A 60,948-nucleotide genomic window follows, 5' to 3' on the forward strand; every position below is an offset into this window, starting at 1 on the left:
TTCTATTTAACTCAAGGTTTTAGCCAGGAAAATAAGGCCAGGAATAAATACAGAATGTAAAAGGTTTGGAAAGGAAGAAACAATCTTGCCATTAATTGCAAACGCCATTAATTTTTACAATGCTTTCTGTTGTTGGGCAACAATCACAAATTTAGCAGTTTAAAAAACCCACATTTATTATGGCACAGTTCTGTAGGTCAGAAGTCAGTATCACTATACAGGGTATCAGCAGGCTGAAATCAAGGTCGGGCTGAAATCAAGGCAGGGGTTCTACTTCTGCTCTCAGCTGGAGCTCATGATCCTCTTCTAAACTCATGTGGTTGGCAGAATTCAGTTCCCTGGGATGATAGCACTGAAGCTTCCATTTGCTGATGGTTGTTGCCTGGGGCCTGCTCTCGGCTCCCAGAAGCCGCCTGCAGTCCCTTCCCACTTGGCTTACACTGTGACAGCTTACTTATTCAAAGCCACCGGAGAATCTCTCCCTTCAGTCACCTAGAACTGTCTTAAATGGTACAGCATAATAATGGGAGTGACTGACTATCCCATCATATTCACAGGTTCTACTGACACTCAAGGGAAAGGAATTATATGGGGTATGTACATCAAGAGGTGAAAATCTTGGGGGCCTTAGAATTTTGACTACCTTAGTACAGAAAATCCATGAGAGTGTTAAAAACTATTATAAGATGATATTTGGGCCAGGTGCAATGGCTCATGCCTGTAATCCCAGCACTTTGGAAAGCCGAGGTGGGAGGACTGCCTTACCCCAGGAGTTTGAGATCAGCCTGAGCAATATAGTGAGACCCTCATCTCTACAAAAAAATAAAAAATTAGCCGGGTGTGGTGGCTCGTGCCCACAGTCCCAGCTACTTGGGAGGCTGAGGTGGGAGGACTGCTTGAGCCTGGGAGGTCAAGGCTACAGTGAGCTGTGATCAGGCCACTGCACTCAGCCTGTGTGACAGAATGAAGCCTTGTAGACGCCAAAGCTGGAGTACAGTGGTGCAATCACAGCTGCCTGCAGACTCAACCCCCGGGCTTAAGTGATCCTCCCACCTCAGCTTCCCGAGTAGCTGGGACTACAGGCATAAGCCACCATGCCCAGCTAATTTTCTTTTCCATTTTTGTAGAGATAAGGTGGCACTTATGTTGCCTAAGCTGTTCTCAAAGTCCTGGCCTCAAATGCTCTGCCAGCCTCAGTCTCCCAAAGTGCTGGGATTACAGGTGTGAGCCAATGCACCCCACCCAGATATTTTTTTCATGAAACTTTTCACGTACATCCTCAAATTAATGCAAGGAATAAACAGAAAAGAAGAGCTAAGAAAAAAAAATTGAAGAAGAGGAGGAGGAGCAGCAGGGTGAGCCAGAGACTCACTCTTCCAGATAATATGACTTACTACGAAAGCTAAAGATATTAGAAGGACATCATAGCACAGAATGGTCCAGACAGACAGACCAAGGAACACATCTAGGTGCAGTTCCTCACACACATGAAAACTCCATTATTTATTTATCATACTTGCCTCCGATCACTCAATTTAAACATAGCAGCCATTTTCTCCTGGGACACTGACAGGTACACCTGGTACAAATTCTACTTTTAATGTGGTTTACCCCTTTAGGAAAGTTACTTCACCTGTTTTACTTCAACTACTTGATCTATAAATGGTACAGCTGTGGGAATTAATTTTGATGATCTATACAAGCTCCTCAGCACAGCTGCCAGCATGGTGAGCATAGTAAATGGTTGCTATTATTGTCATGGTGGTTTTTATTATTGCAGTTACTACCACTATTTCTTCACTGCTATGCAGGGGTCTGAGTAGCACCTTACCATAGTTAGGCAAAATGCCGTATTAGTTAGGGTTCTCCAGAGAAACAGGCCAAGAGGATAGAGAAATTATTTGCAAGCCTTGGCTGCACTAATTACATTCCACAGACACTTGCAGGTGTGTCCACAGCAGTCAGGGATGCTCTTACAAATGCAGGTCTCCACAAACAGCAGCCAACACAAACCACCAGGTGGAGGCCAGCCAGTACCCACTCCTCCACCTACGAGTACCCCTGCTGGCTGCAGGCCTCATGAGACAATTCTACTAGTTAGGAATGATGACATTGGTTGTTATACACCTAATGACTCTCATGTTCCAGTAGAGTGTCCCCCCTTTTAAGTTCAATTTTACATATTTTTTTTAAGATACTACAAGTTGCAACACAGAATAAACATTTTAATTGGTATGACACTGAACTATTCAAAGAAAATTATGCAATAGAAAATGTAAGAAAACAATGTAGTAAACACTTGGTTACCTGTAACATAGACGGAGATGGAAAATGATAAACTGTAGTTATTTTCAAACCATGTATATATCAGTCTTATTTTATTTTTATAGGATATTTGTTTCTAATCACCTTTGGTTATATTTGCCTGGTGTCTAAGACCTGTTAAGAGTGGTACAGTCTTAGGCCATATGAAGGGTGAGGGGGAAACTGACTGGAAGGAGGCACTGAAGCATTTCTGGGGTGATGGGTGGGATGTGTATCTTGACTGGGGTGCTGATGGCATGGATTATACAATTGCTTAAACTCATGGAACTGCATATTTAAGATCTGGGCATTTCTCTGTAGGTATTAACTCAATTTTTTAAAAAGGTCAACAGGTACAGGGACAAGAGTTAAAACACAAATTCTAAGAGGTTAGAGTTGAAGGTACATCCCACGACTCTATTTCTTTATGTGATGGAATAAAATCTTGAAATATTTAGCAAATTGATCCGAACTCCCCAGGAGTTTATTAAAATGACTGGTGAAAGGAACTGACTCAGAGACCTCTGAGTGGCAATGAGGAGCCAATTGAGGATTAGCCCTTTGCTGGGAGTAAACCACCCACATAATTATAGAGTCAGTGCCTCAATTACCTGTGCTTATTCAGAGTGGTGTTGACCTGGTGGCATCGTAGTCTTTCTGGAATATGCTTCAGCCCCCAAGAGATTTTGATTTTTCATCAGCATGTGTCCAAAGCCTCTGGGGTTACCCCTAAGGGTCAAAAGTCAAAATCCAATTAGATCTATTCCCTGGTAGCTGAACAAGAAAATAGAGATTATCAACTGACAGCTTGATGTGAATCTCAATGGATGTCTCAGGTGATGTGCCCCAGGGATCTGTGCCAAACATTTGTACTGACAATTTGGATGAGGGCACAGAAGGTGTGTTTATCAAATAAGTAGAGGCCACAACACCTGGGCGAGATGACCAATAAGATGGGCCATGGGCTCACATTTCACATCACCTGAAAAGGGACATTGGCTAGGCCCAAGCCAATGAATTAAACTACATTTAAAATAAACTGCCATTAGCTCAAAAGACCAACTGCCATGTACAGGGTGGAGGTGGGAAACCCGACCTGACAGAAGCTTATGGAGAACGCCCTGTGGTTTTAATTGGTCACACATGCATTATGAGCCAGTGTTGTGGACCAGTTGGTTAAAAGTTGAATGCCTTGATGGACAGACCCACAATCTCAACTGACTAATCCTCAAGCTGAAGCTCAAGATGCAGCATGTTCAGAGTGGCGGTGATGAACTAGAGCATGAGCCCAGAGGGGTACCGGGATGGTAGGATATAGATACCTTGTCTACCATAAACATTTTAGGAAATGGCATTGTTCAGCCTGAAAGAGAGTAGACAGTGGTGACCAACCATTCCAGTTTTCCTGGGACTGAGGGAGTTTCCAGACCCAGAACTTTTAGTTTTAAATCCAGGATACTCTCTGGCAGACCAGGAGAAGCTGGCCACCGTAGGTCAAGATGAGAATGAGTAAGAGGTGCCAGGACACATTTGGACCAGGACACAGACTCTGATTTCCAAAGGTTGGAGGGGCTTATTCTCAGTTACGCTACACAGGACCAGGGCAACTGTAGATGTGACCCAGAGGCAAAGCTGGATGCAAGATAAGGCTGGCTTTGAGGCTCCCAAGGAGCTTTCGTGGATGAGTGAGCAGCATGCGCCAGGTCTGCCTGAGAAGGAGTTCATGACTCCCTGAGTACGAAGACCCCTTAAACACACACATACACCAGAAAATGCATCACGGTCAAAACCTCTATGTTCAGGGATGCTTTTAAAGGAATCCATATTCTATCAATCACAACAGTGTCTTCGTACATTTGAAAGTGCTTGAACACATTGTGTGGCAGATGTGGGATTTATTCTTTCTGTACAGAATGCTCAGGCCTCAGTTCCCTTGCAAGCACTCTGAGCCTGCTACACACCCAGTTCACCTTTTGAGTTTTCAGCCTCAGGGGAAATGGTGAGGCTAAATGGTGCCCCAAGATTCCTTTCAACTCTGTGATTCTTTTATCAATACTATTCATATTTTTCTTTATAATGTATGTTGTTTTCCTCTGGTACTTGTTTCCAGTGCTGAGGTGTTCTAGAAACTGACATCAATCAAAATGATAAAGATACAATGTGAAGAGCACATGTATTTGCTACTCTGAAAAATCAAAACTCTAAGAAGAGGCACCATGCCTGTTCTCATTCTGATAAGGAAGGCAAAGGAGGAGAACACAGGGAATAGTAGGCAGAGGAGCCCCATCCTGCAGGAGTCACCAGACAGAAGAGAGTGGGCACAGCAGAGGAAGAGGGGCTTCAACCCCAGCCCAGCCCTGGAGGAGCAGCTGTGTTTGCAGGGAAGGGATCGGGGAGGTTGGTGGAGATACAAGCCATGAGAGCCAGGGCCTTGAAAGTGGACAGGTGCCTAAGGCCTGACCCTAGACACCAAAGACAGAGGCCTGGGGACCAGAGCTAGAGAGGTCAAGAGTCCTGATGAGGGCCAGGGAGGGTGGACAGGCCTGGGTGTGAATCCAAGCTCTACCCTTCCTGGCTGTGTGACTTGGGCATGTTACTAAAACCCTCTGAACCTTAGATTCCTCATCTGTAAAATGCCATGCCAAGGGCTTGGCATCATGTCTGATCTGGAGTCAGTGCTCAGGAAATGTTTGTTCGCGTGGCTGCTAGTCTGCCGATTCTCATCACCGTCATCAGTGGTGGGACACTCACATGTCACTTCCCAGTCACTTCTCTTCTTTCTCAGACTCCGTGCTGATGGAGGCAGAGCCCTTGCAAGTAACAGAAAATCTAACAAACAGGCAGAGTCTAGTAGGGGTTTGTTTTTCTCACATGAGAGGAAGTCTGGAGTTCAGCAGCTGCTGGGGTTGCCACTGGAGAGGCAGGCTCCTGCTCTCCTCCTGCTCCAACTTGTTCAGCATGGAGCCTGCCTTGTAGCACCATGGCTGCTGCACCTCCAAGCCTAGCATCTGCATTCCAGGAAGGAAGAAGGGGAACGGTGAAGGGCAGAGGACAATAAGAGCACCCCAGCTGAGCCACACCTCCTTTTAAAGGTTTTCTCAGAAGCCCCACACAGAACTCTTGCATGCATGAACCAGTAGCAGGTCACACAGCTGCCCCTAGATACAGTGTCACTGGCACAGTATTTAGCTGGGCACATCACCACCCTACATGACCCTTGGATCTGGTCAGTGTCTTAGTCCATCTGGGCTGCTATAACAGAATACCATAGACTTGGGTGGCTTATACAACAGAAATTTATCACTCATGGTTCTGATGGCTGGAAGTCCAAGATCAAGGTGCCAGCAGATTCAGGTTCTGGTGAGGACCCACTTCATGGTTCACAATGCCTTTTTGCTGTGTCCTCACATGATGGAAAAGATGAGGTGTCACTCTTGGGCCTCTTTCATACAGCCATTAGTCACCTCTCAAAGGCCCAACCTCCTAATCCATCACCTGAGTGTTAGGACTGAAACATGTTAATTCGGGAGGAACACAAAACTCAGACCATCACAGTAAGGAAGAAATGGAGAACGGATACTGCGGAAGCAGAGAGCACAGTCTGCCTCAGCCTCCTTCTCTGGACACATCCACTTGTCACTTCTCCAGTTTTCACTGTTACTTGGGGGACTAAAAATCCATCAGTCCTAACAGCATGGTCTGAGTGTGCAGGCTCAAACAGGAGGCTAAGGCCATCAGGAAGAGAGGTGAGTGTGGGCCATGAGGCTGAGCCTTGGCAAGGAGATCTGGGACTCCCAAAGCAAAAGTGGTTACAGTTAGCACTGGGCCCCAGAAATTTGTGTGTATGAAAAGCAGCACAGTTGGAAACAGAAAATGACTGGGTAAGTGTTTTTTTTCCTCAAGATTTTGGTGCAATTGGCATAACTGTTAAAAAGAACATTGTACCAGCCCCTCTGTTCTAAAAACAGAAACAAAATGACTGAAGAATGGTTCAAGAGGAAGCAGGCCTTACACAGAGTGGGTAATACTACATGGTTTGTGTAAGGATTAAGAAATACAAAAGAGCTGGTCCTGGTTGCACAGTGCCTCATTCACCATTCTGACAATTCTGACTCCCTGTCTCCCAGTGACTGGAAGGTATCAGTGATGTACCCACATTAGCCTGGTTGCCTTCCAGGACCTCAAGCCCCAGAGATGAGGAAACACAGAAAGACGGTTTTTCCATCACCTCACCTGCAACTTCCTAAACCAGTGCTTCTTGCAGTCTGGTCTGACTGGCAGCATCAGCACAACCTGGTTACACATCAGAAATGCAGAATCTTAGGTCTATCCCAGACCTACGGAATGAGAATCTCCGGGGGAGAGGCTCAGTCATCTGTCTCAACAAACCCTCCTGGGGATGCTGATTCATGCTCAAGTCTCAGAACCACCAGCCTAGATCATATCTTTTTTTTTTTTTTTCTTTGAGAGGGAGTCTCGCTCCGTCACCCAGGCTGGAGTGCACCGGCGCGATCTCAGCTCACTGCAACCTCCGCTCCCGGGTTTAAGTGATTCTCTTGCCTCAACCTCCCAAGTAGCTGGGATTACAGGCGTATGCCACCACGCCTGGCTAACTTTTGTATTTTCAGTAGAGATGGGGTTTCACCATGTTGGCCAGGCTGGTCTCAAACTCCTGACCTTAGATGATCTGCCTACCTCAGCCTCCCAAAGCACTGGGATTATAGGCGTGAACCATCGTGCCCAGCCAATCATGTCTAATAGCAGGAAAATACTCAGTAAAAGTAACAGGTCAATGGTTTTCTAACACATATCACAGGAGAAATATTAAAACCACTAAAAAGTTAAGTCAGTCTTCTGGATTCTGTAGTATCTAATGTGTTTAAAGAGAGTTTAGGGTATGAGGTATATTAGGAAAACCTTCTATAGGTCTGCAATTAAATCTACAATTTTTAAACTCTAATCACAGCATCTTAGAGCTGTCATGAATGTTATAGCAAGAAATAATTTATTTGCACAAATAGATTTTGTGGCCTGGCGTGCTGGCTCATGCGTGGAACCCTAGCACTTTGGGAGGCTAAGGCAGGTGGACTGCTTGAGCCAGGAGTTCAAGATCAGACTGGGCAACATGGCAAAACACCATCTTTACTAAAAACACAAAAATTAGCCAGGCATGGTGGCACATGCCTGTAGTCCCAGCTACTCAGGAGGCTGATGGGGGGGATCACCCAAGCCCAGGAGGTGGAGGTTGCAGTGAGCCAAGATCACGCCACTGCACTCCAGTCTGGGTGACAGAGCAAGACCCTACGAAAAAAAAAAAAACATCTTAAGAGTTTTTGGTACCAAGTATACGGATAGGGAAAATATGTATCAAAAAGTTTTGCTAATTACTAATTGCTATTAACAATGACCATTGTTACAGCCCTGGTTCTAATGTTAACATGATATCTGTTATGGGCTCCATTGTGTCCCCCCAAAGTTCATACATATGTTGAAGCCCTAACCTCCAGCACCTCAGAATATTATAGCATTTGGAAACAGACTCTTTAATGAGGTAATTTGTTAAAGTAAGGTCATTGGAGTGGGCTGTAGTCCAACATGACTGGTGCCCTTATAAGGAGACAAGGACACAGGCACACACAGAGAAGGGGAAGCCAAGGGGAGAGGTCTCAGAAGAAACCAACCCTGCCTACACCGTGACACTGGACTTCTAGCCTCCAGAATTGGGAGAAAATAAATGCTGTCTGATCTGCCCAGTCTGTGGTATTCAGTTATGTCAGCTCAGCAAACTAATACAATATACGAAAGACTCTGCTCATGATGAGTTTGGGTGTCACCCAGCAGTCACTGCTGTGGTAAGCATTTGTGCTGTTCCACATACCTCCAGCTCTCCGCCTCCTGGAGAAGATGATGATATTGTACTTTCCCATCCCCTGAAGAAGTTAAGCACCACCTATGACATGCTTTTGTCAATAAAAGGTGAGCAGAAGTAACATATATCACTCCTGAACAGAAACTCTAAGGGCCTAAGCATAATTCACCCTGTTCTCTTTTTCCTCAGTTGTAGCAACAAGAAATGCTCCAGAAGCAGCTGCTCCACCAGCCTGCCCTGTGGAATAAGAACACTGACAATGCTATGGTAAAATCCCCAGCCAAGCCATAATAGACTTGTGATGAGAGCAACAAATAAACCTTTTTCATCTTAGGCCCTGAGATGTAGGCATTGTTTGTTATTGCAGCATATCCTAGAATACCCTGACTACCACATTAGTTTACTTACAATTCAAAATAGGAGTCATCTCATTTACCAAATTCCAGACATTCATTTGTTTCATTTAGCTCAGAACAATAAGCATATCAATTAAACTCTGATCTTTGGTGGTTTGGATTTTTTTTTTAACTTAAAATATCTGGTAATAAGGCCATGCATGATACATGCATGATGGTAAGAAGGCACAAGTCTTCTTTCAGAAGGTGGGAAGATGCTACTGAGATTAGCCCAAAGAAAGGACAGCTTAGCAAGGTTCTCTGCACTAGGTAGGCACAGGAAAAAGAGAATAAAACTACAGTGTTTCAAATCGGCAGTTCTCTCTGATTACCATGTAATTCTTCCCACACCCAGCACTTTACACAGAAGAGACTGAGCCAGTTTGAGTGGTTGAGCTGGGACTAGACCCCATGCCTTCTGACTCTCAGACCAGAGCTCTTTGCCCTGTACCATCCTTCTTAGTTCTTTAAGAATCAAAAGATAGAATTTCATTTCAGCCAACAATAGTATCTCCTTATCCTAAAGCCTCATCATAATTCTGATATTTACCATTGAAGAGAAAAACATGTTTACACCAGCATTTGTTTCAAAAAAAAATAATCCAACCCAACTCACCCTGTGCACAGTAGGCTCTTTTCAAGGCTAGGTGTGCTGGGACTTTAGAGAAGCTTCTAAGAGCAAATGCCCATTGCTGGGCTTCAAGGTTTTCCTCCTTTTGCCTTTACTGCCAAGTAGCCACTGGCATGATTCCAGCCAGCTTCACTGCTGTTCTGTTTGGTCTTCCCTACAATTCATTCACTCAGCCCACACCATCTGCCTAGACCAGTCTGCCCCTTGCTGTTCTCGCAACTTGCTGACTCTTCTGAATGCCCACAGATCCAGCTTTTCTGTTTCTGGACTTGAAGATCCACCTACCGCACATTACATTCCAAGGAACTAGGGGCAGGATGGCTGAAAAGAGGCCTGCACCAATCATCCTCCCTGCAGGAGCACCAAATTTTAACAACTAACCACACACACAAATCAGCACTGTCATAAGAACATTCCAAGGAATCAACCAACCTCTGTCTGTATGTATTCATGTATTCTAAGTCGTCTGGGTGATTGTGCTGTCTATTTATTAGTCAGGTGATTTATTTATCAGTACTTCTGTTTGCTCTCACTAGTATACATATGCCCTGCTGTGCACCCTGTAGAAATAATGGTGAAGAGGGGAAAATAGAGTGAGGGCTTTCTAACACACTGTCCTGTTATCTAGGCTGCCACATGTGAGCAGATGCCTTCCTCTGTGGTATGAAGAGTTGGTTGTGCTTTGCCTTGATAACATACTCTATGCAAATTTGACTGATGAACGCCAGTGTCATAAACAGAATTGCATAAATCAATCATTCCAGAAAGTTCATGGCATACAAATATTAACAAGTGTTATGAATTTTCTTTGAAGAACATAAGATTCTAACTATTATTGCTGGAAAAAAAAAAGTTAAAATCATTTATTTCACTCTGTAATGAATATAGCATCTTCTCAAACAGGAAATAAGGTTTATGATTTCAAGCTTTATTTAAATACCCGTTGCTTGGAAAACTAAAACAGTCCCAATTTGTAATTTATTTTACATCTCAGTTTATAGATCACTTAGAAGAGTGTTAATTCATTCTTGGAATGGCAAATGTCCTGTCTTAAGTGACTGATGGAAAAACAAAATACCATGCCAAATTCATCAGAAAATGTATAATTGAGCTATAAATACATTGTGTTCTTAACTAGCATGACATGCCAAAACTGAGGGCTTACTTTGGAAAACTGCAAAATCCAACACATGGGGTACTGACCATTTTTACTTCATTACATTTGAAAACCCATCTGTTGGCAATTATGTGTCAACATGGGCTTCTCAAATCCATGTAATCTAAATTACTTTTAGTTTTAAATGTGAACACATGGCAGGTTTTAAAAGAATTGTTTCATGCCACTGGTAAGGGGAGCACAGAAATGTCTAACACTTCTATTAATCAGCTCAAGCTTAGTAATATTTCTACATCAAAAGTAGTAGAGCAAATAGCCTGTCTCCATTGTGTACTTTGGCCAACAACCAGTATTGAGATCACCAAATAATTTAAATACAGGAAACTTGATGCTTTCCATCTTCTTTAGAAGCCACCAATCTGGTTAGCCCAAATGCCACACACAAATGGTCCTAAGTTCCTGGCTGTTGAGTTTCTCTAGGACTATAGAGTCAGCCTCACAGGGGTCTGAAGTCCAACCAGGCTCCCTGAGATGTGAAGAGAAATGCTCATGTCAGAAACAAGACTTTATCACATTCTTCCATAGCCCTTACGCAAACCAGAATAAAATGAAGCTTTCATTAATGGTGACAGAGACAGCCAGCTGTTCTTCTCTAAGAAATGATCTTTGAGGCCAGGCATGATGGCTCACGCCTGTAATCCCAGCACTTTGGGAGGCCGAGGCAGGCGGATTACCTGAGGTCAGGAGTTTGAGACCAGCCCGGACAACATAGTGAAACCCCATCTCTACTGAAAATACAAAAAATTAGCTGCGTGTGGTGGTGGGCACCTGGAATCCCAGCTACTCAGGAGGCTGAAGCAGGAGAATCGTTTGAACCCGGGAGGTGAGCTAAGATCACACCACTGCACTCCAGCCCAGGCGACAGTGCGAGACTCCATCTCAAGAAAAAAGAAAGAAAAGGAAATGATCTTTGAATATAGTTCTAAATATCAAGTGACTTCTTCAGTATTCTTCTCTTGAAGTGAAATATCTCAACTTACCTAAACACAAAGCCACATTTCCTGGCCCTCAATTCACTTTGCTGCTGTAATCTAAACCCTTAAGTAAATTAGAGTCTCCCCAGTTGTGGAATGTACAAGCAGTACTTGGGTGGGCCATACCTGAGCCTGAATCTCTTCCCTGCTCCCGTGTTACTGACACAATCTCAGCAAGTTACTTAACTTCTCTCTGGCACCCAGTTTAGTCCTCAAACTCGTGGAGATTAAACAAGATTATTCTGTAAGAGAAAGCACATAGCATCATGTCTGAAACACAGCTCCCCAGAATATTCTCTTTCTAAATGAAGTGCTATAGGGAAAAGTCGGTTGTCTACAACTGTGCTGTATGATATAGTTACCATCAGACACCATGTAAATATATGTGGCTATGTATATTTAAATCAACTTAAATACAATTAAAAATTCTGTTCTTAGACTGCACTGGCCATAATTCAAGCACTTGGGAGCCACATGTAGCCAGTGCAGATACGGATCATTGTCATCAGAAAGCTCTCTTGGACAGCGTTGATTACCTTATCCCCTTGGGTGTTAACTTTCAAACACATCCATGTCAGTCTCTACCTAAACTATGTCATGTGAAATCTTTCCTTGGTGACAGCAATAAATGCAACCACTGTTTTCTGTGGCACCTCTTTTAGAAAGAACCTCATCTCCAGTTCCACATCCCCAAAGAATTCAGTCTCACTAGATTCAAGCTGGAAAGGCTTCTTCTTTAACCTCATGGATTCAGAAAACTCTAGTTCACTGTTGCATTGCAGCCCAGATGCAGATTCTAGGGTCCTCTGCACTGCGGTCTTTGCTTCCTGCTGAGAGTCTGATGGGATGTGGGCATAATGTTGAAGGCTCCAAGTACTGGGTCTCACTCCTAAAGCAAAATACCATCGCTGGGGACTCAACACAGCCACATAAACCTCAGGTAGCTTACAGGCACAATATTTAGGACATTGTGAATTCCCCATATGAGTCCCAAGCACCTTCACAGGAGAGACCAGTAAGCCAAATGCTCTAGCAACGCAGCTCGCTCCATTGATCAGGGGCTCTGTTCTTTCTGTGGACAGCTAAGTGCCTTCCTACAAGGGCTTCAGGACAGGCATTATGGGCCCAGGAACACAGCATGGTAAATGTGTAGGTTTACAGGGCTTCACCTAAACAAAAGCTGAGTTCCCCTCAGAGCATGCAAGATGCAGGCCCAAGGAACCAGGAGAGCTCCCTTTTCTCCACCAGCATTCTGGTTCCAAAGCTCTGAGATAAGAATCATCTCAGCCACACCCTATCTTTGGTTAAACAGATTTCAATAGTTAAGGCTGGATTTCCCTATTCTTCTTGCCAACCTCACCCACCCTCACCTCTACAAGGGGAAGACCAAAAATGATTACAGATTCTTATTTTCTTAACTGCAAATAGTTCTAATGAAAGACTAGGTTACAGGGGCTACAAGTAATAGCTGAGATTTTATTTAGTGGCCTAGTAGGTTTCAGTCCCTGCCATTCCTTCTCATCCTTTGTGAAATGAAATCCACAGGTGACTGCATGTTTTTCGAGATTGTATCTAATTTTTAAGTTAATGGCAATAATAATAATAATAGCAATCACTTACATAGCCATTACTTTGTGCCAGGCATTGTCCTAAATGCTTTACGTATACAGATAGTGAGTTGTTTGCACCTCACAAACAACTCAATGAGGTAGGAAGTACCACAAAACACAGAGAGATGAAATAACTCACCTCGGATCACACAGGTCAAGCTGGGCTACAAAGTGGGCAGCCTGGCTCCAAGTCCACTCTCTGAGCCACTGTGCTACCTACAAATGATAACATAAAAGAACCCAAAGACTTAACAGTTAGAGAAAGCCCCTCTGACCCCAAGCATCCTCTCTCTTCCCCTAACCATTGTTAGTCATTTCTGATTTGTCCTTCCAGAGACGGCCTGTGTGCACACCTTTCTAAATGCACATCTAGAAGGAAGAAGCTTCTAGTATCACCTTGGGCAGTCACACTCATGCACAAATAGGAGATGTTTTTATCTTTTCTAATAACTGATATCAACTTTGTTTTCCAAGCCCCTGTGTGAGTGCTTACACTGGTGCGTGCAGGGGCAAGGAGAGAGGAGAAAACAGTCCCAACTAAGGGTACCTTTGCAAAATACTCCATCCACCCCAGTGACTCTGCTGTCTTCTCTGATGTGACTCTCAGCCACGATGTAGGTTAAAGCCTCTATCTCAGGGATTCCTTCTCCTTCCCCAGGGTCTTTTTTCCTCTCTCCCCCTGACCCTGCTCTCCCTTACAGCCTTAGAGAGGGTAGCAGGGCTTGTGGAGCTGAGAGATGATGCTCAAATGGGAACAGACAGTTGTCTAGCCTGGGAGCAGTCACTTCTGACCTGGGGTCATGGCTTGGCCTGGCCCCTGTGGCTGACAAGGCACTACTGCCATGGCTGGGAGTTGCTGGTGAAGGGAAATGTCCCTTCTCCAGCTAGGTCATCCCAAAACTAGTGGACCCTGAAGATATGGTAGTCCCAATGCAGGTAGCAGCTGTGGTGTTCCCAGATTGTGTCTGGCTTCCACCACACCCGGCACAGTCTCCCCACTGCCTCCCACCTCCCACCCCCCAGTACGAGGCAGCCTTAGATCTCTGTGTTTCCTGCCAATACTAACTGCCTCAGCAATCCATTAGGAATTTTCAACCAAACTTATAAAACCACACTCATGCTGGCTTTAACCATGAAACAGACTTACTGGTTCTTACAACAAAGTCTAGAGACAGGGCAGGCTTCAAATGGGTCACAGTCCAGTGGGTTAGTAACACCCCCAAGGGCCTGGTTTCTTTCCGAGCTTCATCTCTGCCTTCCACTGAGTCGACACCATCCTGAGCCCTCTTTCCTGAGGAGGCAAGATGGCACCACCAGCTTCTGGGGCACAGGCTTCCTCTCACACGCACGGCAGAGGAAGCGAGAGCACACACGCTCAGAAGAGCAAGACAACTTCCCTCCAAGACTCCACCAACCGCTTCTCCTGACTTACTTGTCCAAATAGGGTCCCGAGTCTATCCCTGAGCCCACCACAGTGACACTGTCTCTCTCCAGTCAGATTGCCAGAACGGGGTGTGTTCAGCAGCACCGGAGAGACGTGAGCAAAGGCGAAAATCAGAGCAGCATTAGCAGGAAGCAGGGACAGCTGCTGGGAGGCCCCCCCGCACACCTGCGTCCACATGCCCTCACCTGTTCTTGATGTATTCTCAGGGCTTGGCTAAGAAAACCTGGGGCCTGAGGTGCATAGGAACTGGTTCCTGGGCCTTCTTACATTCCACAAGCTGGGGTGGCCAAAGGTAGCCAGGATGGCAGTGTCACTATGCACTTCTTTCTCCACAGCCAACCACCCAGTCTCCTCATGCCCAGTCCTCTCATCTGCCGGGAAGACACATCCCAGGCCCTCTGGGAGGGGTTTGCTATAGACTGAATTGCATCCCCGCCAGTTCATGTGTTGAAGCCCTAACCTCCAATGTGATGATATTTGGAGGTGGGGCCTTTGGCAGGCGATTAGGGTTAGATGAAGTCTAACCATAATTCCTAATCCCATGATGGGATTAGCATCCTTATAAGAAGAGACATAGAGGCTTGCTGCTTCCCTCTCTGCTGTGTGAGCACACTGTTCCAGGCCACGTCAGGAAGAGGGGCCTCAGCAGGAACTGAATCAGCCGGCATCTTGATCTTGGACATCCCAGCTTCCAGTTCATAAGAAAACACATTTCTGTTGTTTAAGCCACCCAGTCTGAGGTATTTTGTTATGGTAGCCCAAGTTGGTCAAGACAAGGAAAATAAACAGCCAATGCCTCTCAGAGCCCTTTCTCTCTGCTCTCTGGCCTCTTTATGTAGTCAAGAGGATAGGAGGGGTGCAAGTACAGCTGTTCAGGGGCTGCTGGATACCTCTACCTAGCATAGGGCACAGGAGCCAGTGCTGCAATATGCTCAGTCAGAACTTAGGTATCTTGGTTCAAGACCTTGTCCCTATTTAAATAACAATACTTCCGAGATGAGCAATGCAGTGAGCCATGATAGCCACTGACACTACAGTATGCATCTGCTCAGCAGCTCCTTCCCTGGAAGTTTCAATGTGAGGAAACATGACTAGGTCCGAGGCAAAAAAGAGTGTGGCAAGGCAAGACTCAGAGAAAGGGAGACAAGCCGGAACTACACAACAAGCAAAGCAGGCTTGCTCTGGCAACGCGGAACCACAGAACTGGAAAGCTCCTGTGGCGGTCTTCCCTACCAGAGGAGAAACTGATTGAAGTGCACTCGGAAACAGCACCTCATTTATTTACTTATTTAGAATAGGTAACATACATTATACACACATGAAAAAAGCAACCCCCACAAAAGACAGCCTATGGTGAAGAGTTTCTCTCTCAACCTCTATGGGCAATTCTTGTAAACCTTCGCAGAGACTGTTTTTGCATATTTCCACATCTATGTATGTTATTTTTTTTCTTTTTAAACAAACAGCAGCATACTACTTGCCCTACTCTACACCTTGCTGTTAACATTATACCTTAGAGATGGTTCAGTATCACACACACTTCAATATACCTCTTCTTCATGATTGTACAATATTCCATTCTATGGAGGTACCATAATTATTCAACCATGAAACACGGGGGTTTTCCCAGCCCTTAACTCTTCATTATTAAAAAAAAAAAATCTGTATTGGCGCCTATTGTGTGCCAGTCACTGTTCTAGGGAAGATAGAGAAGAAAATGAGACATTCAGTGTCACCTCCGTGGAGGAGTTTACAATCCATATGTGGAAATGAACATCCTTGCACATACTTCTTCATGTACATGTGTGAATGTATTGTTAGTATAAACTCTCAAGGTGGAATTGCTGGGTCAAAGCCATATGCATTTCTAATTTCAATAGATATTGCACATAGTCCACCAAACAGGTCATGTCAATTTCCCTTCTCACAGTCTGTACTATCTTTTCATATGATTAAAAGTCATTATAGCTTTATATACCACCAGGTTTCTTAAACACAAAGTAAGTTCTCTAAAATGCTCATGATAACCTGAGCAATGACTAAGGAACTAGGGAACATAATATATCATGACACCCTTGTGGGGACACATCTGCTTCTGTGCAGAGGCTGCAGCAGAACCTGCTGGCTGATACTTTCCTCCCCTCCCATGTGGCACAGTCTTCCAGCAGCCCTGGGCTGGGGGTGGGATATGATGACAGGTCTTTTGGAGAATGTGGTGAACAGTTAGCAATATCACTCCCGACATAGTACGTGGCAAGGAAGAACAATCTGTGAACACACAAAATCTATGAACTGAGAAAAAACAGGGATACCCATGACAGACCAAGGCCTGATTTCCCTCGTATTGAAAGAGCTTCTACAAATCAACCAGTAATCCAACAATCCCACAGGTAAGTGGGCAAAGAATATGGACAGTTCTTGCAAAGGAAATACTCTTGTGTTCCAGAAAATCCCTGTTTATAAAACAAATACTATAATTAAATGTCTACATGTGTTCCTGATCAGCATCAATTTGCCCCCATTGTAACTGCTGTCACTATTTAAAACACCTAAACTTGGAAGAGCGCCCGGAGCTCACACAGCAGCACTTGGTCTCCCGGTCTTTTCTGTCTTCCCTCTTGCTTATGACTTTCCATGATTCTCACTATCTCATAGGCAAGAACTGCACACATGCTGCACAGGCTGCCTGTTGGCCACTATCAGCCATTCCCACCCTTCCCCTCCTCGCCTCAGTGACAGAGGTGGCTACTTCCTTCCCACTAGGCATTATCCCTACAGGGACCCCACTGGGGCTCTGCAGAGATTCCTGGATCCCTTTCTCTGAGTCTGCCCCTTCCACTTGGCATACTTTTGCTTCTGACCTGAGGCTCCTGCAGCTCTTCTGGGAGGGCTGTTCTTGTACTACTGCCCTTTTATGCCCACCTACAGAAAGATTGAAGTACCTGGGTTATCAACAAGGCTGGCTCTTAGCCAGTGGCTGACAGGCATAGAAGAATGGAAGCCCAGATACCCTGCCTGGGGCAGGGACATCTCAGAGGCATCGTTTACAGTTGAGAGCTCCCCTTCAGGTCAGGCTGAAACTACCTGTCATATAACTAGCTGAGATCCTTGCATGGCTATCCTTCTAGCTCCTTATTGAATTCTTCTAGGAGCATTTCTTCTGTGAACAATCTTTGTTTCCGGGCCTGCTTCTAGGATACCCAACGTAAGACACAATCTTCTTCCTTAGTAACAAAATCCTGAGTTTTATTTTGGCATACGGCCACCGTGAATAAAAACTACATTTCCCAGCTTCCTTTGCAACCAAGTTCTTGCCAATAAGATACAAAGCACAAGTGCCCCGTGAGACTTCTAGGAAATCCATAAAGGGAGCCCTGCTGATGGCTAGTGACCATCTTGGACCCTGAGGGCAAGGAGTACACCCTTAGGATGTGGGAGCAGAGATCTGGAAAAGGCCTGGACCTCTAACAACCTCATGGATCTGCCAATACCAACCACAGATTGTCCACCACCCCACCTTTACCCTACAACTTCCCTTATGTGAGAGATAAGTTCCTCTCCTGTTTAAGCCAATGTCATTCGGGTGTTTGTTCCATGCAGTTAAATTTAATCCTAGTTTACAGACCAGACCATTGACTCTGAAAAATGACAGATACTCAGTTTGCCAGCCTCCTTTGCAGCTAGGCTTTGCCAGTGTAACCCAGATGTGGCTGATTTGGTATAAAGGAAGGTCTCAGGGGAAGAAAGGTGTAGGCAGGAGGTTCTGGAAAAGACATTTCTTACTGATGCAAAAAACAAATAGGTGCATAATGTCCAGCTCTCTTTCCACTTTCCACTCTGGCAACCTATTCCCTGCTACCTGCTTTTGGCTGCAGCATGTGAAGATGTGCTGTCTGGAGCTGTGGCAGCCATTCTATAACCATGAAACTACAAGTCCATGGACAAAAAGCCAGCCAGCTGAGGATGGCTGTGCAGAAGGATGGAGAGAGCCTGGGTCTTTCAGAAACTCACTGAGATCTCCCACTCCAGACCAATAAATAGTCCACATTGTTAATCAGGTTTTCCATTACATACAGTTAAAAGCAACCTAACATACTCATGGGGGACAAAGCACTGAAGTAAAATGAGGAAAATTTAATCTTTATAAAACCTGGAGGTGATCATTCTCAAGTCTGCTACTATAACCTCTTGGAGGGTGCTATAGTTTGGGTGTTTTTGTACCCTCCCAAATTCATGATGAAACTCAATTCCCAATGAAAGAGCGTTGGGAGGTGGGGCCTAGAGTGAGGTGTTTAGGTCATAAGAGTGGGTTATCTCCCGCTCTTCCAGCATGTGAGGATATAGTGTTCCTCCCCTTCAGAGGATGAAGTATGCAAAGCCCCACTTTGGAAGGGGAGACAGAGCTGAGCCCTCACCAGACCCCAAATCTGGTGGTGCCTGGATCTTGGACTTCCAACCTCCAGGACTGTAAGAAATAGATATCTGTTCCTTATAAATTACCCAGTCTTAGGTATTCTATTATCACAGCACAAAACAAACTATGGGGAGATGACTGGGTTCTGGGAGGTGATTACCTGTGCTAGGCTGCCTCTGAGGGCAAGAAACAGCAACTCCAGCTTCAAAGAAATGAAATAATAAGAAATAGGCTCCAGGATCAGCTGATTCCTGTGTCCAACAATGCCATCAGGAACCCAGGGCCCTCCCCTCTCTCTGCTCTGCCACTCTTGAAATGGGCTTCATTCTCAGGCAGCCAGCAAGATGGGGGCATGCTTCTGGGCAGCACAGCCAGACCTAACTGGTGCCTATCAAGGGCCTGCACTCTTCCTCTTGGCTTCTCCCTCCAGCTAGACTTTCTTGCTTTTCTTCAAACATGCCAGGTAGACTCCTGCCCCAGCCTCTACATTTGTGTTCCCTCTGCCTACAGTGCTTTTGCATACACGTCCACCTGGCTCCCTCACCTCCTTCACATCCTCACCCAAGTATCACCTCCCCAGAGAGGCCTGCCCTGACCACACCTTTTATGATTAACCACCTCCCAACTTCTCACTTCTTTTTCTGGCTTAATTTTTCTCCCTGGCATGTAACTGCGTCCAACATAGGGCACATTCCCTCGGCCTCATTGACTCTCTGGGCCCCACTTGCCTAGGTGTGCTCCAGGAAGGCAGACATGTTTAAGATTGTTCACCCTCATTACCCCAGGGCCTGGCAGAATAGGTGTTTTACAATTATCTGCAGAAGGAAGGAAAGACAGACAAGGGACAGACAACAGCCAGAGGAAGAAGTGCAGTGAGACAGGATCTTTCCAGAGATGGCACCACATCCATCAAGTCACAGGCTTTGCTCACTATGGAGAACTGGCACGTGCCCAGTCTCAACCACTCACTGGCAAGAAGGGATTTCCTTTAGTCCCACAACAGCACTGGGGTCCAGGTTTGGAGCAGGGGTAGACCGCTGAACAAAATGCAGGATGGAGAAATGGATGGATGTTGGGAGTGCCTAGCAGTACCAGTTCTCCTCTCTGAGCCCTGGTTCTCCAGGGCTTTTTCTCTTGTCTGTGGTTTAAAAACAATGGCTATCTCAGCCCTTCACTGCCACCTGTCTAAAAAGAGTTGCTGCCGGGCATGGTGGCTCACGCCTGTAATCCCAGCACTTTGGGAGGCCCAGGCGTGGGGATCACGAGGTCACGAGTTTGAGACCAGCCTGACCAACATGGTGAAACCCCATCTTTACTAAATATACAAAAATTAGCCGGGCATGGTGGCAGGCGCCCGTAATCCCAGCTACTCGGGAGGCTGAGGTAGGAGAATTGCTTGAACCTGGGAGGTGGAGGTTGCAGTGAGCCCAGATCGCGCCACTGCACTCCATCCTGGGCGACAGAGCAAGACTCGGTCTCAAAAAAAAAAAAAAAAAGAGTTGCCAACACTTGCTGCCTCCATTCCCTGAAGCCCCATCCATGCCTCACCCCGCAGGAATCCGGCTTCCACCCCCCGCCTTTAAATCTGCCTCGCACCTGGGTTATCAATGTATCAATGACCTACTTGCTTCTGAGACCAATGGGACTCTCAGGCCTTATCTTACCCTGCCTTGCTGCCCACTCCTCCCTCCTCAGCGCCTCTCCTCCTGGGCAGGACCTGCAGGTGCTCAGGCCCGTCCCCAGCCACTGGCTCCGTAGTCCCGGGCTCCCTGCTGGTGTCCACCTTCAGCCTCCTCTCCAGCCCCAGCCCTCTGGCGACTTCTCCCACTTCCACAGCGGCTACGCCACGAGGAGCCCCATCAATGCCCGCTGCGACCTGCTCCTTTCTGCGCTGGTCCCCTTTCACCTGCTGGGAAATCACAGCCCTAAGGCTTGGAGAACCCAAGCAGTTTCCCTTAAAACCCCAGGGTTGCGAAACCGCAGGGGAAACGCCGAATCCCTGAACTGGGCTAGGGGCGCGGCGCGAGGTCGCATGGGCGGGCCGCGATCCCTCGAGGGAGGCGTCCCCACTGTCCCTGCAACCCCGTCCCTCTCCCCTCGTGGCCTGGGCCAGAAACACCCGGCCCCGCGCCGAGAAGGCGACGCCGCATCCTGGCACCAAGCCGGGGCAGTGCGGAGGGGCAGACAGAGCCCAACGGCTGCAGGAAGCGTGGAAAGGAAGTGGCCCCACGGGAACCCGAGCTCGCTCCAGATATTCGCCCCGGGGGCGGAGGGGAGGGGCCCACCACGGCCTTATTTCCGCGAGCGCCGGCACCGCCCGCTCCGAGCCCGGGTCTGTCGGGTGCCGAGCCAACTTTCCCGCGTCCATGCAGCCCCGCAGGCAACCGCCGCCCGCTCCCCGGTCCGGGCCCGGGAACCCGCGCCCCACCGCCCCGCTGCTCGCGCTGCTACTGTTGCTAGCCCCGGTGGTGGCGCCCGCGGGGTCCAGGGGCGCCGATGACCCTGGACAGCTTCAGGATGCGGAAGTCCCGCGCAGGCTCCTGCAGCAGGCGGCACGCGCGGCGCTTCACTTCTTCAACTTCCGGGCCGGGTCGCCTAGCGCGCTGCGAGTGCTGGCCGAGGTGCAGGAGGGCCGCGCGTGGGTGAGTGCGGAGCTACGCGCCGGGGCACGCGCCTGGCTGTCCGCGCACGGCGCTGGACGGTGACACCTGGGTGCGCGCGCCTGCCCGCCCAACGGCTGATCTGCCGGGGAAGGTGCGGTGCGCACGACGCCAGGGGTGATCCCAGCTGGGCGGCGCCCCGGAAGTGTCCCAGGGCGTGGAAGGGGCCCTTCGGTGCACAGCGTCCGCAGAAATCTGGCTCGCTCCTTCCAGCATTTATGAGGCCATAGGTTTTTCATAGGGCAGCGCTTTTGACTGCTCCTATACCTGGGAGAGTGATGCTTTGGGAAATTGAGGAACAGGCTGAAAGGGCAAAATTTAATTTTGTCTGGAGGTACCCAGAGTTGGTTGCTATGGGGGTGCTTATTGTGCGCGCGCCCTGCTAGTGACTGCAGCCAACGTTTTGGGCGGGATTTCCAAAATCTAAGTCAGTAGCCATACCATACCGCGGACGACTGTTTCTTGTTAATTGCAGGCCACCACGCTAGGGCTTCAGGGTAATGTGGTTGGAATTTACACATAGACCTGGGCAGAAACCTGCTAATGCTAGCGTCTGCTTTGATCTAATAGAAGTGAGTTAATCGGGGGTCAGTGTTCTATATGAACCGAATGAATGAGAACTTTGCAACCCTTTGGTTGCTGATTTCAAGGCATTGACTGTAGGTATTGTCTTGTGTGTGTGCAGCTACTTTGCGTTCTTCATCATATAGATTACAAAAGTTACAGAACTACATTAAGTCTGTCCCAAAAGCAAAGTTGCTCCTTCTACAACCCCCAGATATTCCACAAGGCCTGCAGACACACGGCCTCAAAGAATCTGGAATTGAGTATCGCATGTATTTAATAAATAGGAGAAGTTTTAAAGCATAGCAGCAGGATTTTCATTTAACAGTGCTGAACACCATTGGAAAGTCCTTCAAAAAGCTCAGCCTCGGTTCTTCAAACCTTATTCCTGCACCCAGCACGGCTATATTTATTGAATGATTAAATCAAATTGTTCCTAGGAAAAGGCAACATGGCCAGGCGCAGTGGCTCACGCCTGTAATCCCAGCACTTTGGGAGGCCGAGGCGGGTGGATCACCTGAGGTCAGGAGTTCGAGACCAGCCTGACCAACATGAAGAAACCCTCTCTCTACTAAAAATACAAAATTAGCTGGGTGTGGTAGTGCATGCCTGTAATCCCAGCTACTTGGGAGGCTGAGGCAGGAGAATCGCTTGAACCTGGGAGGCGGAGGTTGCAGTGAGCCGAGATTGCGCCATTGCACTCCAGCCTGGGTAACAAGAGCAAAACACCCTCTCAAAATAAAATAATAAAGAAAAAGGCAACCTGGCGGGGCATGGTAGCTCACGCCTGTACTCCCAGCACTTTGGGAGGCCGAGGTGGGCAAATCGCTTGAGCTCAGGAGTTGTAGACCAGTCTGGGTAACATGGCAAAACACTGTCTCTGCCAAAAATAAAAAAATTTAAATTTTTTTTTAAAAAATTAGCCGATGTGGTGGTGTGGGCCTGCGGTCCCAGCTACTCAGAAGACTGGGATGGGAGGATCGCTTGAGCCCAGGACCCCAGGACCTGGAGATTGCAGTGAGCAGAGAATGCACCACTGCCCTCCAGCCTAGGCAAGAGAGTGAGACCCTATGGGGGAAAAAAGAGAGAGAGAGAGAGAAAGAAAAAGAGAGAGGAAGGAAGGAGGGAGGGAGGGAGGGAGGGAGGGAGGGAGGGAAGGAAGGAAGGAAGGAAGGAAGGAAGGAAGGAAGGAAGGAAGGAAGGAAGGAAGGAGCAACTTATTCTTGTCACTTTTTTTTTTTTTTGAGACAGAGTCTTGCTCTGTTGCCCAGAGCTGGAGCGCAGTGGCGTGATCTCGGCTCACTGCAACCTCCAACTACCAGGTTCAACCGATTCTCCTGCCTCAGCCTTCTGAGTAGCTGGGATTACAGGCACTTGCCACCATGCCCGGCTAATTTTTCTATTTTTACTAGAGACAGGGTTTCACCATGTTGGTCAGGCTGGTCTCGAACTCCTGACCTTGTGATCTGCCCGCCTGGGCCTCCCAAAGTGCTGGGATTACAGGCGTGAGCCACTGCGCCCGGCCATCTTGTCATCTGTCTTAACAATCCTTGCTGTCTGAGATACAAAAAAGTTCAGTTTTCCTTGTCCAACAGAGCAGTGAGATAATGGAGCTTGAGAATTTTCTATCAAGGTAGGAGAGTAGCCAATGCCCAGAGCCTAAAGAAGGGGCCTCTGAGGATTTGCTCCCTGGTTACCGGGGGCAACCTAGAGAAAACCACGCTCACTCAGATTTCTAACGTACACCAGTTTTCAATCCCAGAGATTTTTTTTTCCCCTTCCAAACCCATTTTAAAAAGGAATAACAGGCCGAGTGTGGTGGCTCACGCCTGTAATCTCAGACTTTGGGAGGCCGAGGTGAGCAAATTACAAGGTCAGGAGTTCAAGAACAGCCTGGCCAAGATGGTGAAACCCCTTCTCTACTAAAAATACAAAAAAAAAAAAAAATTAGCCGGGTGTGGTGGCAGGCACCTGTAATCCCAGCTACTCAGGAGGTTGAGATAGAGAATGCTTGAACCCCGGAGGCGGAGGTTGCAGTGAGCCAAGATCGCGCCAACGCACTCCAGCCTGGGCGAGAAAGCGAGACTCCATCTCAAAAAATAAATAAATAAATAAAAATAACTTGCATTATCATGCACTTAGTCACCCCTTGAAAATAAAATAAGATACTTGACATCCTTCATAAAATAATCAAACTAGCTCTCAAAACCTGAGTGAATGAAGTAAAAATTCCCAGCCCCTGCATTGCTCCAATGAGGACGCAAGGGCTGGGAATTTTATATAAGTTATATAAATCTTAAAGAGGTCTTAAACATCATTTAGTCCAATGGCTTTGGGGAAGGTTATTTAAGTCTTTTCTGCCTATTTCCCTGTTTGGAATGGAAATGATTCATGTTCTGCCAACGATGTCAGGTGGTCTGAAGAGTCATATAAGATGATATGAGTGCCAATTAGAAAGTATAAAAATGAGAGTTCAGGGGTAGTCTGTTCATCCATTAGCTATGTATTGAATGCTTACTCTGTGCCAGGAACTGGGCTAGATAGTGTGGCCTGATTCACATTTAACATAGGGTCATTGGGGAAGGCCTCTTTGAGATTCCTTCAGTTTTGAAGCACTCTGCTGCCTGAGTGAAGAGTGCAGACACACCTACATGGAGCTTTCAGTGTAGTCATAAGAAATTCCTGCCTCCATTATAAGAGCAGTCATAGCATTGGGGAGTAGTAAAACATGGGCCAGGTGCGGTGGCTCATGCCTGTAATTCAGCATGTTGGGAGATTGAGGCAAGCAGATCACTTGAGGTCAGGAGTTTGAGACCAGCCTGGCCAACATGGTGAAACCCCATCTCTACTAAAAATACAAAAATTAGCCACGCATGGTGGTGCATGTCTATAATCCCAGCTACACAGGAGGCTGAGGCATGAGAATCTCTTGAACCTGGGAGGCAGAGGTTGCAATGAGCAAAGATCATGCCACTGCACTCCAGCCTGGGTGACAGAGCGAGAATCTGTCTCAAAAAAAAAAAAAAAAAAGAAAAAAGTGAACCACGATTGATCTCCAAACTCAGGTTTGCACTCTACCCAACCAGAGCATTGTTGGACTGAGTGTTCAGCTGCCACACAATGTCTATCATCCATCCAGAACTGACCCTGAGGGGCGAGCAGGTAGCCAGGTAGGTAGGGGAGAGAAGTGTAGCTCATGGGTGTCCCTCCCCATTCTAGGGGTCACATTATTCCTTTGTAAGATGAGAGGCTGAGATGAAGTCAGGGTTTTTCAAACTAAGAGCTCACTAGGGTTATAAAGTCAGTTTAGTGTGGGATCCGTTTTTTTTTTTTTTTTTTAAACGAAATGGTATAGACTACAAACGATTAGAGTGCATTGCAAAAGCAAGGGTAAGTAGTGTCTCCAAATGTGTTTCAGATATATATGTATGACCTAGGTCATGATGAGAAATGCAGTTCTTGCTGTGGGTTGCAGCTTTAAAAAGTTTTGAAAGCCTTTAGACTAAATGATGTTTAAGACCTCTTCTCGCTCTGAAATTCTTTGATTCGGTGAGCTGTTGGCACGTCAAAGTTATCTTTCATTTTAAAAACACTGTTGCCCTCTGGTGGTGAAATGCAGCAATAGCTACGGTAGTAAATTCAAGGAAGAACTAAGTGCTAGCTAGAGTCGGGTGGAGTGGAGGAAGTGTTTTGTTTTGTTGCTAATTGTAGGCGAGATCACAGACCACGATTTGTGTTCCCTCACTGACCCCATCTGATGCCTCTCTTACCTGGCATTACACTACCTTTCCATAACCAATGAGGCTTTTACTTTTCTAATATTACATGGCATAGCCTCAGGACCCACAGTTGGAGTGGTGGGAGATTTTGGATCGTGCTGAGTGATCTTATGCTTCCCAGGGGTGCCTGGTTCATCCCCACAATGTTTGTCCTGCTCCTGACTATTCGAGGCTGTCCCTTACTTGGAGACAAGTCTCCTCTTGCCACTCAGCAAGTTCTGGGACCACTGGCTCTGCATGCAGCATTTGGTGAGAGGTCGGCCTTTCACTAACATTTTGAGAGACTAGCCGAAATCTTTAAGTGCACACACTCCATAAGAAAGTCAACCCATTCTGGAATCCGCTGTTGTTTAGGAGTTGGCCACTTAAACAAAACACCCTCTGACCAGGTCAAGACCAGTGGTTGGAAACATACTTTAAACAGTTGATCAAAGCATATGGGGAGTGGGGAGTTATGCCCATACCTTAATTGCTTCAATTTAAAATAAAATCTGAAAGTGTACATTTATCATCCATCTTTTGATATAGGGCCAAGGCCATTTAATTGGAGCTCCTTGCAGTCTGCATTAGTCATTTCTTCCATTGTTATAAAGGAATATCTGAGGTTGGGTAATTTATAAAGAAAAGAGCTTTGATTGGTTCATGGTTTTGCAGGCTCTACAGGAAGTGTGGTGCTGGCATCTGCTTCTGGTGAGGCCTCAAGGAGCTTACAATCATGGCAGAGGGCAACAGGGAGCCAGCATGTCACATAGCAAGAACGGGAGCAAGAGAGCAAGCGGGGAGCTGCCACATACTTAAACAACCAGATCTCCGAGCAAGGATTCACATATCACCAGGGGATGGTGCTAAACCATTCATAAGGGACCCACCTCCATAATCCAGTCACCTCCCACCAGGGCCCCCTCATCTACAAATTGGGAAGCACATTTCAACATGAGACTTGACAGACATCCAAACCATATCACAGTCTTTCTAGCAAGAAAACACACCCATGGGGAATCGTTTGTGGTTTGCATTTTTGTTTACTTAGAGTGGAATGAGCATGCAAAGAATACGCCGAACAATCCTCTGCTTTTACTTTTTCTTGCCTAATCTTGGCTTATTGACACCAATTCAACAGCTAAATTTCTAAAGCATTTAACTTGATTTCATGGACATGACGTCTTTGTGTGTACCTGCTCTTCACCAGTTTATATAATATTTACTTATGTAATTAGGTACTAAGTACATCTGATATACGCAAGTTTGGGAGCAAAGCAGCTGGCTTTGGGTAAGCATCAGGCTGGGCCCATACAGGCCACTAGGCAGGAGCCCATGCCCTGGGGTTCAGGCCACCGTGGGTCTGACAGCAAGCATGCAGCCCTGTCCTCTAGGCCACAAGGCAGTTAGGAGAGCACTTACTCTACTAAGAAAAACTTTATTCCTTTGTGACTTCTCAATCTATAAAGCACGTTAATACAACATAATTTATCTAATTACTGCTCTTGAGGTCTCTCTCTCTCCATTAATGTCAATAATTCAGAGGTGATCATTCAGAAGACTAGGAAAGCAAGACATTAAATAGTCCATAGAAACAAAAACTGGAGAACTAAAAAGGCTGCAATGAACATAAAGGGAGAAGATAAGTAATAAAATACTCAAGTGAACTAGTCTTAATTGTCCTGTAAGGAAAGCTCCCAAGGGCTTTTATAGGCATTAGGAAAGAATGGCAGGGAGGGGGATATTTGCAAGATTATACTAGGATCTCTTCAGTGCCCTCACACTGCCCTAAGGATGAAACATAACAATTCTGAAAGCACAGGACAGGCAGGAATCTCTCCTTCCAGGCAATGTTCATGCTGAAATGGCACAGATGTGCCTACAGTCTCCACCCCACCACCCACCACAGCACCCACCCGGTCCGCAGACTCCGATTGCAGAGTCTGGGTCTAGCATGGGGTGGGAAAGGCCACTTAGGCCTGGGGTTAAAGCTTTGACTTTGACCTCCTTGGCACTTTGCCCCAATCTCCTAAGCTAACTGCATCCGGATGAGCTAGCCAGTAGGAATGTTGTTTTACCATTTTTTATAATAAATTGTTTTTAAACTACAATTTTTTTTACCAGCCCACAACATTTTCCACTTGGCTTTCCACATGTGGAGTCATAGCCAAGGATGCATGTAATCACAGAGCATTAGTAATGTCCCACATCAGGACTGGTGGTGGTGGGTCATGATTGTTAACTGCCAGAAGTCTGGCTTGGCTGCAGACTCATCCTTTAAGGACCTAGGTTGTTCTGCTGGAGACTGCATGTAAATAATCAGCGGACAACGACTGACGTTATGAGGCATGGAAGGTTACACACACACACACACACACACACACACTCGCCCAAATCCAGCCTGACCCTTGATCTCACTTGCTGTTAAGCAGTATATCACCCCAGAGATGTACGACACTTATGCAACCTCGGCATTTATTTGCCTTTTTGGATGGTGCCTCAGTTGAAGAATGTTTCACAGAGATAGTCCCACAGTGGTTGGAGACAGTAGCCATAACAAGTCCACTCTGGCTGACTTGCCATGGTTGTTCAGGATGTCTCTACCAGAAAAGTCAAATTACGAAAGGAAATCTTGGCTGGGCATGTTGGCTCACACTTATAATCCCAGCACTTTGGGAGGCCGAGGTTGGAGGACTGCTTGAGCCCAGGAGTTCAAGACCAGCCTGGGCAACGTGATGAGACCCCATCTCTACAAAAAATAGATTAACTGCATGTGGTGGCACATACTTGTAGTCCCAGCTACTTGGAAGGTTGAGATGGGAGGATCACCTGACCCCAGGAAAGCTGAGGCTGCAGTGAGCCCTGATTGCACCACTGCCTTCCAGGCTGGGCTAACAGAGTGAGACCCTGTCCGGAAAAAAAAAAGGGAGTCTTGTACCATGGCCGTGTATGGGATGTATGTGATCTATGGTCATCCCAGGGGCACATGCCCACACAGAATGTGACATTAAGGATCACAGTAATTCTGTATCATTATTGTGTCCTACTGCTGCTATAATAAATGACCTCAGATTTAGTGAGTTAAAACAACACAAACTTACTCACTTATGGTTCTGGAGGGTAGAAGCCTGAAATAGGTCTCCCTGGGCTCAAATTAAGGTGTCTGCAGGGCTTTGTTCCTGCTGGAGGCTCTAGGGGAGAATCCATTTCCGGCTTCTAGAGACCACCTGTGCTCCTTGGCTCATGACTCCATCCTCCATCAAAGCAAGCAGCATAGCATCTTCTGATTATGACACCACTGTCTGCTTCTCACAGGACCTTGTGATTACGTTATGCCCACGGGAATAATCCAGGATAATACCCCCATCTCAAGATCCTTAATCACATTGGCAAAATCCTTTTTGCCATGTAAAATAACATATTCACAGATGCCAGGGATTAGGAAGTGGACATCTTTGGGCACGGGGTGTGGGGGGGGGCATTACTCAGCCTACCACACCCAGTGTCCAGGCTGGCTGTGAGCTCCTGCAAGTATTTACCACTCTGCCCGACATATGCCGGTACCCAGAAAATGTGGCTCTTGCTCCCACCTCCTGTCTTGCTGGCCTCTGCAGCCTTGCTGATCTCACATGTGAACCCACCTGCCCTCTCCTCTCGATCTCAGTACTCGACCATAGGCAGCTTTGTCAAAGCTCTTGAACAGCCAATTTTCTTTCCACTGTGCCCATGTGCTTGCCTATCCCAAATGAGATGGTCAGCTTCTACAGGGCGCAAGGTCTCTTTATCTCTTCATGGCACTAGCACACGGCCTGCTAGAGACAAATATTAGATATTTGTTAAATTAAATGAAGGTAGCTGGAAGGATGCTGAAATCATTGAGGCACCTGGAACAGGGAGACAGGCCAGGACCCAGCCGATTCCCATTGCTCCAGGCAGGAGAAAAGGAGACCTGAAGCCTCATGTCCCGCTCTCAACCAGCCTTTTCTGGTTATCCCTGCCTGAGGCCAGAGGGGACCTGGAGGGGGCAGCTGCCTCTGGCCACTTCCTCTCACTTCCTACCCCAAATGAAGAATGTGGGACCCAGGGTTGGCTGAGAGAGAGGATACACAGTATTCTGGCTGTCCTCTCCACTGCTACCTAGCCTGAGAAAGCAAAGCATTCGCACGCAAAGGGCTCCTTGGGCCCTACTGCCTGGGCCTGATCAGAAGGTAACTGACTTCTGTTCCATAAACTGTATTTGCTTTATCTGGCCTTGCTCGAGAGAAGGAAAATGCAATAAGATGATTCCAGGGTATAATATAATATATTGATGCAGTCTCCGTCTGGAACATAAGATAGCACAGCAATTTCTATTCACAAATGAGTTGTTTACTTGTCTCCAAGCAAGCTTGACTCATAAAAGTAACCTTATAAAATGAAGAAGTTTGCTTTTACTGGAATAGTCTGACATTTATGTTTTCTACCAAATGTGAATGCTGGAGGCAACATTTAGGAGCTCTTAGACCAGTGAGTCCCAAGATGCATGGAGGGAGATTGGAATTACCTGTGAGCTCGTCCCCACCCACCTGCACTGCCAGCCTGAGAACAGGAAATTTAACCTTGTCACAATCGGCACTAACACAACAGGAAGGACCAGCACTTAGCAACCAATGACAGACACCGCAGAGAGGAGGATAAATGGAAAGTGTTTTCTGTAGAGGAGCTTTGGGCAGAATCATGTCTGTGGAGACTCCTCTGTGTGGTGGTGCACAGCGAGGTTTCTCCAGGATACCATCCCTGCTCTTTTATTTGCTCCACATTTTTGTGGTGTTTTGAGAGAGTTTAAAGGGGATGTTAGATCTTTTTTTATTTTTATTTTTTTGAGACAGAGTCTCCCTCTGTCACCCAGGCTGGAGTGCAGTGGCGTGATCTCTGCTCACTGCAAGCTCTGCCTCCCGGGTTCACGCCATTCTCCTGCCTCAGCCTCCAGAGTAGCTAGGACTACAGGCGTCCGCCACCACACCCGGCTAATTTTTTGTATTTTTAGTAGAGACAGGGTTTCACCATATTGGCCAGGACAATCTCGATCTCCTGACCTTGTGATCCACCCGCCTCAGCTTCCCAAAGTGCTGGGATTACAGGCATGAACCACTGTGCCCGGCCAGGATGTTTGATGTTTTACATGTGCTCTTAGAACACATAAATACCTATTCTCTATCCCTCATCAAGTTCCTCGGGTTCATTTCTAACACACCTAATATTTCAATGACTTTACCCAATCTTTCAAATATTGGAAAATATTTAAATATTTTAATATTTCAAATTGACTTTATGCAATTTTGGTGATTTTATGCAATATTCAAAAAAAGTGGGTAGTGCCTAATGTAAAGATAGTACAGACACCTACTGGAAGAAAAATCTTTGATCCATTAACATGAAAACAAAGCTTTGTTGTTTACTATAAACAGCTTTCACTGAAAACAGGACATGACATTGTAGAGTTGCTATTAGAAAGAGCAGTTTTAACTTCTTGGTGCATATATAAATGTCATTATAAAACAAAGTAGTTATCCATGTAACAGGAAGCAAGGAAGGAATTTTCTTTAAAAATTATTTTAGTCCAAACTGCCTTCTTCAAGTGTTCCTTCTGGATACTTTTTTTTTTTTTTTTTTTTGAGTTTTGTTCTTGTTGCCCAGGCTGGAGTGCAATGACACGATCTCAGCTCACTGCAACCTCCACCTCCTGGATTCAAGCAATTATCCTGCCTTAGCCTCCCGAGTAGCTGGAATTACAGGTGTGTGCCACCACGCCCAGCTAATTTTGTATTTTTAGTAGAGACGAGGTTTCTCCATGTTGGTCAGGCTGGTCTTGAACACTCAACCTCAGGTGATCCACCCTCCTTGGCCTCCCAGAGTGCTGGGATTACAGGCATGAGCCACCACGCCCAGCCCAAGTGTTCCTTCTTGAAGAACAGCACATACTGTGTCACCATGGAGTTTATCAGTTGTACCTGCTGAAGCAGAGGGTAGACCTGCCACCTGCACTTTCTAAGGTATCATCATAACCTGATTCACCAGAAACTCCAGGCTCCTGAAGTCAGCACACTTCAAAAGAACACTGCTCCATTTTATCTGGTCCTGATGAGACTTTCAGGCATTCGGAGAGAATTGATGAATCTCCTATTTAGTGGTCGGCTGTATCCTAGTGATTGTCATCTGATCTACATGTCACTTCCTACCTGCACCCCTTAGACCTTCAGTGGTTCCACTCAGCAGCTAAAGAGTTCTCGAAGTGTGGTCCCTGGACCAGCAGGATCAGCATCATGTGGAACTTGTTAAACTGCAACTTCTCAGGCCCCACCCCACACCTCCTGAATCAAAACTCTGGGTGTGGTCTTAGCAAGTCCTGTAGGGGATTAGCGTGGCACACTCAGGTTTGAGACTCACCGCTTTAGAATGAAGTCCCTATAAGTGACGATCTCTAATCTGGCCTGCACCCACCATTGTAACCTCAACCCCAAGTCTACCCTGACTTAATGTGCTAACTGCCCTAGGCTGGGCTGCTCGCTTCCATGCCCTGGCACACAAGCTACCTTTCCAGAGCACCCTCTCCCTCTCTCTTGGCTTTTCTAATCCTAGTCCTTCCTGGAGATGTCCCCACCTGCACTGGGTCATGCTTTCATTTATACCTTGTCTGAAAGGGTCTGCATCCAGGGGCTTCTTCTAAAGTCTCAGATCACCTTTACTTCCATCTGTTATGGGTTGAGGTGTGTCTTCTAAAAAGAAATGTTATATCCAAAAAGTTCTAACCCTCAGTGACTAGGAATGTGACCTTAGTTGTAAACAGAGTCTTTGAAGATGTAATCAAGTTAAGATGAAGTCATACTGGATTAGAATGGGCCCTAAATCCAATGGCTGGTGTCCTTACATAATATTAAGGCCATGTGGATATGCAAACAGACTCAGGGGAAGACCATCATTTAAAGATAAAGACAGCCTGGAGGATCCCTTGAGCCCAGGAGTTTGAGGCTGCAGTGAGCTATGATTGCACCACTGCACTCCAGCCTGCATGAACAGAGCAAGACCCACCTCAAAAACAAACAAACAAACAATAATAGAGACAGAGATTGGAGTGACTCAGTTGCAAAACAAAGAAAACCAAGATGGACAGCCAACACCTGAAACTAGAAAGAGGCAAGAAGGGATTCTATCCAGAGTCTCAGAGGAAGCATCGCCCTGCTGACACCTTGAGATTGACCTTCTGGCCTCCAGAACTGTATGAGAATAAATATCCGTAGTTTTAAGCCACCTAGTTTGTGGTACTTTGTTATAGCAGCCCTAGCACACTAATACACACACCATGCCTGGCAGTCTCCCTTCCAGAGGAAGGTTTGGAGTGGTTCCTGTCCACAGGGACCTTGGTTACAAGCACAGTCCAAGAGCATCCCAGCGCGCTTGCACTCTCTCTCTTTCTCACACACACATTCCAGCAGCCAACTTTTATTCTTCCTTTTCTTAGAGAGGTTGCTGGGCTCTATTTTTCTGGGCAGTTCTGTGCAGTATTTGGGAAGAACAGGGGCTCTGCAGGCCGGTTTTCCTGCTTCCTGTGTTGTGACTTTGGCCAATTCCTTAACTTTGGTCAAGTGACTCCATTTCTTCATCCTTAAAATGGTGATGACAATCATACCTACTAAAGGGCTTTAGTGAATAATAAGTTAGTACATGGGTAGCATGTTGGGTCAGGTGAGGCACATAGTAAGAGGATAACACTTAATCGCTTTTATCATGATTCCCTGCGATGGTGGCAGGATGCTTCATATGTAAGCACTGAATGAATCTTAATATTGATTTGCTAAGGATTTGAGGAACATTTACCAAAAACTAAATAAATAAAATCTAGGGTGATGAGTTCAGGTCTTTGAAGGCATTCCATTGTGCACTCTCTCAAATACGTCTTTGAAAGTGGCCTTTTTCCCTCCAAACTGATGGCAAATCAAACCAAAATCAAAGTGCTGATCAGTCCCTGAAGAGTACATGGTGGAGGCCAGGCGCAGTGGCTCATGGCTGTAATCCCAGCACTTTGGGAGGCAGAGGTGGACGGATCACGAGGTCAGGAGATCGAGACCATCCTGGCTAACACAGTGAAACCCTGTCTCACTAAAAATACAAAAAATTAGCCGGGCGTGGTGGCAGGTGCCTGTAGTCCCAGCTACTTGGGAGGCAGAGGCAGGAGAATGGCATGAACCCGGGAGGCGGAGCTTGCAGTGAGCCGAGATCACGCCACTGCACTCCAGCCTGGGTGACAGAGACTCCGTCTCAAAAAACAAAACAAAACAACAAAAAAAGAGTACATGGTGGTATGGCATACCAGGAACAAGAGGTGGAAGGTATATGGGGAGGGGGATGGGACTGCCACTTCTCACTGACCAGTGGGGCCAAAAATCTCCTGTTAAATAAACATACAAAAAGCAAGGGCCAGGTGCAGTGGCTCACGCCTGTAATCCCAGCACTTTTGGAGGCCGAGGCAGGTGGATCACCTGAGGTTAGGAGTTTGAGACCAGCCTGGCCAACATGGTAAAACCCTGTATCTGCTAAAAATACAAAAATTAGCCGGGTTTGGTGGTATGGTGGCAAACACCTGTAATCCCAGCTACTTGGGAGGCTGAGGCAGGACAATCACTTGAACCCGGGAGGTGGAGGTTGCAGTGAGCCAAGATTGCACCATTGCACTCCAGCCTGGGTGAGAGAGTGAGACTCTGTCTCAAAATTAATTAATTAATTAATTAATTAAAATAAAAATAAAAAAGATTAGCGCATAAACCATGTTGTTATTGGCCCATGATTATGAAGAATTTAGTTCCAGGCTGTAGTACACAAGACCCCTTTTATACATATTTTTAAAAAAACCTTCAGTGAAGAGCTACTAATTGATTCCTTCAGGTTATACAGTCATATGGTCATTTGCTTGCTTCTTCTTATTAAATAGCCCTTTTCTGAAAAATATTGGAACAATATGCTCTGCCTTTGGCTGTGTTTAAAGAGAGGGATTCAAGTTTCCTGATCTGTTTCACAGATGGACAGTTCTGGCAGTATGTGGGGGAAAGGAATGAAATCACCGTAATCTACATTACAGGAATCCTCCTTTCCTCAGGAAAGCTAGAATTGTTGGTCACCTTTGCTTCATGTCAGATTTGGCTGTTTCAAAAATGTCTACTTACTTTTCTCATGGCTTTGAATTGAATGGATTAGCTTTACACCATGTGGCTGTAACAACCTGTTGTGTAAGTCCCAGAGGGAGCATCCCTGGTCAAGACCAGAGGTCTTTATGAGGTGGGTGCCTCCAAAGCCTCACCTCCCCACATGATGCCTCAGTGAACATCCTTGTATGAGTCAGTTTCTTCACAGACCTCCATCACAATTTCTCTGGGATACTTGCCCAGAGTGGTATTTCTAGGTCATAGGGCATTCACACATAAACTTGATTTGACCACGTATGCCAGATTGCATATGCCAGACTGCAGTCGTAAAGCCCAGACCCCACCCAGCAATGGGCCCTGTCCACTTTCTGAGTGCCAGTCTACTAATGGTACTGTACTAACTCATTGCTTATTTAATTTGCATTTCTGTGTTCCTGTAATTACTAATGAGTTTGAGTAGGCCTTCAGAGCTTTGTCAGCATACTTAATACATGTAGGGTGCTTAGAACAGTAGCAGGCAACTGGCCCAATTATTGGGCTACTTGCATTATTCTGTACACACAAGCATCTTTTAAATGACACAATGTTAAAAATGTTTTAAGGCTGCACGCAGTGGCTCACGCCTGTAATCCCAGCACTTTGGGAGGCTGAGGCAGGCGGATCACGAGGTTAGGAGATCAAGACCATCCTGGCTAACACGGTGAAATGCCATCTCTACTAAAAATACAAAAAGTCAGCCAGGCATGGTGGCATGTGCCTGTAGTCCCAGCTACTTGGGAGGCTGAGGCAGCAGAATCTCTTGAACCCAGGAAGCGGAGGTTGCAGTGAGCTGAGATCATACAACTGTGCTCCAACCTCAGCGACAGAGCGAGACTCTGTCTCAAAAAAAAAAAAAAAAAAAAAAAAAATTGTCTTAATGTAAAATGTTGTATTCTAGTGATGATTTCTGATCTTGAATTACCTGCTCATTTTTTACTTTCTGATAGGACTTGGGGTTTGATGGTTTATGACTACTCTCACATGGCTGGTGGGAGGGTGGCCTGCTGCAGCCTGGCTGGGGGGCAACCTGGCATACTTGGTCCACTATATGATTCTCTCCATTTCCACTGTCCTCACCTCTCCCCTGCCCCCCCCCCCCCCAGCCAGCCTCCTACTCTTCTCTGCATTCATTCTGCACAACTCCTCACTCCAGCATCATTCTCCACACTCCAGCTAGGGGGATCTTTTCAAAATCCCTCCTTCTAGTCCCTGGCTTTCCATTTCTCTCAGGACAAAATCCTCTCGGTGGCCTGCAGGTGTGGCTCTTGCCACGCAGTCAGCCGCTTACGTCCCAGCTCCAGCTCCAGTCTTTCTGCCCTGAAGCCCCATGGCCGCTCCTCAGACCCTTGCCAGCTCTCCTCCCCCAACCAAGACCAATTCCTTCTTCATCTTTGGAGTTCAGCTCAAATGTCGCTTCCCTGATCTCTAGACTAGATTAATTCTCCAGCTATCCTTTCATAGCTCTTAAGTCAGCCACAATCAAATAATCAATCCTACAACGCTCTATTTAAGGCCCTCTCCCACTAGGCTGCCTTGAGAGCAGCTGCTGCTGTTTTGCTGTATCTTTCCTGCACCCAGCACAGTACTTGGAATAAGGCAGAAGCTGAAATCATGGAGTGATGTTGAACAACAAGGACCCCTTTATCACAGAACATTTTAAATCAAGGAGAGCCAAAGTTCAACACAATCCTAAAACCACTGGAGAGCAAGTGTGAGACACCGCATCCAGAGGAAGGTGGCCCTGGCTCCCACCCACCCCACACACAGGCCTGTGGCTGTGCACAGTTCATCTCACCAGAGCAAAGCAGCACGGGGCGCTTGTGACTCAGAGGAAGGGAGAAGGGAGAGGCCTTTGTGAGAGATAAAAGCACTGTGTCTTGATACATGATAAAGTACAACCAAAAATATAAAAATTTTATTTTGGATGAAATGTGGACACTTTTAAGAGGCCTTGTTCACTGGGTGCCTATAGGCATATAGGCATATAGGTGAGTCACACCTATAATCCTAGCACTTTGGGAGGCCAAGGCAGGTGGACTGCCTGAGCTGAGGAATTTGAGACCAGCCTGAGCAACACAGTGAAAACCCGTCTCTACTAAAATACCAAAAATCAGCCGGGTGTGGCAGTATGCACCTGTAGTCCCAGCTACTCAGCAGGCTGAGGCAGGAGAACTGCTTGAACCCAGGAGGCGGAGGTTGCAGTGAGTCGAGATCGTGCCACTTGCACTCCAGCCTGGGTGACAGAGTGAGACTCTGCCTCCACACACACAAAACATAATAAAATAAAATAAATAAATAAAAAAGTGCCTCCTTAAAACAAAATAAAGAAATCAAATCAGCAAAGAAACTCTTTAAAAGCACAGACTCCACACCAGCTCAAAGCCCTTCTCACTTTGCCTCCATGTGTTTCCAGAACACTGTTGCGTCAAATCATATCTTAAGTCCTGTATTTAAAATATGCACAATTATATCAAGAATAAGGAAGACTTTAGTGAATCTTTTTGCATAGCATATAACCATGCCCTAATGTATCACTGATGTGAAAGCTGATGTTCCTCAGGATTCTTATTCTACACATCTTCCCTGGGGGGTTGCATCAAATTCCATGGCTTTCACCACCACCTCTGCTGATCCTACTTCTATAACCCTCAGCATTTTTTGAGACATCTCAAATGTCTCCATGTGCCAGAGACTGAACCCACCCAACTCGGCTTCCTACTCCTCATCTCATGAATGGCCTCCGTGCCCACCCCTGCCCACCTCACAGCTAGAAACCTGAGGGCGTCGCTGACTCCTCTGCAGGAGGCTGTACCCCAACTCAACAGGACAGGCAGACTCCCAGGTGTTGAGGTGCACGTAGCAGGGGCGGGGCTAGTGCACCGACCCATTCAAGGCTTAGAACCCACTGGCAAGCAGAAGTGTTGCCTTCTGAGTGTTAGTTGTTTGCAGGTGCCCATGTGGCTGGGAGCGTGAAGGCAGCAAGCCTCAGCCTTGTGTTCCTCCCACATTGGCAGGTACTAAAGATGCTGAACTTGAGGAATCTTTGAGATAGAGGTCATGGGAGCCTTGTCCAGCCACTGTCATGCATGCCTTGTCTAGTCTTTCACTACTCATTGGGTGTTTCAGGAGCAACCTTGATGGGAGACCATGTTATATAATGTCCCCATCCTTGAACTTGGGTCAGTCTCTTGTGTTTAGCCCAGTTCTTCTGCTCTCCCATGCCTGTTTATTTTAGTAATAATAAAAATAGTGAACAGACATTGAAGTTTACCCTGACCCACGCACTGTCATAAGCTCTGTTTATGCCATATCCTACTGTTCACAACACCCTGTGTACTGTGGATATGTTTAACGTTGCTCTTCCAGACTTTGGGATCAAGTTCCAAGTCATCTTCAAGAAAGTGTGGCTTTCCATGCCCTTGCACCCACCTCCCCAGACACCTTTTCTCCAGCTTCACTGTCCTCCTGGAATTCCAGCTTCTACATCCCACTCCCACACCTTTGTCTGGCCAACACTGGCTCCTCCAAGAGTTAGCTTAGGCCTCACCCACTCTAGAAGGCCTCCTAAACCCAGCACCCTCACGCAGGCTGTGCTCAGCCATACTGATCAGCTACACTACAAACCTGTTTCCAAGACAGAAGTAGGTTTCTGGAATTGTGTTCGCAGCCGCCGCCGCGCCGCCGTCGCTCTCTAACGCCAGGGCCGCCTTTCGCTCGCCGAGCTCCAGCCGAAGAAGGGGGGTAAGTAAGGAGGTCTCTGTACCATGGCTCATACAAAGCAGACTGCCCGCAAATCGACCGGTGGTAAAGCACCCAGGAAGCAACTGGCTACAAAAGCCGCTCGCAAGAGTGCGCCCTCTACTGGAGGGGTGAAGAAACCTCATCGCTACAGGCCTGGTACTGTGGCGCTCCGTGAAATTAGACGTTATCAGAAGTCCACTGAACTTTTGATTCGCAAACTTCCCTTCCAGCGTCTGGTGCGAGAAATCGCTCAGGACTTTAAAACAGATCTGCGCGTCCAGAGCGCAGCTATCGGTGCTTTGCAGGAGGCAAGTGAGGCCTATCTGGTTGGCCTTTTTGAAGACACCAACCTGTGTGCTATCCACGCCAAACGTGTAACAATTATGCCAAAAGACATCCAGCTAGCACGCCGCATACGTGGAGAACGTGCTTAAGAATCCACTATGATGGGAAACATTTCATTCTCAAAAAAAAAAAAAACTCTTCTTCCTGTTATTGGTAGTTCTGAACGTTAGATATTTTTTTTCCATGGGGTCAAAAGGTACCTAAGTATATGATTGCGAGTGGAAAAATAGGGGACAGAAAGCAGGTATTGGCAGTTTTTCCATTTTCATTTGTGTGTGAATTTTTAATATAAATGCAGAGGCGTAAAGCATTAATGCAAGTTAAAATGTTTCAGTGAACAAGTTTCAGCGGTTCAACTTTATAATAATTATAAATAAACCTGTTAAATTTTTCTGGTCAATGCCAGCATTTGGATTTTTTTTAAAACAAGTAAATTTCTTACTGACGGCAAAAAAAAAAAAAAAAAAAAAAAAAAAAGAAGTAGGTTTCTGGGAAGGCCGGGCTGGATGTCATATTTCCTTATATCTCCCCAAGGCCTGGCATAGTAGGTGGTGAACAGTGAATGAGTGAATAGACAGACTCGTTTGTGTGCGTGGTGTAAACCAAAATCAGTGCTTCAGCTTAAAACCGAACTCATCTGAAGACTGACAAGGAGCCCTCAGCAAACTGCTCTGTGTGCAGTGCTCTCAGGAATTCCCTCCCTTCCCCAGCAACATCTGTACATGTACAAGTTTAAATATTCCCTACATAAATAACTGCCAAGGAATCCTTTCCTTCCCTTCTCCAGTTTCCCCGCATTTTTAAAGAATCTATAATAGGAATGGATGCTATCCGGTCCATTTAAAATAAAATAATGTTCTTTGGTTATTGCATTTCTATGCTAAGATTCAAAGGAAACTGGTGTTTCCAGAGTCTAACCTTAATCAATGCTATGTGAAGTAACTTCAGCTCTATAAAACAGCAAGTTCCCTTTCCTCTCTAGGAAATATTTCTTTTACTGATTTATCATTTTGCTCTCTGAAAAAAAAGATGGCAAATAATATAAACTTCTTCTGAACAGTTTAAATTGCCATAATGACATAGATATGCATATTCCAAAATATGCATTGGAATCAATTCAACAGTTTTAAAAGGCTACACATTAACATTTCAGAAGTTTAATACTATGCTTGCCTGTAAAAACTACAAAGGGAAGAAAGAGTATAGCATTGGAAGACTTCTTCAGTGTTGGTGATTCATCCTGTCGCAGACTGAAGTTCCACCTCACGCCTGCGCTTGTGGGTCCCCTCTGCCTGTACCGGGCATCCTTCTTCCTGTACATCTGGCATGGCTGCTTCCTTCCTGTCCTGCCGGTCTCCTCTTTGAGATCACCTCATGCCAAGCACCTTCCTATACCACTGCTCTCTTTCTTCACTCATCAGCCCCTGAAAGCATCTAAATTACTTGTTAAGTGTTTGTTGCCAGCATCCCCCATTGGGCTGTGGGTGGCAGGAGGGCAAGTCCTTGTGGATCCTGCTCGCTCATGTGGCACCAGAACAGGGCGTGGAGCAGGCACTGAGGAGTTGGGGATGAAGGAATTCCCTTCAGCTCCCTGTACACACCTGTTCATTTCTCCTTTAACTGCTCTCACAAAGTCACTCCAGTTGGAACGCAACCATTTCCCTTTCTCAACCTCCCTCTTTGTGAATAGGTGTCAAACAAGCAAGCAGAATGGCACAATCAGAATAAAATTTGAGATCTTTCTTCCAAGTAATCACCAATTTTATTCAGGTATAAATGCTACAGCTACCATTTGCGTGCCATGTTATCCTAAAAGTGTGATTCCTGGATATGAAGATGTTTAAGGGAGCTTCTACTATACTAAGATTCAGTTTCTGTGTTCCAGATTAATCCAAAAGAGGGATGTAAAGTTGACGTGGTCTTCAGCACAGAGCGCTACAAACCAGAGGTAACCTGCCACAACTGGCAAAGTATCCTATTAGCAACTGCTATAAATTTGTCTTTGTAAAATAGTGAGAATCTTAATATATAGTGATCTGGAGGTCTGGTTTTGTTTTTTCCTGATTTGGTTCCTATTTGTTATCAAGAACTAAAGAACGGAACTAGGCAAGAGCCCAATATTTAACTACTTCAACTTCATGGTCTTACGCAGGGTTGCATTTAAAACAATCCATATAAGCCATCACCTTCCTCTTCCTTGGGACCCCTGGAAGAGAATTTCACACTCCCTCTGGTATCCCTCCTGGCTCCTCAGAGTCCTGAGAATGACTCACTCTCAAATGCCAACTTATTCTCTTCCTGTCAGATGGTGACATTTCTTGCCAGCATAGCGTGAGACCAACCCCCTGAGCTAACATACACAGAGGCACTCTGTAAAACACCAGCACATGCTCCAGCCATTATTAGCCTCACTACAGCTTTGGCCAAGCAGACCATGTTTTGCCAAGTTTCCTTTTCCCTGTTTTCAAGAAGAGAGTAAAGAGAAAACTCATATAGAAATTAGAGCCAGATGAGCTTCCTTGTGCTGGGTCAAGCTGAAAGGCGGCAATCAGAGCATGGGCGGAGAGGAGACCAGCCCAAATGGCTCTTTGTATTGTGCTGAGAAGCAGCCTGGAGCAGGCAGCATCCAGGATTAAAGTGTTCCCGGGTGGCAGAGTTTCAGGAGTGAAGGCATGACTCCCCAACCCCGTGCTTCTGGAAGAATGCTAACTAGTACTCAAGTTCCAACAAGTTCCAACATGACAGCAGTATGTTCTGACTTTGTTTATTAACCTACGAATTAAAATTTCCTTAAAGCATACAAAAGATGTCTTTGATTGTTAGTGTTGCAAACTGAAAGTGTTAAAGCTAGAGAAATACAATTACTAGATTATTTTCACCAACAATATGCTTCCTTGGATTTGATCCTGTAGATGCATTAAGAGCACAGCCAGCTAATTGAAACATTTCATTTCAGGGGTTGAAGGGCAGTTCTTTTATCCTCCGGCAACGGCTTTGATTCCATGGAGATGTTTTGAGGGGGAAATGGAAAGGAAAATGAAAGGGGGCAGTACCTGGTTCCTTTTCTCTTCTCTGGAAATGGCTTCGAAAACAGAGGAGGCCATGTACTAGCCTCCTTCTGCCCTTTCATAAGCCTCTTCCTGAATGCTTCCTTCACTGTTTTTCTATGTTGCACCAATAATTAACATCTTAAAGCAGTGCTGAAACTCCCTCTCACTCAAAACCAGCACTCACAGGAGGAAAAGTTGCCCACTGGAAAGTGTTTCTTAGTTTTTTGAGGTAGTTTTAGAAATAAGCTTATTAAGCAGATCCAATTTTTTAATTTTTAATTTTTATTTATTTATTCTTTTTGAGACAGGGTCTTGCTCGGTCTCCCCGGCTGGAGTGAAGTGGCACGATCATGGCTCACAGCAACCTTGACTTCTGGGCTCAAATGCAGATAGAATTTTCATTACAATTTGTTTCCTCATGGACTTTTTTCTTTTTATTTTTGGTGGTTGTTTTCACTGGGACTTCACCCAGTTTAAACAATCACAAAAGTAAAAAGAAGATTATTGCCTCAACTACACAAACAGCCAACGAGAGTTGGATTTGGGTAGGGCCAAGACTAGTGGCCCATGAACTTCCTCAAATTCTAGGCACAGTGTTGATATGTGCATTTTTCAGGGAATAGGTTCCCTGGCTTTTACTATCTGATTATGGAATCTGGAGAATTCCTTAAAAGGCGCAAGAACCACTATGCTAGAAATGAGTCATACATCTGATGTCTAGTTGAAGCTCCAGATGTTTCTGGATTGTAAAATAAGTGAGGGAGATCCCAGAATATCCAGAACATCTACATTTAAACATGAATGCAAGGCTGGGGGCAGTGGCTCATACCTGTAATCCCAGCACTTTGGGAGGCCAAGGGGGGAGGATCACAAGGTCAGGAGTTCGAGACCAGTCTGGCCAACATAGTGAAACCCCGTCTCTATTAAAAATACAAACAATTAGCCAGGCGTGGTAGTGGGCACCTGTAATCCCAGCTACTCAGGAGGCTGAGGCAGAATCACGTAAACCCAGGAGGCAGAGGTCGCAGTAAGCCGAGATCGCGCCATTGCACTCCCACCCAGGTGGGATTCCATCTCAAAAAAAAAAAAAAAAAACATAAATGCAAATAAACATTACTGGGGTAGTTGAATGAATCCCATGTGGATGATCGGTGCCCCCATTTCTTCTGGATGAGATCTTGGCATTGAGAGATGAAGTTAGTACAGAGAGCCTGAGTTTCAGTGTTAGACAGAGGTGGGGTCAAGCCCTGGCTCATTAGCTGTGAGACATGGAGTAGGTTCCTCCTGAAACTTCAGCACCTTAATCTTTCAAACTGGAATAAGAGGACCTAATTCATAAGGCAGCATGAAGACGCTGTTGTTATTTTTGTAAATAGGAGCCAGCTTCATCTAGATCGTTAGTAACTTTGAGGTCCACCTAAGCATTATGTTGGTCCACATTAGAGAGTAAAGTGGCCACTACCCTAGAGGTTTCAGCCAAGCAGTGCTCAATGGATGATATTTCTTTGGAAATATGCCCAACATCATTTGATACAGTCACAATCAGAAGACAAGAGTTTAAATGATAGCAAAGAGAAGGACTGTTGTATTCAGCTGTGAGTACAAAAACCACTTTCTATAAAGTAAAACCCACTACCATCTATTGATGCCAGAGCCTGCCTGCTTTGTACAATGAACTCTTCTCAATCTTGTGTGTGCTTGTGTGCACTGGGGTGAGTGGGAGGTGATAAGAAAGTATCCTGTTTAATTCCAAAGTCTTTACTTCAGGAAGGTGAGGGACATTTGGGGAAATGCTCTGCTCGAGTGTTTTTCAAGAATCAGAAACCCAGACCAGCCATCAATGTAACCTGTACACGGCTCATCGAGAAAAAGAAAAGACAACAGGAGGATTACCTGCTTTACAAGCAAATGAAGCAACTGAAAAACCCCTTGGAGACAGTCAGCATACCTGGTATGAATCAGCATTTGGAATTTCTATATTCAGGAATGTATATAATAACTAAATCTTTAATAGAAAGATCATTTAAGTTTTTATCCCTAAAGTGGCACTTTCATTCAGCTGAAGATTGTGGTATCCCTCATAATTTAAACAAAACTCAGAGGTATCATCTTTCTATTCTTCATCTCTAGTCCAATGCAGTAACTCCACCAACAGTATGTATCCCTTTAATCTCCTCATTTTTGAGTCAGGCATGGTGGCTCACACCTGTAATCCCAGCACTTTGGGAGGCCAAGGCAGGCAGATCACGAGGTCAGGAGTTCGAGGCCAGCTTGACCAACATGGTGAAACCCCGACTCTACTAAAAATATAAAAAATTAGCCAGGCGTGGTGGCGCACAGCTGTAATCCCAGCTACTCAGGAGGCTGAGGCAGGAGAGTCCCTTGAACCCAGGAGGTGGAGGTTGCAGGGAGCTGAGGCTGTGCCACTACACTCCAGCCTGGGCAACAAGAGCAAAACTCCACCTCCAAAAAAAAAAAAACTCCTCATTTTCCATCCCAGAATAGGGGCACAGTAAGAACTGAACCCCCCGGTAAGAGGTCAAGGATTTTGAAACAGGATATGCATATAGGGGTGCTGTTTTCCAGGTTGAGTCCAGGAGCTGAGGTGACATCTCTGTTCTTGGCAGTGGCTTTGGAAACTTTAGACGACAGCTTCCAGAGCCTCCACTCTGCTCATCACAGCCTTGTGCCCTAGGGCCGGGTGAGCGCTTTCTGAGATGCTGCAGGGGAGTCATGTTTATCTCATTTCAGGTCAGTAGTTAATGGGCAGTGGTGCTGTCTCTAACAAAGGAGCCCTGCCCTCTGAAGTGACTCAGCTGAACTGAAGCAGAGCTCATTTGTTCCTGCCCTCACCAGAATGTGAGGGCAGCAGTTGAGACTCAGCACATTTACTGGCAAACCCAATTTTCAAAACCACAGAAGTCATCTCTGGCCTTGCTCTTGGGTATTAAGCTTAATGTCTGACCGCAGCAGCACTCATCACCCCACCCTCTCCCACAGTTCACTCATTTGCCCAGATTCTGTGGCAAACCCATGTCAACACTGGAGGCTCTGCAGTCTCCATTCCTGAATGTCTCTGCTCCCCATCGATTTACTGAGATGAAATGTCCTTAAAAACCTCCAACTGGAATACTGCTTCTTGCATTTCTAAAATTCTGAACCCTGAATGATTCTCACATGATAGTAATCTGACAACTCGGATCAAATCCTGTGCTTAGGAATCAAGGGGAGCAATTAAAATCTCATGTTGTAGCAGAATTTGTTTATATTTAGTATTGCTTGAAATAAATGAGGTGATGACTGATACTTACAAATCTATACTTATTTAGGGATTGTTTTCCTTTAGTTGGGAAAATAGGGCTTATCTATACTCCTTCAAACACAAATTTTAGAAATTGTATTGGATCTTTTCTTTGAATATTTGCCACAGGATCATGAGATTTTAGACACTCTTTAACAGCGCAGGTTAACTGAATTATGTTTGGTTAATAAGTCCTGCATATCCATAGGGGCCATTCTATAATAATCTAACTTAATGTAGCTACTGTGAAACTTCAAAAAACTTTTTAATAGAGGGCAACTTTTCATCAAAAAACTTGTAAGTTTTGCTGTCATAGTAAATTCGGCAGACATTTAATGGCGCTATCTATAGCTTGTCTGTGTATGTAAAATTACTTAAAACCAAAAAGGTTTGGTTTTAGATAAGGTAAATTTTCCCAAGTTCAAATCTCAGGGGGGCCGGGCGTGGTGGCTCACACCTGTAATCCCAGCACTTTGGGAGGCTGAGGCAGGCGGATCATGAGGTCAGGAGATTGAGACCATCCTGGCTAACACGGTGAAACCCTGTCTCTACTAAAAACACAAAAAATTAGCCAGGCGTGGTGGCATGCACCTGTAGTCCCAGCTACTTGGAAGGCTGAGGCAGAAGACTCGCTTGAACCCGGGAGGCAGAGATTACAGTGAGCCGAGATTGCACCACTGCACTCTAGCCTGGGCGACAGAGCGAGACTCCGTCTCAAATTAAAAAAAAAAAAAAAAAAAAAAAAAAAAAAAAAAAAAAAATCTCAGCAGATTCCTATTCAGTATTTAATCGATCCAAGGCATTGGACTGTTGTAGTACAATGGATAAGTGAGAAGATCTAATCCATTTTGGAATATCTTGCTCCAAATTTTTCCCCCCCTTGAGTTGTCTGCTTTTTATGAGTAAAAGTTTCACTTCTAATGAATTTGCAAACTTCCTAGTGATGAATCCAAGTATACTACATACAGAGGGCAAGACTGAAGACCTAGGAATAACCAGCTAAAGTTGTGTCTGCCGAAGTGATTCTACAGCAGTGTTGCCAGCACTTATCCTTTCAAATGTTCTGACTATTCACAGTATTTAGTATAACTGATTTATCTTCTAGGGTCATGGGTTTTGATTTCACAAATCTGAACTCACAGCAGCACCATAAGATAGAACATGTGATGATGAGTTGGATCAAGGAAGTTTTCGTCAGTGAAGACAGGAATGATGGGAAACTTCTTAACAGCAAAATAAGCAAAAAAGTTTATATCCAAGATGTTGAATTCAGAGTCTTGTATTACATAATGTTCTGAAGTTCTAATGGTTCAGCTGCTCATAGCAGTGAGGAAAAACAAATTCATTCGTGAAATGCTGATATTCTTGTCAGGAAGTAGAAGTCCGAAACAAGCTTTCTACAATAACATCTGTAAAAATAGTCACAGTCCCCTATTGATTACTTATCATATGGTGACACGAAAAAATGACATTACCAGGTTAAATAAATTATACAGAAAAGCCAGTGAAGAGTACTGAAAAGTCCTTAGTTCCAAGTTTGAAGGCACTTCGATATTAACAGGAAAACATTATGGAACCAAAAAACTTGTATGTCACGTAAGGGTGATATGATGACAATGAAGGGCAACAAATACCTTTTGCTTTATTCTCAACAGGTATTTTCTCCTAGAAGATTTCTCCAAATGCTGAGCCCTCAATGCTGCTATTTATTTCTAACATCTTACTGCACTCCACAAGACAGCTGTGTTGAAGCTTTTCCATTTTGTCAAGGCCCACACCCCGGCCTCATGCACTTTCAAGAGATAGTGTTGCCTCCTGCTTTACTGAGATTGAGACATTTGATTCTTTCATTTCTTCCCACCTCACAAAGTTGCTACATCTTCCCCAACCCTCTCTTTAATTCTAAGATTCCTTTTATTTATACCCTTGGTTCTAGTTTCTCTGGTTCTTTCATAATTTTGCCCCATCAGTATCCTTCCCACCTTTAGAACCTTCATCAACCAGTTCCTCCTCTTGTCCTACAAAGATCGTCAAGATCAGAGTTCTGTTGACCAGTTTCTTCATTGACCCATCACCCCCTCTTTTTCTTTATTCTGTCTACTTTTCAAAAGTAGATTCTATACACATTGCCACATCCTCAAATTCTTCCTATTTGGCTTCTACCCTAGGTACATAAAGGGATCACCCTGATCACCAAAAACCCTAACCAGATCTTGCTTCTTATCCTTCTTGATTTATCTGTAGAACTTTTTTTTTTTTTTTTTTTTTTTTTTGAGAGAGAGTCTCCCTCTGTCCAGTGTGTGGTGGCGCAATCTTGGTTTACTGCAACCTCTGTCTCCTGGGTTCAAGCGATTCTCCTGCTTCAGCCTCTCAAGTATGTGAGATTACAGGTGTGTGCCACCATGCCCAGCTAATTTTTATATTTTTAATAGAGATGGGGTTTCACCATGTTGTTGTTCACGAGGCTGGTCTCCAACTCCTGACCTCAGGTGATCCATCCACCTCAGCCTCCCAAAGTGCTGGGATTACAGGCGTGAGCCACCATGCCCGGCCTATCTGTAGCACTTTACATCATCCACCTTCATGACTTTCTTGACACTGTATTTAATACACCTAATAACAAACTCAACTTGTTTTCACCCAAAACGTTCCCACTTTCTGTCCTACATTTATTTAATGGTATTACTATTCTCTTAGAGTTATCCAGAAACTTTGGTCATTATCAACTAATCTCCTAACATTTAATAACTTGCCATTTCCTATCAAGCCTGCATTCACAAAGTATTTTGGACTAATCTTGTCATCTCCAAATCCACTGTCACCATCCTTCATGCCTGGGCTTCTTCTCCCTGAAACCACCGCACCCGGCAGTCAAAGTCATCTTCCACGCTTACTACTCAATTGCAGTTCATACCCACTCTGGCATCTTTGCAGACAAGGCCTTTCAAAATCTGCTGCCAGTATACTGTATATTCTATCAAGACCACTGAGGCTGCCCCTGCCTGGTGCCTTCCTACCTTCACATGCTTGCTTTCTCATTCAGACCCCACACACATGACAGCAATTCAAGGCCCAGCCAAAATCTCATCTCTGTGAAGTTTCCCCCAACCCTCTCCAGCCCAAAGAAACCTGTCCCTTCCCTGCTGTCCCTCAGCTTTCTGATCCTCCCTCTCTTAAGGAATGTATCAACTATAACCCCACCATGTCAACATGTGGAGGGTGGGGCCCCATCTTGGTATCCTTCACAGATCCCAAGAAATCAATGAATGCTGTTTGAATTACCTCTGAGTATAAACCAGCCAAGTTCTACCAATACAGAAGAGAATTTATGCTAAGGATTACTTTACCCAGAAGGATTAGTTTCCTAATAAGCTTGTTAGTATTCCTCATGTATTGTGCTATTATTAGGCCTTAATATAGTATCCCTGCAAAACTACATAAAACGATGGTTCATGAACAGTCATCTCATAAAATTTGAGCTCCTAAAAGTCACAAACAGTAATTTATTAGTCACTGTATCCCTAACCTCTCACGGTGTCTAATATTGTGTAAGTTTTAAGAAAGATGTTTGCCAAATTTAAAAGATTTTAGGTCCGAAAACAATGCCACAGAAAAAATCCACCTGATTTCTTCACGTGTTAAACAAGAGTGACAGAGATGCTGCCAACACATTGATTAGCTTTAAAGCCAATGACCAGAGAAGCACAAAGATATTTTGGTAGACTAGGAAGCAAAGACCACCATCACACTGACTGCAGACCTAAATCAGAAGGTAAGGTTTGTATCAGTGAATATCAGTGATAGATTTTTCAACCTAACTAAAAATGCTTCTTGGCCAGCACAGTGGCCCTCACCTGTAATCTCAACACTTTGGGAGGCCATGGCAGGAGGACCACTTGAGCCCAGGAATTCAAGGCTACTGTGAAGTATAATTGTGGCACTGCATTCTAGCCTGTGCAACAGAGCAAGACCCTATCTCTTAAAAAAAAAAGCTTCTTAACTAACAAGACTAAGTTAAATTGAATGTCATCTTTGAGTATTCAGTAATGAGTATGCAAAAGTCACTTTAGCTGCTACGTGCGAGACAGTTGGAAGGAGAAGACTGAAATCTGAGAGATTTGGTAGCAGACTGTGGCCATGGTCTCAGGCAGAAGCAGCCCAGGCCTGAAGGGTGGTGGCAGTGGGTTCGGAGAAGACAAGATGGGTCCAAGATACTTTGTGGACATAGGCTTGATAGAATGTAGGCTCCATAGCTCTTATTTTTGCATGTATACAGTACAGCAAATGGCCATTGATTTATAATAGATTTACTCAGTTTGGCAAGTTGAAGAATATAAATCTACATACTAACATAGAAACAGATACAAACAAATCACGTATCTGGCTCAAGGTCTTGCTGTGAGAGAGATGATTGGTATGACTAAGTTTAAACCCTATTTCATTTCTGCAATTTCTGAGATTTTGTCTCAAAAATACATTAATACAAATGTGCTTTTTTTTTGTCTCTTTCAGATAATCATGGACATATTGATCCCTCTCTGAGACCCATCTGGGATTTGGCTTTCCTTGGAAGCTCTTATGTGATGTGGGAAATGACAACACAGGTTTCACACTACTACTTGGCACAGCTCACTAGTGTGAGGCAGTGGGTAAGAAAAACCTGAAAATTAACTTATGCCGCAAGAGTTACCATCAATGCAGTCTCCTTAGACTGAATTCATGTGAATTCCTATTTTCATATCAAGAGTTTTAATCACATTCATTTCAATAAATATTTGAGTTCATGCAATGGGCCAAGTATTTGTTTCAGGGGCTGGGGATACAGTTGCAAACAAAGACACAACGTTGCTGCCCTCACTGAGATTAATTCTAGTGAGAGAAGAGACAGTGAACTAATAAATAAATATGTATCATATGATGGTAAATGCTATGAAAAAAAATTAAGTAGCCAAAGTGGAAGGATCATTTGAAGTCAGGAGTTTGAGACCAGCCTGGGCAGCACAGCAAGGCCCCATCTCTGCAAAGAAAATAAAAATTAGCCAGATGTAGTGGCACATGCTTGTAGTCCCAGCTACTCAGGACACAGAGTTGGGAGAATTGCTTGATCCAGGAGTTGGAGGTTGCAATAAGCTATGATTGCGCTACTGTACTCCATCCTGGGCAACAGAGTGAGATGCTGTCTCTAAGTAAAGAAAAACCAAAAAATGAGGTAGGGAACAGGGAATGCAGGGTATTGATAGAATTACTACTTGTCTGAAGTAAGGCTAATTTGAGCAGAGGTGACTTTGGAGTAGAGGCCAAAGGGAAGTGAGGGTGAGCTGAGCCCTGCTCCCGTAAGGAAAGAGAATGTCAGGCGGAAGGAGCTGAGGCTGCAAGATTCATATCTTTGAGTAAGCAGGAAAGGATATGATCAATCCAGATGATCCCAGGAACACAGAGGGTTCACCTGGAGGGAAACAGCGGTGCAGATACTGCTAAAAAGACAGACGGATATCAAGGTGGGAGTTTGTGGAAGTTGTATTCTAACTGCTCTATCTTCTCAATGAAACAGGAGGCAAAGTCATTAGCTGAGAGCAGGAGAAATAGCAGTGAGGCTGGTGTGGCTGGAACTGAGTGATGAGGGGAGCATGCCAGGAGACAGATCAAATGGAGGGGGGCAAGTGGATAGCATCAGTTCATGTAAGACCTTGCAGACCATTCAAAGAGTCTTGTCTTTCACTCTTTTACCCATTAGAGGGTTTTTACCAGAGGAGTGACACGATCTGACTTACAATAGGATCATTATGGCTGCTTTGTTAAGAACAGACAACAGGGAGATAAAGGAAGAAACAGAAAGACCAGTGAAGTATTGCAATATTCGGCCAGGTAGAGTGGCTCACACCTGTAATCCCAACACTTTGGGAGGCCAAGGCGGGCGGATTATTTGAGATCAGGAGTTCAAAGCCTAGCTTGGCCAACACAGTGAAACCCCATCTCTACTCAAAATAGAAAAATGAGGCGGGCTTGGTGGCGGGTGCCTGTAATCCCAGCTACTCAGGAGGCTGAGGCAGGATAATCACTTAAGCCAGGGAGGCGGAGGTTGCAGTGAGCCAAGATCGCACCACCGCACTCCAGCCTGGGCTATAGAGCAAGACTCTGTCTCAAAAAAAAAAAAGAAAAAAAAGTATTGCAATATTCTAGGCAAGGCCTGGCGGTGGCTTGGACCAGGGTGGTGGCAATGGGGCTAGAGAGATGTTTGGATTCCGGCAGATTGACAGTATTTGCTCATGGGTCAGATATGGATATCAGAAATGAGAGGAATTAAGGATGATTGTTAGGATTTTGGCGTAATTGACTTGAAGGACAGAGTTTTCATTTACCGATTGGGGAAGCTTAGAGGAGGAACAGAATTGCGGGAGAATTATCTTGATTTGGGGCATTCTAAATTCTATAACCAGATAATCTATGTAATCATCTGGACAGAAGAGTCTAAAGTTCACAGGAGAGGTCTCAGCTGTAGTTGTCACCATATAGTATTTAAAGCCACAAGACTGGATGAGATCACAGGTAATGAGTGTAGACAAAGAAGGTAAGTTATGTAAAGGATTGGATCATGGAACACTTCTGACTTAAGCAGTTGGAGATATGGGAAAAGAAAGTATTTCAAGGATGAGGACTGGCTGGTAGTATTAAATGCTGCTGGAGACTCAAGTAAGATGAGAACTGCCCATTTCACTGAGCAACTGGAAGTCAACGAATGGAGAGCTTATCAAAAGCCCTCTCACTGGCATAGTGGGGACAAAAGCCTGATTGAGGTAGGTTCAGGAAAGGATGGGAGGAGAGGAAGTGGACATTCCATCCTTTCAAGAAATTTAGCTATAATAAAGGAGAGTAAAAGGAAGGAAGATGACTACAGCTGGACAATGGGTGGGCACAGGGCTGAAAGGGTTTTTTCTTTGTATTTTTTTTGGTTGGGAGACGTAACAGCATGTTTATATGTTGATGAGGAAAAGTCCGGCAGAGAGAGGCAAAGTAGGAATTGCATGAAAGAGAGGGAAAAGTTAGTTAGAGTTACTATCTTTGAGTAGGCAAGACAGGATGTGATTAATCCACATGATATTAGAAACATGGAGAGTTAACCTAGAGGGAAAGCAGGAAACAGTGGCCCAGTCTAGGAGGGCAGATATCAAAGTGGGATCTTGTGGAAGCTCTATTCTAACTGCTTCTGTCTTCTCAGTGAAAAAGGAGGCAAAGTAATCAGCTGAGAGCAGGACAAGAGCAAAGGTGTTGGGAGTATCAGAGAGGCAAGCTGAACTAATCATAAGCCCCAATTTAAAAAATTTGTTTTGTTCATAGGTTCACCCATGGATGGATCATCAGTGAATATCTTCTGAGTACAGGATTTACCCAGCATTAAGTCATCATTTTTAATGCCAATAATAAAGTTTGGTTTGCTTCCCAAAGACCACATGTATAACACACATCAACTAGAAACCTAGATTTTGTCTTTACTTGTCAAAATGAACATGTCTTTTCCCGTATAGAATGCTTTTAAATAGAAATTACCATCTAATTGATTGTTGCCACATAACAAGTCAAGATACAGTACCAGTTCTTTTGCTAGATAAGTTTCTATCTTTTGCTACAGAAGTTTCTATCTATTTCTGACACACTCTTATCTACCAAGATAACCACACCCTCAACAAGAGGCTTTTACTGCACCTGATTTTAAAGTTAGGGGGAAGAGGTTGTTTTAAGCATAGAAAATGGTGTCAAGATAATACAGAACTAATTGTAGTAAATGTGAGAGGATAACTTAATAGGAATAGAGCAACACATTGAGATAACATGTTTCCCTTTCTTTTGCAGTTGCATATGACACATTTTTACCACTAGGACATACTAGGGTACAAAAAATAGCAGGTGTATTTCTCTCCCATTCTAACCAGTCTTTCATGTCCATCATCTGTCCACTAATATCCCTCAACCAAACTGCAAGTAGGAAAGTGAGGACACATGTGTAACTAGACAGTTAAAAAGCAGAAATGCAGGCTGGGTGCAGTGGCTCACGCCTTTAATCCCAGCACTGTGGGAGGCCGAGGCAGGCAGATCATGAGGTCAGGAGATGGAGACCACCCTGGCTAACACGGTGAAACCCTGTCTCTACTAAAAATACAAAAATTAGCCGGGTGTGGTGGCGGGCACCTGTAGTCCCAGCTACTTGGGAGGCTGAGGCAGGAGAACTGCTTGAACCCGGGAGGCAGGGATTGCAGTGAGCTGAGATTGTGCCAGTACACTCCATCCAGCCTGGGTGACAGAGCAAGATTCTGTCTCAAAAACAAAACAAAACAAAACAAACAAAAACAGAAATGCAGAGGGAGAATGCTCGTTGAGTTAGAGTTTTAGATTTTCTTTTTTCCCCCTGTGATGTCTGGGTGTTAGATAAATAATAGCTGAATATGCAGCTGACTTGCTGGGTCACCCAAGGCAAATCATTTCTCTCTTAGGGCCTATTAAATGAGGACTCACAAAGGATTGAAGTGAAACTAACACAAATTTAAATCCCTGGAGCAATTAGGATATTTGGTTTCAAGGTTGATATGCATTTCAGCTTAGAGTTCTCTTAAAGAAAAGTATGCACATATGCACAAAGATTTTCACATTCTGCCACTGAGTGGCCACTAAGGTCTCCTGTAACCCTTCACCAAAAGAAGCAACACAAGCAACAAGCAATGATTTTTTAAAAGACACTATGAGCAGAAGGTCTAAATACTGCTCTGAGAGACTAGTAACAGGACACTAGGACTGAGAAAGCCAGTATGGCACGGAGGCAGGAAGTGACTGGAGGTGCTCTTGGCCCAAGGTAGCTCAAAAAAAGTATAAAGATGATAATTTTTCCAAAAACTTTCTGGGTGGGAATTACTATCTTGATACTCAGGGCTAATGTCACCTTTTAATCAATGTGTAAAGAAGTACAAGCTTATAAACTCACAGCCCCACATGAACAAGGCTTGAGGGAAGAGTGTGCAAAAAAAAAAAAAGGACTGAAAGGCAAATATAAAGTAAGACCCATCTTACTGGCACGACGCTTTCTTTAGAACTGAAGAATAGATGTCAGTCATTCCCAATACTATGAGGACTGTGCCAAGAACAAGGGATATTTGCTGGCTAGGGAAAAAAATGGGTAAGCCCATACCTTTAGCCTTTAACATGAACTGAGAAAAGTCAAGCTGAGTATTGCTCTAACTCTTATCAATCAGTACCAGATTTGTAAGCACCCCAAACTATCTAACCTGCAGCACATCACTATCAGTCAGCTCATCTTCATATTACGTAGAAGTCTCCATTAGCCAAAGCTACATATAGAAACCATCCTATCTACCTTATCTATTATGCTGAAATCTACTTTTGATAACTTCTATTACTAACTTAAGCCTAATTCTTCCTACTAAAACCACCCTGGTTCTGTTAGAGATCCTTTGCTCCCTTTTGGGGGAAGCAGGGTGGAGGAGCAAGGGGTGGGCTGGGTCATGACCAAGTAAAAGGGAACAAACAAAACACTTCCAGTCTGTCTGCAACAAGATTAAGTGCTGAGGTACCAGGAAATATAACAACAAATCATCATCCATTTGGGCCACAAGATTTGGCACTTGTGATGATCTGAATTGAAGCCAAAAAGATAATTTCTGAATAATATTAAAAATAACGACTTCTTGGCAGAGCTTGACATGGGAGGGCAGTCCGATCTTGGCATCCTTTGCCAGGCTGGGATGTACAATGTCCTCTTCTGCAGTTTTTTAAGAAGCTGTGCTTTTGGTTTGGTTTAAAGGTGGTTCCCCCTAAAGGAGAAGGAATCTATAAAAACATAATGTAAAGGGATGTTTCAATAACTTTATTGAGGAAGTTCTCAATCAAATGATATAGGGTTTTACCAGCATTATCACGACTCACATTTTTGTATTTAAAAATGGGTAACACTCTTCTTGTACTTTTACCAAAATAGTCTGTCAAATGGGGCAGGAATCCTAACATTTATTTTAAGCTCTGCCTCTTTTTTGCCTCACTGGAGACTGCCATGATTTCCTTCCGAAATGCCATTTTCAAAAGCAGAATAAGGCATTGTTCTCAATAAAACATTTTAAGTGTATAAGTAAAACCTATATATATATATATATAATTATTATTATTTTAATAGAGATGAGGTCTCACTATATTGCCCAGGCTGGTCTCAAACTCCTGGGCTCAAGTGATCCTCCCATTTTGCCCTCCCAAAGTGCTGGGATTACAGGCATGAGCCCCCATGTCCAGCCTAAAACCAATTTTTAAATTATAAAAACACATGGTAAACAGTCAAGACTTAAAAAATAGTGCAGACAGCACAAAAGTCTGAGACAAATATTCAGCTGGTGTGGGACATCTTGGGATAGATAACCATTTCCTTCCAAGGTCAAGACAGCCACCAAATGAAGGTCTAACAAGGTTAAACACACCTTCAAAGCAACAATGCCAGACTGATCACCGGAACCTCCAGTAACTGTTCCCTTATGAAAGAAACACTGAATTTTCTCATGAATTCTCTGACTTTGCAGCTTGTGCCTCAGATGTTTGCTTTGAACATTTGTGGGTACACTGTGAGACAGGAGGGAAACTTACTGAGTACTGCCAAGAAAACCATAGAAAATGCAGTTGATTTCTGATTAATCCAGGCCCTCTCCTGTATCATCCCTCCAGACTTCCTCACCTACTGGAAATTTCATGGCTTGTAAAAATCTCCATCAATGTAGGCAAAGGGGAGACAAAACTTTTTCGGGGGAGGGGGGCGGGCGGTGGGGGTTTCCTTTTTTGTATTCTTTAGTAGTCTTAATACAAACCTGGTAATATAACTAAAATGCAAGTGTAGTCACTTGCTGCTTGCAGAATCCAATTCACAAGAGTGAGTGAGGTCTGGTATAAAGACGGTGACTTTATTCCAAAGCTAGCTTAGGGGAAGAAGTATAGGCTCCTGCCTTTAAGGTACTGTTTCCCTTTTGGGACAAAAAACAAGGGCTTTTAGAGGGGGAGTTGGCATAAATGGCATGCAGGTGAAGGAGGGAGCAGTTGCAGGGTCTGTGTGACTCTCTTGGGTGCCTTATCTACCGGGTGCTAGAGCTGGTGCCATTGTGGGCAGAGCTAGATTATAAAATGGCCATTATCTCAAGATACTTGGACAGAGTTCCCTCGTGGGCCTAACTGAGACTGTAAATTGACTGTTGTCTCTTGAGGCCTTCTCCTGGTGGGAGAGAGTTCCAGCTCTTGAGCTTTGAAGTGAGCACATACATAAGCTTGCCATGCAGGGAGTGTCTGGTAAAAGGGAAGGTAAAGGTTATGACTCCATTTCTAAAGAGCTAAGTAGGAAGTAGAGAACAGGGGGAATAGGTGGAAAGAGAAAAGAAACAAATTGTTTTTAAGTAACTCATTCTTTCTCTTAGAAAAATGGAGTACTCAGTTATAGTAGGAAAAGACTAAAATTATAATCCAAATTAAGGTATTTTTAAAAAATATTCTTTCTTCCATTTTTACTAGTGAACAGATAAGCACTCTTGCAAAAACAAAAAAAGGCGGGAGAGAGGAAATGTCAAAAAGAAAATACAGAGTTGGTTTAGTCACTAGTAAAATGTATAGAAACGATGTGAATAAAAGAGGTGAAGACAACTGCCTGCCTACTGAAAAATATCCAATGCGCTGGTTTTAGAAACACTGTGGTATATAGCTTCATGTTGGTATATATGAAGAATGTGGATGTTGGAGTCAGTAGATCTGGGTTGGAATTCCCATTTGTCACTTCCTAGCTGTAACCTCATATTACCTCTCCTGTAAAACCAGGCTCATAATACATAGATCGTAAAGGAGAATTAGATGAGAACGTGTAGAAGGTGCCTAGCATAGAACCCGGCCCATAGTAGGCCTTCTGGAATTACTGGTTGCCCCTCCCCTTGTCTTGTTGCCTGTCATATCAGGGCTAATATATCACCTTGAGGTGCATATACAGTATCGAGATCATTAAGGTTGTTAAAAAAAAATCTCCCTATTCCCACAGACTTCAGTCTCCATCAAAAAAGTTATAAGACATTCAACCAGACTTTCATATAACTCAGTGACAAGACAAAAATGAGGATCCTTGACTTCCATATCTTGAAGCAAAATACTACCAAAAACCCTGAGGCTGAAATCTAAAAGGCAGTAGGAGACACAAGGCACCCATTCAAAACAAGAATGTACTGTATAGTTATTACACTAAATACCACCATATTTATTACACTAACTCTTTTTTCTCCCTCTAGAAAACTAATGATGATACCATTGATTTTGATTATACTGTTCTACTTCATGAATTATCAACACAGGTAAAACATAAAATTGTATGTAGAATTGTTTTTACCATAAGTTTTTGCAGATTATAGTATTTTATAACTCTTATTTCCTAGGAAATAATTCCCTGTCGTATTCACTTGGTCTGGTACCCTGGCAAACCACTTAAAGTGAAGTACCACTGTCAAGAGCTACAGACACCAGAAGAAGCCTCTGGAACTGAAGAAGGATCAGCTGTACCAACAGAGCTTAGTAATTTCTAAAAAGAAAAAATTATATTTTCCAACTTCTTAAAAAGTGACGATACTAGCATAAATCATTTTTCTGGTAAAATAGCTAAGGTATAAATCTTCGAACAATTTGGGAAAGCCTATGATTACAAGTAAAAACTCAAAAATTCAAAGATGTTGGTTTTTTGTTTGTTTCTCAGTCTGCTTTAGCTTTTAACTCTGGAAGCGCACGCACACTGAACTCTGCTCAGTGCTAAACAGTCACCAGCAGGCTCCTCAGGGTTTCAGCCCTAAAATGTAAAACCTGGATAATTAGTATGTTGCAACGGGATCAGCATTTTTTTTAAACTGCAAAAAATGATGGTCTCATCTCTGAATTTACATTTCTCATTCTTTTGAACATACTATAGCTAATATATTTTATGTTGCTAAATTGCTTCTAGTATGTAAACAAAGATAATATACTTTCGATGAAAGTAAATTATAGAAAAAAATTAACTGTTTAAAAGGAACTTGATTATATTTTATGATTTCAGGCAAGTATTCCTTTAACTTGCCACCTACTTTTAAATAAATGTTTACATTTCTAAATAATGAAATGTGTTAAATGTTCTCGTGGAGATTTGTATACAAAGGAAAAACTTGTGCTAAACTGGAATTAAATGAAATGGTAACATTGCTTAACTTAAATTTTACAAATAATAGAACATCTGTCTCACCAGATAAAGCTGTCTGCAAACATGCATCAAAATGAACACTGATGTAACTGAAAGTATATTCAATATTTACATTTTCATTTACAAGGACAACCTGGACCGAGTGTTGGCCTAAGTAATTTATAAAAGCAAGCAGAGTATATACGTAGTACACAGTATGTACTAATCAAATTCAGTGGAGTATCTCCTTAAGGCAGGAGGAATTGATCCAGGAAATGTTGTCATCATTTGCCTCTCAAAATTAGTATCACTTAATGGAATGTTTATGTCAGTGTGTAAAAACCTTGAGCCAGGTTCCGTAGCCAGTAAATTGATTAGGAAATATCAGCCTTAAAATATACCAAAATATTACTTTTAAGTATGCACTTTTAGACAATCAGAAAAGTTTATACTAAAGAAGGCATGAACTCATACAAAATAAAATAAGCTGATCCAGTTTATATATTTTTCTACTTAAAACCCTATGCTTTGCATTTATCTTCCCAAAATCCAGCTGATTTACAATTTAAAAAAAATTTTTTTTAATTAAAAAAAAAAACGGGCTGGGCGTGATGGCTCACATCTGTAATCTCAGCACTTTGGGAGGCTGAGGTAGGAGGATCACTTGAGCCCAGGAGTTAATGACTAGCCTGGACAACACAGTGAGACCCCATCTCTTTAAAAAAGTTTAATGATTTAAAGATTTGTGGCTGGGTGTGGTGGCTCATTCCTGTAATACCAGCATTTTGGGAGGCCAAAGGCAGGAGGATCACTTAAGCCCAGGAGTTCAAAATCAGCCTGGGCAGCATAGTGAAATCCAGTCTTAATTTTAAAAAATACATACATACATATATAAAATAAAGAGTTGTAAGTATTTGGAAGCATTGCAAACAATCATTTAAAGGACACATCAGCTCTCCCACCTATGTGATAATGAAGAGATACTTTTTCTAAATTATCAAAAATAATCCACAATGATTAAATTATGCCAAAATCAAGTGATAGATTTCTGTAACTGAAGTTCCCCAAATGATCTTCAAAAAAAGTCCCAAGAGCATTATAATAGTACATTCAATGTCCTGTGATATTTAATCAATCTTTTAGTGTCACATTAAGGACTAGAAACTTGTTGTTTCAGCTTTCTAGAGTTGGAGCTTTCTCAAAGTCCTCATCCCCATAAATGCATTTTTCTTTTTTCTTTTTGTTTTTCTTTTTCTGTTTGTTTGGTCTTCATTGGGTAGCTATCTTGACTTTGGAAAGAAATGGTTATCTATTCCTGGATGTCCCACACCAGTTGGTTATTTATCTCCCTATGTTGCCCAGGCTGGTCTCAAACTCCTAGGCTCAAGGGATCCTCCCACCTCAGCCTCCCAAAGTGTTGGGATTACAGGCATGAGCCACAAAAGACATTTTTCATTAGTGAGATCAGGCTCACAAACGTGTCCATAATCCAACCAGGTAATGATTCTAAGGTAACCCTTTAGCAGATTTATTACTGTACAATAGATTATGAAGGGGAATTCTATACATACAAATTTACAAACACAATTAACCTAATTAATTTGCAAAACACCCAAAAGTTAAACCAACTAAAAAGTTATCACTATCATCATCAGAACATTTTTTCTTTTCTTTTTTTTTTTTTTTTTTTGAGACAGAGTCTCACTCTGTTGCCCAGGCTGGAGTGCTGGAGTGCAGTGGTGCCAACTCAGCTCACTACAGCCTCCGCCTTCTGGGTTCAAGTGACCCTCCTGCCTCAGCCTCCTGAGCAGCTGGAGCTACAGGCGCGTGGCCACCCTGCCCGGATGGTTTTTGTATTTATAGTAGAGACGGGGTTTCACCATGTTGGCCAGGGTGATCTCGAACTCCTGACCTCAAGTGATCCATCCACCTCGGCCTCCCAAAGTGCTGGGATTACAGGCGTGAGCCACCACGCCTGGCCTCAGAACATCTTTTCTAGCACAAACTCTAAAATTGTTAACTTAATTTTACCAATATTGGTTTCACTAGCTATTAAACAACAGAAAAATCACTTGGCATAAAATGAAAAACTAAATTCCCTACGTCCTCTTTTCATTAAGAAACTAAATTATTCTGAATCACTCTTAGCTAATTACAATTACATACAGCATCACATTCATTTTCCTATCCCTTTAGAACTTTCAGAATTTTAAGACACATAAAATAATACCAGGGATTTTGTCTACATTCCATTTTATTTTATTCATAGTTTCATTTTCTTCT

General features: G+C 44.4%; 2 protein-coding genes and 1 long non-coding RNA gene across 5 annotated transcripts; 2 read left to right on the top strand and 1 right to left on the bottom strand.

Moving 5' to 3' along the window:
* Positions 1-10,286: 10,286 nt before the first annotated feature.
* Positions 10,287-18,744, bottom strand: LOC115896827. Of its 3 annotated transcripts, XR_004056715.1 has the most exons (5): positions 14,108-18,744; positions 13,100-13,176; positions 12,060-12,239; positions 11,477-11,592; positions 10,766-10,842 (listed from the first exon to the last, which is right to left on the bottom strand). It is a non-coding gene; the product is annotated as an uncharacterized LOC115896827 (long non-coding RNA). The 3 variants fall into 3 exon arrangements; XR_004056717.1 differs by lacking the exon at positions 12,060-12,239 and having other exon boundaries at positions 10,287-10,842; XR_004056714.1 differs by lacking the exon at positions 10,766-10,842 and having other exon boundaries at positions 11,263-11,592.
* Positions 18,745-20,911: 2,167 nt separating this feature from the next.
* RARRES1 (retinoic acid receptor responder 1) lies at positions 20,912-58,608 on the top strand. Its single transcript, XM_010367781.2, has 6 exons — positions 20,912-21,460; positions 40,987-41,049; positions 43,919-44,102; positions 49,965-50,101; positions 57,752-57,814; positions 57,896-58,608. Exons 1-6 carry the CDS (start codon positions 21,185-21,187, stop codon positions 58,040-58,042), a joined length of 870 nt encoding a protein of 289 aa, XP_010366083.1. The 5' UTR covers positions 20,912-21,184; the 3' UTR covers positions 58,043-58,608.
* LOC104665849 (histone H3.3-like) lies at positions 37,336-39,236 on the top strand. Its single transcript, XM_030928275.1, has one exon. It carries the CDS (start codon positions 38,780-38,782, stop codon positions 39,188-39,190), a length of 411 nt encoding a protein of 136 aa, XP_030784135.1. The 5' UTR covers positions 37,336-38,779; the 3' UTR covers positions 39,191-39,236.
* Positions 58,609-60,948: the final 2,340 nt, after the last annotated feature.

Source organism: Rhinopithecus roxellana, chromosome 1 (assembly GCF_007565055.1).
Source record: "Rhinopithecus roxellana isolate Shanxi Qingling chromosome 1, ASM756505v1, whole genome shotgun sequence".
NCBI lineage: Eukaryota > Metazoa > Chordata > Mammalia > Primates > Cercopithecidae > Rhinopithecus > Rhinopithecus roxellana.

Coding starts and splice junctions, on each gene's coding strand:
- LOC104665849 (XM_030928275.1), top strand. CDS start 38,780: ATGGCTCATACAAAGCAGACTGCCCGCAAATCGACCGGTGGTAAAGCA.
- RARRES1 (XM_010367781.2), top strand. CDS start 21,185: ATGCAGCCCCGCAGGCAACCGCCGCCCGCTCCCCGGTCCGGGCCCGGG. Junction 44,103..49,964: donor GGAGACAGTCAGCATACCTG/GTATGAATCAGC, acceptor TGTCTCTTTCAG/ATAATCATGGACATATTGAT. Junction 57,815..57,895: donor TTCATGAATTATCAACACAG/GTAAAACATAAA, acceptor CTTATTTCCTAG/GAAATAATTCCCTGTCGTAT.